Consider the following 72,089-nt stretch of genomic DNA (forward strand, 5'->3'; position numbering starts at 1 on the left):
TTAACAAACATCTGTGTACCAGTTATTATTCTAAGAGTTTATGCATATAAACTCAGTTAATTATGAGGTAGGAACCATTAAAATTTCCCATTTTGCAGGTATTAGAGAAGCACAAAGATGTTAAGTAACTTGCCCCCAAGTCATGCAGTTCATAAGTATCAGAGCCCTGTTATTCAAAAAGAAACAAATACCAACAACCAGCTACAGAATCTTTGACCCAATACATCATTCTGTGTTAAGGGAAGGGATGGGGCAGAGAGCAGATGAGAGACATGATGAAATAGTTAATTTCTTACACTTGAGAGGTCATCAGTTTTGAGCTTTTCATTCTTAACATCATAATGTTTCAGTTCTTGTTTTTTTTTTTCCTAAAAGACAAACTTATCTGTCAAAAGGGTAAATGCTTTGATTTGGTGTGCTTCATTTAGCTCATTAGGATTTAATTGAGACAATTGGTATATAAGATAGCACTTTACCACTGAGCTATGTTCCCAGACCCCTGAAAAAAATTGGTATCTATATAGGACTATGTATGTAAAATACATTACATAAAATACAATACCAATTCCAAAATGCTCAAAAATTTATGAACTACATGGTCAGGTTAGTCATAGCAATAACCCCACTTCTCAGTACCAATTTCTGTTTTAGTCAGCTTTTTTGTTGCTGTGACTAAAAGATCTGACCAGAACAATTTTAGGAGGAAAAGTTTATTTGAGGGCTCATGGTTTCAGAGGTCTCAATCCACAGACAGTAGGCTCCATTCCTCAGGGCTCCAGTTGAGGCTGAACATCATGGCAGAGAGTGTGGTAGACGGAAGTGACTCACATGATGACCAGAAAGCAGAGAGAGAGTCTCCACTTGCCAGATATATATGTATACACCGAAACCATGCCCCCAATGCCCACCTCCTCCAATCACACACTACCACTTCAGTTACTACTCAGTTAATCCCTATCAGGGGATTAATTCACTGATTAAGACTCTTGCAACACATGAAGAGAAGGGAAAGATGGCGGCGAGGGGAGTGCATTGCCCCCGTGTGCTGCTTCACTGTGTGGGAGTATGACAAGTCAGGACGGCTAAAGGCTATCTTGTTAGGAATTTCCAGCAATAGTGGGGTGCTCCGGAACCTGGAGGAAGGATTTCCATCGCACGAGGATCGGCTACGGGGACTCAAACGCGAGAGGTTTGTCGCACGGAGGGTAACACTGCTTATTCAGCAAATGGCCCCGCGGCTAGAGTCTGCAGCGCGCACTGGGAAACAAGGAGATAGCGACGCAGGGATACAGCGCTGCAGTTTCTGCCAGCCGTGCAAGCACCGTACTCAGGGCTGAATTCTGGGTTCGAGACGGGGGAAGGAAGCGGTCCATCTCGGTTCTCCACACCGGTCAGACCACAGAGGAGGCCAGCAGCCACCATGTTGGAAAGCTGACGTCACCATCCCTGTTTTCGACTGACCGCAGCTCATTCAGCCATAGAACAGGTAATTTCAGGCTGCCATTCGCCTGCAGCTTGCAGACAGATTGCTAGGGTTCAGTGCCTGGGTGCTTCTTAGAACCTGATCTTATTGGAGCGAACACCGAGCGCGGGGCGGCCGAGTTCCGGCTCCCGGAAGCGCCCTGGCCCAGGGCTGGGGAGCCTGCGGAGGCTGCTTCTTGGACCCTGCTCCTATCAGAGCATACACCAAGCAGTAAGCGGCCGAATTCCGGCTCCCGGAACTGAGCCCGCGGGGACTGCTTCTTGGAGCCTACTCTTATAGGAGCTTACACCGAGCACGGAGCGGCCGAGTTCCGGCTCCCGGAACTTCCCTGGCCCGGGGCTAGGAGCCCGCGGAAACTGCTTCTCGGTCCGGGTCCTGCTGAGGGCCGGTCAGGACTCACCCGTTGCTTTGGTTGCCCGGCAAGGGGAACGAAATGCTGCCATTCGCATAGGATACCAACATGGCAGAGATCTGATGTCATCAGAAAGCGGCGGAGGAGAGAACTTCATCAATACCAGCGGCGACAGAAACAGTTGGTCTCCTGGTAGGGGGGGTGAGGCACAGACACCCGAGTCTCCTCAATTTGTCGTCGAGCCAGAGGGGAGGAGCCGGGCCGCCACCAGCGCCCGGAGCAGGCCCAGCGGCTCGCCAGCGTGGTGACCGCGTGACCCCAATTGGAGAGGGGGCGGAGCGGAGCCGCCACCCGCACCCGCAAGGTGGGCAGACCCGCGACCCAGTGGTACATGGGCGTGGTAGGAGGGGCAGGGCAGAGCCGCCGTTCGCGCTTGCAAGGTAAACAGACCTGTGACAGCCTGGCGGGTCAGGCCCAGTGGCCTGCCAGTGTGGTACACACGTCACCCCAACTGGAGTAGGGGCAGAGCAGATCCTTCTCCCACGCCCGGATCAGGCCCTGCCGGTGTGGTGGTCACGTGACCCCAATTGGAGTGGGGGCGGAGCGGAACCGCCACCCGTGCCCGCAGGGTGAGCAGACCTGTGACCAACCTGCAGATCAGGCCCAGGGGTCCGCAGGCGTGGTAGGAGGGGCAGGGCAGATCCGCCGCCCGCGCCTCCAAGGTAGGCAGACCTGCAACAGACCGGCGGATCAGGCCCAGGAGCCTGCCGGCGTGGTACACACACCACCCTAATTGGAGTAGGGGCAGAGCAGAGTCGCCGCCCGTGCCAGGAACAGGCCCAGCGTCCTGCAGGCGGGGTAGTCACGACACCCCAATTGGAGTAGGGGCAGAGCAGAGCCTCCACCCGTGCCCGAAAGGTGGGCAGATCTGCGACCGACCAGCGGGACAGGCCCAGTGGCCTGCCGGTACGACAGACACGTCACCCCATTTGGAGTAGGGGCAGAGTAGAGCCGCCGCCCGCGCCTGCAGGGTAGGCAAACCTGCAACCGACCGGCGGATCAGGCCCGGTGGCCTGCCGGCGTGGTACACTCGTCACCCCAATTGGAGTAGGGGCAGAACAGAGCCGCCGCCAGCGCCCAGAACAGGCCCAGTGACCTGCCGGCGTGGTAGCCACGACACCCCAATTGGAATAAGGAGAGAGCAGAGCCGCCGCCCGCGCCTGCAGGAAAGATACGCAAGCAGTATGAAAAGACAAGGAAAGAAAGGACCACAAGCAATGCAGGTCAACGCAACTTTAGAAGAGGTAACAGCTGCAGCAGATGGAATGTCAGATAAAGAATTCAGGATATACATGCTTCAGATGATCTGGAGTATCAAGGAAGACATTAAACAGCAAAATCAGACAATGAAAGATCACTTCGACAATGAATTACGCAAACAAATCCAGGAAGCAAAGGATCAACTATACAGGGAGATAGAGGTTATAAAAAACAAACAAACAGAAATCCTAGAAATGCAGGAAGCAATAAACCAACTTAAAAACTCAATGGAGAATACTACCAGCAGAGTAGAACACTTAGAAGATAGAACATCAGACAATGAAGACAAAGTATTTCAACTGGAAAAGAACATAGACAGCTCAGCAAGACTGTTAAGAAACCATGAGCAGAACATCCAAGAAATATGGGATAACATTAAGAGACCAAACTTAAGAGTCATTGGGATACAGGAAGGTACAGAGCTCCAAACCAAAGGAATGAGCAGTCTATTCAATGAAATAATACGAGAAAACTTCCCAGACTTGAAGAATGAGACAGAATCCCAAATCCTAGAAGCCTACAGGACGCCGAATGTGCAAAATCATAAGAGATCCACACCTAGACACATTATAATGAAGATGCCCAACATACAGAATAAGGAGAGAATTTTAAAAGCTACAAGAGAAAGGAAGCAGATTACATTTAGGGGTAAGCCAATCAGGATAACAGCTGATCTTTCAACACAGACTCTGAAAGCTAGAAGATCCTGGAATAACATATTTCAAACACTGAAAGAAAATGGGTTCCAACCAAGAATTGTGTATCCAGCGAAATTAAGCTTCAGGATGGAAGATGAAATTAAAACCTTCCACGATAAACAAAAGTTTAAAGAATTCGCAGCTAGAAAACCATCTCTTCAAAACATCCTCGCCAAAGCATTACAGGAAGAGGAAATGGAAAATAACAATGAAAACCAACAGTGGGAGGTAGGACAGTAAAGGGGGGGAAAATAATCAAAGAGGAAAACAAACCATGTTTAGTAACAGAAATAAACAAATATGGCTGGAAGAACAACCCATATCTCAATAATAACCCTAAATGTTAATGGCTTAAACTCACCAATTAAGAGACACAGGCTAGTAGAATGGATCACAAAACAAGACCCAACAATATGCTGCCTACAGGAGACGCATTTGATAGGAAAAGACATACATAGGCTGAAGGTGAAAGGTTGGGAAAAATCATATCACTCATATGGACTTCGGAAACAAGCAGGAGTGTCCATACTCATATCAAATAAAATAGATTTCAAGCCAAAGTTAATCAAAAGGGATAAAGAGGGACACTACATACTGCTTAAGGGAACCATACACCAACAAGACATAACAATCATAAATATTTATGCCCCAAACAATGGTGCAGCTATGTTCGTCAAACAAACTCTTCTCAAGTTCAAGAGTCTAATAGACCACCATACCATAATCATGGGAGACTTCAACACACCTCTCTCGCCACTGGACAGATCTTCCAAACAAAAGTTGAATAAGGAAACTATAGAACTCAATAACACTATTAATAACCTAGACCTAATTGACATATATAGAGTATACCACCCAACATCAAGCAGTTACACTTTTTTCTCAGCAGCACATGGATCCTTCTCAAAAATAGATCATATATTATGTCACAGGGCAACTCTTAGACAATATAAAGGAGTAGAGATAATACCATGCATCTTATCTGATCATAATGGAATGAAACTGAAAATCAACGATAAAAGAAGGAAGGAAAAAGCATACATCACTTGGAGAATGAACAATAGGTTACTGAATGATCAATGGGTTATAGAAGACATCAAGGAGGAAATTAAAAAATTCTTAGAGATAAATGAAAACACAGACACAACATATCGGAATCTATGGGACACATTGAAAGCAGTTCTAAGAGGAAAATTCATTGCTTGGAGTTCATTCCTTAAAAAAAGAAAAAACCAACAAATAAATGATCTCATACTTCATCTCAAAATCCTTGAAAAAGAAGAGCAAAACAACAGCAAAAGAAGTAGAAGGCAAGAAATAATTAAAATCAGAGCTGAAATTAATGAAATCGAAACAAAAGAAACAATTGAAAAAATTGACAAAACTAAAAGTTGGTTCTTTGAAAAAATAAACAAAATCGACAGACCCTTAGCGATGCTAGCGAAGAGAAGAAGAGAGAGAACTCAAATTACTAGCATACGGGATGAAAAAGGCAATATCACAACAGACACTTCAGAAATACAGAAGATAATCAAAAACTATTTTGAATCCTTATACTCCAATAAATTAGAAGATAGTGAAGGCATAGATAAATTTCTTAAGTCATATGATCTGCCCAGATTGAGTCAGGAGGATATAGACAACCTAAACAGACCAATATCAATTGAGGAAATAGAAGAAACCATCAAAAGACTACCAACTAAGAAAAGCCCAGGACCGGATGGGTATACAGCAGAGTTTTACAAAACCTTTAAAGAGGAACTAATACCAATACTTTTCAAGCTACTTCAGGAAATAGAAAAAGAGGGAGAACTTCCAAATTCATTCTACGAGGCCAACATCACCCTGATACCTAAACCAGACAAAGACACTTCAAAGAAAGAAAACTACAGACCAATATCTCTAATGAACCTAGATGCAAAAATCCTCAATAAAATTCTGGCGAATCGGATACAAAAACATATCAAAAAAATTGTACACCATGATCAAGTAGGATTCATCCCTGGGATGCAAGGCTGGTTCAATATACGGAAATCAATAAATGTTATTCACCACATCAATAGACTTAAAAATAAGAACCATATGATCATCTCGATAGATGCGGAAAAAGCATTCGACAAAGTACAGCATCCCTTTATGTTCAAAACTCTAGAAAAACTAGGGATAACAGGAACATACCTCAATATTGTAAAAGCAATCTATGCTAAGCCTCAGGCTAGCATCATTCTGAATGGAGAAAAACTGAAGGCATTCCCTCTAAAATCTGGAACAAGACAGGGATGCCCTCTCTCTCCACTTCTGTTCAACATAGTTCTCGAAACACTGGCCAGAGCAATTAGACAGACGAAAGAAATTAAAGGCATCAAAATAGGAAAAGAAGAACTTAAATTATCACTATTTGCAGATGATATGATTCTATACCTAGCAGACCCAAAAGGCTCTACAAAGAAACTATTAGAGCTAATAAATGAATTCAGCAAAGTGGCAGGATATAAAATCAACACGCATAAATCAAAGGCATTCCTGTATATCAGCGACAAATCCTCTGAAATGGAAATGAGGACAACCACTCCATTCACAATATCTTCAAAAAAAATAAAATACTTGGGAATCAACCTAACAAAAGAGGTGAAAGACTTATACAATGAAAACTACAGAACCCTAAAGAGAGAAATAGAAGAAGATCTTAGAAGATGGAAAAATATACCCTGTTCATGGATAGGCAGAACTAACATCATCAAAATGGCGATATTACCAAAAGTTCTCTATAGGTTTAATGCAATGCCAATCAAAATCCCAACGGCATTTCTTGTAGAAATAGAGAAAGCAATCATGAAATTCATATGGAAAAATAAAAGACCCAGAATAGCAAAAACAATGCTAAGCAGGAAGTGTGAATCAGGCGGTATAGCGATACCAGACTTCAAACTATACTACAGAGCAATAGTAACAAAAACAGCATGGTACTGGTACCAAAACAGGCGGGTGGACCAATGGTACAGAATAGAGGACACAGAAACCAATCCACAAAACTACAACTATCTTATATTTGATAAAGGGGCTAAAAGCATGCAATGGAGGAAGGATAGCATCTTCAACAAATGGTGCTGGGAAAACTGGAAATCCATATGCAACAAAATGAAACTGAATCCCTTTCTCTCGCCATGCACAAAAGTTAATTCAAAATGGATCAAGGAGCTTGATATCAAATCAGAGACACGCCGTCTGATAGAAGAAAAAGTTGGCTACGATCTACATACTGTGGGGTCGGGCTCCAAATTCCTCAATAGGACACCCATAGCACAAAAGTTAATAACTAGAATCAACAAATGGGACTTACTCAAACTAAAAAGTTTTTTCTCAGCAAAAGAAACAATAAGAGAGGTAAATAGGGAGCCTACACCCTGGGAACAAATCTTTACTCCTCACACTTCAGATAGAGCCCTAATATCCAGAGTATACAAAGAACTCAAAAAATTAGACAATAAGAGAACAAACAACCCAATCAACAAATGGGCCAAGGACCTGAACAGACACTTCTCAGAGGAGGACATACAGTCAATCAACAAGTACATGAAAAAATGCTCACCATCTCTAGCTGTCAGAGAAATGCAAATCAAAACCACCCTAAGATACCATCTCACTCCAGTAAGATTGGCAGCCATTATGAAGTCAAACAACAACAAGTGCTGGCGAGGATGTGGGGAAAAGGGTACACTTGTACATTGCTGGTGGGACTGCAAATTGGTGCAGCCAATTTGGAAAGCAGTATGGAGATTTCTTGGAAAGCTGGGAATGGAGCCACCATTTGACCCAGCTATTCCCCTTCTTGGTCTATTCCCTAAAGACCTAAAAAGAGCATGCTACAGGGACACTGCTACATCGATGTTCATAGCAGCACAATTCACAATAGCAAGACTGTGGAACCAACCTAGATGCCCTTCAATAGACGAATGGATAAAAAAAATGTGGCATTTATACACAATGGAGTATTACTCTGCATTAAAAAATGACAAAATCATAGAATTTACAGGGAAATGGATGGCATTAGAGCAGATTATGCTAAGTGAAGCTAGCCAATCCCTAAAAAACAAATGCCAAATGTCTTCTTTGATATAAGGAGAGTAACTAAGAACAGAGTAGGGACGAAGAGCAGGAGAAGAAGATTAACATTTAACAGGGATGAGAGGTGGGAGGGAAAGGGAGAGAGAAGGGAAATTGCATGGTAATGGAAGGAGACCCTCAGGGTTATACAGTGGAGGGGGTAGAGAGAGAGGAGGGGAGGGGAGGGGAGAGGTGGGGAGGGGGGAGGGTGGAGGATGGGAAAGGCAGCGGAGCACAACAGACACTAGTATGGCAATTTGTAAATCAATGGATGTGTAACTGATGTGATTCTGCAATCTGTGTATGGGGTGAAGGTGGGAGTTCATAACCCACTTGAATCAAAGTGTGGAATATGATATGTCAAGAAATTTGTAATGTTTTGAACAACCCACAATAAAAAATTAAAAATAAAAAAAAAAATTTTATCACCTCAACACTGCCACACTGGGGACCATACTTCCAACATACAAACCTTTGGGAAACAAATCACACCCAAACAATAGCAGAAGAGGGCTAGAATGCTTAGTGCCCATCATCTAAAGAAAAGGCAGGTATTGAAACTGAAAACCAGAATTTAGAAGGAGGTCCTTCTGTGGAACTAACCTTACCAATCTTGGTTTTGGAAGAATTGGGCTGGCTTGAGAATATTACGCAAGGTAGGAAAAAGTGATTTCTGTTTTGTGTTTATAGTAGGGAAGAACCCTTTTAGTGTCAAGCACTGTACTGTCTATACTGCATTCAGTGAACCAAATTATGTAGTTGTATATTACTTCCTGCAGTCATTTGTTATCTATCGGTCTGAAGCACTTTGTAAAGTTTTAAAATATTTTTCTGGGTCTCATTAGTATTCAAGGGAATTGAGTCAAATGCTCCAGTCACAATATTAAAGGAGAAACAGTGCCCCCTGGAGGCTAGACTGGGAACGCCCAGATTACAAGAGGCCCAAGGAGCTAGCTAGAGTAGGCAAGGGAGATGGCAGGGGTTCCTTATAAATATTTGATAAAACTGAAAAAGTCTTTTTTAAAAAGTTAAAGCCTTTAATAAATTGGTATGGTAAAATTTAAATATATAGAAATGCATATTATCCTGATTTGATTATTATGCATTATATACTGTATTGTACGATAATGTACCCATAAAGATGTACAAATATTATGTCTCAATTTTTTTTAATGTAAATAAGTAAACAAATAAATAACATGATATGGAGATTTTCTTTCTTAACACAATAAGGAACATTTCCCAAAGAAAACATGTCAACTTTACACTTAACCTAGGGTTAGACAGTACAGTTATTAAGAATGCGGGCTTTGCAAACTCAGCAGGTCAAGGGTTGCATATTTTCTTTCATATTTGTAAGCTATTAAGGAAGAAGGAAAAGAAAAGTGTGGGGAAATCTTGTGAAAATAAAAGGGAGGTCAGTAGAGGAAAGGGACCAAAGAGAGGGAAGGAGGAAAAACTGGGGAATGATGTTGGCCAAATTATGTGGTTATATTATGTACATGTATGAATATCTGACAATTGATTCCACCATTGTGCACAACTATAATGCACTAATAAAAAATATGGAAAAAAAGAACGTGGACTTTGGAATATGACTCACTTTCCTTTTATTTACTATGTGCATATCCTTGGGCAAATTGATAAATAGGTTTGAGCCTGCTTCTTTATCTGTAAAATGAGGATATCTCATTGGATTATAATGAAGATTAAATGAGATTATGTATATAATGTCTTTACTACTTGGTAGGCACTCAATGTTTGAAAGCTGCTATTATTATTGATTATTTACTGTTACTACAACTACTACAACATTAATAAGATAAGAGTGTTCCATGTAACCACAAATAATATACAATTATATATGCTAATAATAGAATTTTCAGATACAAAGTTACAGAAGATATAATTTAGGATAAATGGAAGAAAGGAAGAAGTAGTAGCAAGAAAACCCAAGAATATTTGTAAAGGTATGGGAAAAAAATAGGATCCTTACAAACTTTCCCACAAATACATAATTAACACCACTAGTCTATTGGATAAGTGGTCAAAACAGATTTTAAAAAGCAGTTTAACAAGTTGCATGCCAACTTATTAATAAAAATAAATTTCAGGTCTCATGCATCTGGTAAATTTAAAATTGTAATGTAAAAATAAAAACAATTGGTATTGGAAAGACATAGGAAGATGACATTGACCCTAGAACATGATGTATCAACTCTGCCTTTTACCAACTGTGAGGGGCAGAGTAGGTGACCTCCCCTCTGTTCTTTGGTTTCCCTATCTGTACACATGAAACAGTAACAGCATTAAAAAATATATTTTTAGTTGTAGAGGGACACAATACCTTTATTTTTTTTAAGGTGGTGCTGGGGATCCAACCCAGTTCCTCATGCATGCTAGGCAAGTGCTCTACCACTGAGCCACAACCCCAACCCTGATGGCATTTGTATAGACACATCTTGAGGACTAAATGAGAAAAGTTGTTAGTGGAGCCCTGGACACAGTGTCCAGCTCTCCACAAAGGGACTCATCATCCTCGTTGTCTATCTTCACTGTTGTTGTTTTTCCTGATACTCTGGGGTTATTCCAGGCAGCACTGGGAATGGGGCTGTTTCCTCAGGACACGTTGCAGTGTGATATGTGATAAGAGCTAGAAAGTTACATTGAATCTTTTTTTTTCTAGTCATGGGAGGAAATCTGAAGGGAGAAAATGATCTAATTAAAGATGTTTATAGCAATGCTAGATATAATTATCAAAATTTGGAACAATTTTGTCCAGAAATGGAGGAGAGGTTAAATAAATAATACATGGTCATAATTTTACTATGTACTGGGAAGAACCTATTTGAAAATATAGCCAGTATGGTGGTGCGGGCCTGTTATCCCAGTGACTCAGGAGGTGGCTGAGGAAGGAGGATCTCAAGTTCAAGGCCAACCTGGGAAACTTAGGGAGACCCTGTCTTAAAATAAAAAAATAAAAAGGACTGGGGATGTAGTTCAGTGGTAAAATGTCCCTGAATTCAAAATTCAATCACCAGTACCACACAAAAAACTATATATATATACTATATATATATAGTGTATATATATATATATATATATATATATATATAAAATTACATATATAATTTTAAAATTATATACATAATATATATGATATATATTTGTACATATATAAATCTCATTTATAATATCATAAATATAAAATGCCTAGAAATATATTCATAAGGAATGTTCAAAACCTGTTTAAATAATTATCCCCACATGGAGCTATGAATTCTAAAAAATATTCACCAAAATCCCAATGAAATCTTTTACATTTAAAAGTTGATGTCAGCCTGGTGTGGTGGCACACAGCTGTAATCCCAGCAGCTTGGTGGGCTGAGGCAGGAGGATCCCGAGTTCAAAGCCAGCCTCAGCAAAAGCAAGGCGCTAAGCAACTCAGTGAGACCCTGTCTCTAAATAAAATACAAATAGGGCTGGAGATGTGTCTCAGTGGTTGAGTGGCCCTGAGTTCCATCCCTGGTACAAAAAAAAAAAAAAAAATTTTTTGTTTTGATTGCCTAGTTTATCAGGAAGATAAATGTTTGAAAATAGCCTAGAAAGTTTTGGAATACAACTTGTAACAAAATAATATAAGACAAAAGAACTGAAAAACTACATGGTGCAACAGAGTCCAGAAAATAACCCAGGTAGGTTCATACACATAAGATTTCACTCCTATTCAAGTATTCAAGGTGGTATTTCAAATTAGTGAGGGAAAACTAGAGTATTCAATCAACAGCACAAGGATAACTGGCTCTATATAAATTTACTAGTGTTTGAAAGATCTACACACAGTTTGTTTGTTTTGAGATAGAGTCCTGCTGTGTTGTCCAGGCTGACCCAGTCAGTACTCCTGGGCTTAAGTGATCCTCCTGCCTCAGCCTCCCTGGTAGCTGGGACTACAGGTGTCTGCCACTACAGCCAGCTTTGGTTTAGAAATCTAAATGGGAAAAACAAAACGAATAACTAAAACTATAAAACTACTTATAAAAGGCATAGAAAAGTAGTTTTGTAAACTCCAGGTAGGAGAGAACTTTCTTAGCCTGACAGAGTACAGAAAGCCATGAAGGATGTGAGAAGCTGATTCAATTACATGAAGACTTAGCACTTTATACAGATTCCAACTCTACTTTACCTTATCTTCTTCCTTCTCCCCTAAGAATCGCTGAGGTTAACAGTGTGCAGCAGGGCAGGGTAGGAAATGAGAGTTCTACAAGGCATGCTGGGAGTCTTTTACTATGATTTGTTTTGATCCTGGGCATTGCTCCAAGTTCAGATAGCAAAGAGCTTTTAGTACTTGGAGTTTTGATAAATAGATTTTTGAAACATTTCCCTGGGTCCTAATATTTTTTATTTTAAAATTAATTTAAATGAAATAAAAACCCATTTGTATCCTCTCCAAACACCACCATAAGAGACCATAAAGTTAAAATATGAGTGACTAATCTGGGTGCTGTGATGTGTGCCTGTAATCCTAGTCAATTAGGAGAATGAGGCAGGAGGAGCTTGAGTTCAAGGCCAGTCTTAGCAATTTAGCTAGACCCCGTCTCAAAAATTTTAAGAACAAAGAATGTGTGCCACATATGTAACAAAGGATTATTATTTACAATATATAAAGAGTTTCATTAAAATAATAAGAAAAAGATCCAGAAGAAAATAATCAAAAAAGAAAAATGGGGTAAGGATTTGAGTAGGCAATTCACTTTGTTTGTTTGTTTGTTTTTAATGTGGTGCTGGGGAGCAGAGTGAACCCAATGCCTCATGCTGGCTAGGCAAGAGCTCTACCACTGCCACAACCCCAGTCCTGGCAATTTACTTAGAAATATCAATTGTCAATAAACAAAGAAGTGTATGTTCAATCTCAGTACTAATCATAAAAATGCAAATTAAGCAAGACAGCTTTTATTTTATTTTATTTTATTTTTCTTAACTTATCATTAGTAGTAAACCAAAGTGGGTGGGCAGAATAAGCAATAGCCCGGAAAAGGCAGGCAACAGAAGATCCCAAATTTGAGGCCAGACTAGGAAATTTTTTAAAAAAATATTTATTTTTTGGTTAGACACAATACCTTTATTTTGTTTATTTAGTTTTATGTGGTGTTGAGGATCGAACCCAGGGTCTCGTGCATGCTAGGTGAGCGCTCTACTGCTGAGCTACAACCCCAGCCCCAGACTAGGAAATTTAGTGAGACATTGTCTCAAAACAAAAATAAAAAGGACTAGAGATATGGTCCGGTAGAAGGGTACCCCTGGGTTCAATTCCTGGTATGTTAAAAAAAAAAAAAAGCAGTAAGAGACTGTGTTATCTGTACAAGATTTTTTTTTAACAGTTGGCCAATAAACTGAATTTATATATATATATATTTAACTGGACACAATACCTTTATTTTATTCATTTATTTTTATGTGGTGCTGAAGATCAAACGCAGGTTCCCGCACAAGTGAGGTGAGCACTGTTCCGCTGAGCCACAACCCCAGCCCTGTTCAAGATTTTTAAAAATAAAATTAGTCACCATGCTCCAGCAATTAATTTTAAATAAACTTAGTTGTTAAAATATCCTTACAGGGCCTGGGGATGTGGCTCAAGCGGTAGTGCACTCGCCTGGCATGCATGCAGCCCGGGTTCCACCCTCAGCACCACATACAAACAAAGATGTTGTGTCTGCCAAAAACTAAAAAATAAATAAATAAATATTAAAATTCTCTCTCACTCTCTCTCTCACACTCTCTCTTTAAAAAAAAAAAAATCCTTACAGGGGCAGGCTGCTCCTATTGACTCTACTTTAGTAGGTCCCTGCCTACCAGAATGGCAGAAATGTAAAAGATTGATAGCATTCCCTGTTAGTGTATGCCCATGAACTGTTGGTGAAATTATACAGCTTCTGTGGTTGGCAAACTGGATTTCAAATGTACATATTCTTTGATCCAGTAATTCTATTTTTTAAGAATCTAGAGCACTAAAATATCCCCCAAATGTCTCCAAAGATATATGTACCCAAAAATTCACATAAAGTTTATAAAGGGGACATTTTGGAGCACAACTCAAATGTTAATTATTTGAAAAGTTAGCTAATTAAATTATGGTATTTGACATAATTTTTTGGAATGGTTAAAAGATTGGACTAGATAACTGTTCAGGTTTCTTCTCACTCTTCTGATTTTGACAACCTTATACTTTTTGGCTTTTAAATTTTTTTTAAAATACCTCTTTAGTTGTTGATAGACCTTTATTTATTTATATGTGGTGCTAGGAATCGACACCAGTGCTTTACACGTGCCAGGCAAGTGCGCTACCACTGAGCCACAGCCACAGCCCTACTTTTTGGCTTTTGAAGACAATTCAAAAAGAGGGGCTTTAAAAATAATTCAATCAGTGATAGAACTATAAAATCACCATGAAATATCTTAAGAACATCATTAGGAGGAAGACATTAATTTTTAAAACATTTTACTTTGATTCTAGGGATATAGCTCAGAATGCTTGTCTTACCTGGACAAAGCCCTGGATTGAATCCCCAGCACTGAATGTGTGTGTGTGTGTGTGTGTGTGTGTGTGTGTGTGTTAGAGAGAGAGAGAGAGAGAGAGAGAGAGAGAGAGAGAGAGAGAGATTATTGTTTCAAAGTAAAAAGAAAATTTCCTTTTTTTTTTTTTTTTTGCCAGGTTGAGATTGGACCCAGGGCTTTGTGCATATGAGGGAAGTACTTTACTACTGAGTTATACCCCCAGCCCAATAATTATTGAACCCAGGAGCACTTTACTAATGAACTACATGCCCAACCTTTTTAATTTTTCATGTTGAGAGAAAGTCTTGCTAAATTGCTTAGGATCTCACTAAGTTGCTGAGGCTGTCCTCAAACTTGGCATCCTTTTGTCTGAACTTCCTGAGTTGCTAGGATTATAGGTGCCCAGTTTATATGCTTTCATTTATATGAGTTCCTAGAGTAGTCAAAGTCATAGAGACAAAGAGGAAAATGATGGTTGCCAGGGGTGGGGATGGAAGGAGAATGGGGATTGTTCAGTGGCTATACAAATTGTCATGGTTTGGAGAAGAAACTTCCCCCCAAAGCTCATGTGTTGACATTGCTTAGTCCCTAATGTAGCAATGTTCAGAGGTGGAACTTTGGGTCATGAGAGTTCTAATTTCATGAATCCATTGAAGGTTCATGGCTGGGCGGCATTAGTGGGAGATGGTGGAAACTGTAGGAGATGGGGCCTTGTTGCAGGAGATAAGTCACTGGAGGCATGCCCTGGAAGGATATTTCTTGTCTCTGTTCCCCCCCCCCAACCCTTGTTCTCTGTTCTGACCACCATGAGATGAGCAGCTAGCTTTGTTCTGCCTCATCTTTTTGCCATGATGTTCTGGCTTATCTCAGGCCCAAAGCAATGGAGCCAGCCAACCATAGACTGAAACCTCTGAAACTATGAGCCCAAATAAATCTTTCCTCTTTTAATTGTTTATGTCAAGTAATTTGGTCACAGCAACAAAAAACTGACTAATACAGAATTTCAGTTTTGCAAGATGAAGAGTTCTAGAGTTTGAGTGTACTTATTACTGAAGTATATACTTAAAGATGGTCAAGCTGGTAAATTTTGTGTTATGTGTTTTACCACAATTTAAAAAATAATGATGTCAATGAAAAAAGAAAAAAATGTCTTTCTCATTTATTTATTTGGAAGTTAATTTTTGATTGCATGATGGTAAGAAAATGTTAGAGACAGTACAATTAGAATCATATAATGCATTCGCTACTGGCAATAAAGAAAAGCACTGGCAATGGAAGGAATGTTTTGGGAATTTGCATACTTGGACAGATTTACTCATGTTTTTCTGGATTGAGGGGAGGACCTGGCTTATTAGAGTATGGAAACGGGGCATGCTCCCCAGCATCCTAGACACATCTGTTCATAACCCAGTTCCTAGGTACAAGGAGCTGTGTTTTCATTTCATTCTCTCAGTCCCTATACTGAACCAAAGTCTTCATCTCAAAGAATCTTTAAAATTTTATGTGTCTTGTGGGTTTCACATAAAATATTGGGATTCTTAAAAATTTTCAGACAGATTTTCTAAAGCTTGGAATCTTCATTGGTGAGTTAATATGGAGTAACAGTAAGACATGAGTTTAGTTATAATTCAATTTACTTGCTATTATGATTTGAGGCAAATTGCATGACCTCTTCAAGTTTCTATTTGTTCATCTTTAAAGAGCAGTATTGTGAGGATTTGATTATGGGCGGTAAGCAAAACAACTCATACAGTTCCTGACATAGCTGCGATCCAACAAATTGTAACTACTACATTTAAGGTAGCAAATTACTTTCTTGTAGGATTCCTGTGACCTATAAATCCTGAATTTATTCTTTTATTATTAAAGGTGATTCCTGAGTCAAACACAACTAAAACTGTGAACTCCATGAGAGCAGAGACAATGTCTTTTCACCTTTGCATCCTGGGCAACCAATTAAATGAACATTTATCAAGTTCTCATGACATTAAAAAGTTCTATGCTTAGTACAAGAAGTTAGAAAGGTAAATAAGATATGACAACTGCTCTCAAGATACTTAGTTTTAGGTATATTTTGTATACAAATAAGTATAATACAAGGCAGGATATGATAAATCAAAGAGCTAATGGAACACTAATTATAGGAGTGACTGATCAGTGAGGATGGAAAAGGTCATTCAGTGACTACAAAATTCATCCCAGACTCTACATTGAGGTTCTAGCCATATATATGGCTAGTGGCTGTCCAGGCTGGGGGTCCTCTCCATGCTTATTTGTTAAAGGTATTGAGAGTGGAGGTGGCTGAAGCAATAGTAGCTGGTTGATGGAAAATGGAGGATTCAAGAATCCTGGCTCCCAACCCTCTGTCTCTTTCATCTCAAAGTAACTAATACATGTGGCTATAAAATGCCTTCTAGGGCTGAGGTTGTGGCTCAGTGGCAGAGTACTTGCTTTGCATGTATAGGCACTGGGTTTGATTCTCAAAACCACATATAAATAAGTGAATAAAATAAAGGTCTATCAACAACTGAAAAAAATTTTTTTAAATGCCTTCTAGGACTGGAGTTGTAGCTCAGTGGTAGAGCACTTGCCTTGCAAGTGTGAGGCCCTGGGTTTGATCCTAGCACCACATAAAAAGAAATAAAGACATTGAGTCCATATAAAAAAAAATTTAAATGCCTTCTAGTTTACGGCTTGATCCAACGGACATGCCCAAAATTACCCAAGCTATGCTTTAAATTCGCTATTTCAGTTATTATCTTTAAGTCTTTTTTTAAAAAAAAAATTTATTAGTTGTCAATGGACCTTTATTTTATTCATTTATATATGGTGCTGAGAATCAAACCCAGGGCCTCACACATGCTAGGCAAACACTCTACCCCTGAGCTACAACCTCAGCCCCAAGTCTTATATGAAGTAGGAAATATACATTTTACATGAGAAAAAAGTGTGCTTAGTAAGTGGTAGAGCTAGGATGAAGTCTAGAATGTGTGAGCACAAATCAGTGGAAAATAAATAACCATTGTTCTTGGGGCTGGGGTGGTGACTCAGTGGTAAAACACTCACCTAGCACATGTGAGGCACTGGGTTCAATCTTCAGCACCACATAAAAATAAATAAAAAAAAACATAGAGATATTGTGTCCATCTACAATAAAAAAAAAAAAAGATAAGGGCTTGGGTTATGGCTCAGTGGTAGAGTGCTCACCTCACTTGTGCGCGGCCCTGGGTTTTATCCTCAGCACCACATAAAAATAAATAAGTAAAATAAAGGTCTTGTGTCCAACTACAACTAAAAAATAAATATTAAAAAAATAAAAAAGATAAAAAACAGTATTCTTCAAATATCTTTTTTGCTTGCTTTAGAATTATACCCTTGCTTTGAATCCTCAAACTAGTAAACTTCAAAATGATTAACATTAAATGGATATTTAAAATCATTGTACTTTAATTTTACAATGATAGACATTATACTACAATGTGTCAAAGCAACATAACCAAACACCCAGTGATTTAATTCTAGTTGCTACTCCATTGGCAACAGAGGCTAATTAATTATAGCAAAGCAATCAAAGGGTTCTTCTTAGGGAAGACAGAGATTGAGGTGAAGAACACTTGTATTGTTTGGTCACTGCTGCTTCTATGCATCCTTAAAAGTGGAAACAAACTTGGTTTTTTATTGATGCTATCTCTACTTCACCTATTTTTAATTTTCTAATTTCTGAAGTAAAAAGGCTGAGGTTAGCAAGCTGAAGCATTACCTAAATTGTTTTAAAAAATGTTTCAGAAACTGTGTGCTACTTTCATATTTGGTTAACTTAATAACAGTTGACAAATCACAGTGAGTAAGCAGGTCAAGAATCTAAGAATACTGGTTGTTAACATTAAAATATTAAGCACATTCTTATTAAACAGCTTGCATATGTGTGCCAAGTATGGTGAGTTTTACAGTTCACTGGGTTGCATTGTTTACCGGACACTTAAAAGAACATTGCAAAGAGATGGTCTGACTTACTGGAAGTTTCAAGCCAAGCCTCAAACCCCATATCTTGCCCTATTTTTAAATTTTTAATTAAGTTTTTATTATGAAGTGTTGAGACATTTTACATGACAATTCAGTTTCTAGGAGTCAATGACATAATTTTTTAAGAGAGAAATTTTTTTTTAAAAAAAAAGGAGAGAGAAAAGAAAAAGCAGTGTCCTGAATTAAAAGAGAATTAAAAGGTCTAACAAAAATATTGCGTGTACAATATTTTAATCCTGATTCCAAAAAATGAATTATAAAATGATATTTTTGAGACAATCAAGGATATTTGGTTACAGAACTGGTATTAGAAATACCAATAAATTGTTAGTTTTGTGAATATGGCTTTGTGGTATATAAGAAAATATTCATATTTCAGAGATGGATACTTGATATATAAGAGGACAAAATTATATGATATTTAGAATTTGTTTTCAAGCATTTAAGTAAAGGAAGTTTTTTTTTCTCTGTGACAGAGTACATAGATTAGGAAGCATTAAAACACTTCTAAAGTTTCTTTACCCATTGTTAAATTCTTATGCATGTATGCCAGTATTGTTCAGTCAGCATTTATAGAATGCTGTCTATAAACGAATTGCCACACTAGATATAAAAAAAAAGTTAAAAATAAGTAAAAGATGTAGCCAAATGCTCTCCAAAACCCACAATCTGACATGGAGGAGAAAAACCCTAAGTGCCATATGTGCCAGTGGTTATACTGTCCACCTTCTTTTCTTCCTTCTTGCCCCCACCCCCACCCCTTCCTCCTTCCCTCTCTCTTTTTCTTCAGTACTGGGGATTAAACCCACAGGTGCTCTATCACTGAGCTACATCCCCTATTTTTCTTTTTTCCTTGAGACAAGGTCATGTTAAGTGGCCCAAGCTGGGCCTCAAACTTTGTGATCCTCCTGCCTCAGCTTCCCGAGTCACTGGGGATTACAGGCCTGCAGCATCACACCCAGCTGTTCACTTTCATTTTTGCTGCCTCATTTTACTTTCAAACTAAATTCTAGAAAGATTTCATTTATTCCCACTTTATAGAGGAGGAAGTCCAGAGATGTTAGCTGGTCCCAAATTACATAGTTTCTAAGTGACAAAGTAGCCTGACTCCAAAGCCCAGGCTCCCTCTACATCATCATGTTTTATAAGTCACAGAAACATTGAACTGAACACTGGAAAATTTCACTTACTCAACATTCTCAGGAATGAGTCATGCTGGACAGATAAGTAAGTGAAAGGCCATCCTCTGGGAAACATTGTTCAAACCCTTCCAAAGTTAGATCAGACAAGACTCAGAAGACTTTGGGACAAAGACAATCTTTTCCTCCCTGTATTACTTTTCCCTCTTAGGCTTCTTAGATTTGAAGCCCAGCACACCTGGTTTCTAATTAGCATGTTCTTGAAAGTTCCAGCACAAGAAGGCCAAAGATCCCTTTTATCTATCCTACTCTCCCAAAGCACAAATTAGATATAATGAAAATTCAGAAATCATTTTAGTACATATGAAAGGAGAACAAAACAGGAAACATTTACAGAAAATACAATCAGCATCAAAAAGTTAGGAGTTCAAAGCACAGTTTTCTGATACCACATTGGGCATCCATGCAATCCAGTATCTTAAAACAATGCCCCTTGATCCTAGATGGGGGTACAGCTTTGCAGAGTTGTTTCTCTCTCTCTCTCTCTCTCTCTCTCTCTCTCTCTCTCTTGGTTTGTTTGTTGTGGTACTGGGGATTGGACTCAGGATCTTGTGCACAATGGGTAAGTGCTCTATCACTGGGTGACATCCCCAACCCTTTTTATTTTTAGATAGGTCTTACTAAATTGCCCTAGATTGTCCTCGAACTTTCAATCCTCCTGCCTTCAGCCTCCTGAGTAGCTGGGATCACAGACTTACACCTCCAGGTCTGACCCTTTTACTTGTCAGCATTTTGTTACCTCCTGATTAGGTAGCTTTTGGTATTTATGTTGTTCTAGAAATGGGTCTAATGATTCATTCTATTCCTACTATATGTGACTTCCCTAAATTTTAGTTTCATCATCATCTATATAAAAAGCTGGGCATGGCGGTGCACACCTGCAATATCAGCTATTCAGGAGCCTGAGGCAGGAGGATCTCAAGTTTCAGGCCAGTTTTGGCAACATAGAAAGACCCTATCTCAAAAAATTAAAAATACAAATTTTAAAAAGCTGGGGATGTAGTACCCCCAGCACCTTGGAGTTCAGTTGCTGATACCAGAAAAAAGGGTAGGGGAATAAACATTTCTAACTCACAGAGATCAGATAAATCATGCAGGTATATGATACATCGTAAGAACCCAAGCAATTTTTCTTCTTCTCTCTTTTTTTGTACAAGTGATTGAACCCAGGGGTACTTTACCACTGAGCTATATCCCCAACCCTTTTTCATTTTGAGACAATCTTGCTAAATTGCCCAGGCTCACTTTGAATTTGCAGTTCTCCTGCCTCAACCTCCTGAGTTGCTGAATTACAAGTGTGTGCCTCTATGTCTGGCTTTCTTCACACTTGTCTAATAATAGTAGCGATTATAGCTAATGTTTGAGTACTTACCATTTCCCAGCACTGTTCTAAGCACTCTACACACATTACTAGTTTAATTCTCACCACAATCTTATAAGGTAGGTGTAATGACCACCTTCTTTTTATAGATAAAGGCACAGAAGCACAGGAGGGAAAAAGAAGTTGCCCAAGTTCAAACATCTAATGAATAACAGAGCTGGGATTCAATCTAGATAGGTGGGGTCCAGGATCAGCATTTTTAATCACCATCCAGAGAAAGGACCCTCTGTGTTAAAGGTCAACCATCCACCTGTATTCTACTCAGTTTGTCTCTAGTCTGTCTCTAAAATCAATAAAATGTTTGATTGTATGTGTATACACACACACACACACACTATATATATATATATATATATATATATATATATATATATATACACACACACACACACACACATATATAAAGGTAAATTCATTTGGAGGAAAAAAATTACCAAGCACCATCACTTTGTAAAGGAGGAAGGAGTTTTGTCAAATTGCTTTTAAAAAACCTATCAGTAAACAGTGAATATTTCCCATATCATTAGGACAGTGCTCAAGAACAAGGTTACAAGTAGCTATAGGTTGAATAATAAACTACTTTATTAGCTGTTTGAATGTCACCTACCTTCTCTGAGTGTTTTCTTGTCTATAAATGATAATTCCAATCAGATAGGGATAGTTTTTTTGTGTGGTGCTGGGGATTGAACTTGGAACCTTGTACATGCAAGGCAAGCACTCTACCAACTGAGCTATATATAGCCCCTCTACAATACCACTTTAATGGCCAAAAAGTACCTCACCTCATGAGGGATATAATGATTCATTTAACCAGTTCCATCTGTTAAACATTTAGATCATCTTCAATATTAGCAATAATATAAACAATAGCAAAACTTTCCCATACATTTCTATTTCTTCAGGATTAAATCCTAAGTGATGAACTATGTAAACTTTTTTTGTGTGTGTGTGGTGCTGGGGATCAAATCAGGGCCTTGTGCATGCGAGGCAAGCACTCTACCAACTGAGCTATATCCCCCCAACTGAGCTATATCTCAGCCCCTTATGTAAACTTTTAACATACATTATAAAAGTACTTATTTGTGAAGCTGGTCATGGTGGTATATGCCTGTAATGCCAGTGACTTGGGATGCTGTGGTAGGAAATCACAAGTTCAAGGTTAGCTTGGGCAACCTAGAAAGACCCTATCTCAAAATAGAAATAAATATGTTAAAGGGCTGGGGATGGAACTTAAATGGTGAAGCACCCTTGGATTCAATTCCTGATATATCTATATCAATATATAGTTTTACCAAGTTAAACATCCTCTACATTGTATTAAAGGTATATATATTCAACTTGTCAACACTGGACATTTTTTAAAGATCTGTGCTAATTTTATAGGCAATATCCCCACAACCCACTGAAAATATTTTTATTGGTGCATTAAAATTATACATAATAGTGGGATTCAAGATGCCATATTGGTTCATGCGCATAATTTGATCCCTTTCATCCCCTTTCCCTCCCCTTCTACCTCCCACTGATCTGCTTGCTTTACTCTACTGATTTCCCTTTTATTATTATTATTAGTAGTAATAGTAGTAGTACAACTGTATATATGAATGAGGATTCATTCACAACTCATTTTTAAATTTATTCAGACATTTCAATGTCTTGTTATGTTATAGATCGCTTAGACTCATTCTTTAAAAGTATGGGATTGGAATAAAAAGAAAAATAACTTGAACAGGCAAAAATTTAAATATAATATATTTTAGAGGTGGCATTTGACATCATTTATAAAAGGATAAACTTTTCCAGTGGTTTTCAAAGTATTCCCTGGAGTTGTGGTGGGGCAGGTAGAAAGGAGATGCTAACTGAGTGAAATAACTCATTCTTTCTCACTTCAATTACATTGATCTGTCTTATATATTGAATTTATTGGTAAGCTTTGATCTGAAGGGTTTTATACCTGAAAACAAAAGTAAAAGCATATTGAATGCAAAATTTTGCAATAAATAGATTTAAAAAGTTGACTCACATCATATACAAAAATATACTTCAATTGGATTGAAACATTAAGTGAAAATAACCCATATAAATTACAAGAAAATATGGGCAAGCATTAGCTGATCTTGGGAATGAACAGGACCGCTTAAAGCATCTTGACAAAAGAAGTTCTACTTATATTGGTGTTTCCTAACATGTGTGCCTTGGATACAGGTTTGAAGTGGCTCTGTAGTCAAAGATGTATGGAAATGCCACTTATTGATAATAGTGCTAAGAGGTGGCTTAGAGCACTAACACCCCTATTATCTCTATTAGCATCTCCAGATCACCACAAAATACACTTAAACAATGTACAAAATAATCAAATATCCCTGAACAATATATCCTAGTGTTTTATAGCCCAAGCAGACTCTTGACAGACTCCTCTTCTTAGACATTCTGGAGCCACCACTGTTGCCCTCTGGAAAGTCAAACTGTCATTAGCAAAGAAAGGTTCTGAGAAATTCTACAATAGAAAAAGAATAAAACTAATTTAAATTGCATTTGATTATTGAACCTTTAATTTAAAATGATGCCTATTAATATCCTGGAATTCATGGTGTGCTTCCTGCCAAATACCAGGTGATGTGGAAATTAATATTTGAACAGGAAAATGCTGTGTGAGAGGTACTTTGTAAAGGGCATACTAGAGGCTCAATTTGAGGTACTCTCTGATATGATCTATTAACATCTTGTGCTGATGCTTTAATTTAGTATTCTAACAATAAACTTCTGCCCACAAAAATAACAACTTCTACTTGCAGGCTGCCTTGGATTTAAATTCTCATATATCATCATTACAATGTACTCATATTGGGGAATAATATGAAAGGATTTATGTAGATTATTCACAGGGTTAAAAATTTATGTAGGCTTGTACTTTTGCTCTTCTCTCGCCTATTAAAATGTATCTTATGCAACTATAGATGCAAAAAATGTGTCAGGTACTTCTTGTTCTGATTTTTATGTCATGCTTGCAAAAAGGAACTGAATTTAGATTGTGTTTAAGGAATGGAGCTATACAGTTCAAAGAGAGGGGTTAGGCTCTTCCATGAAAACTCAAGATTGTTACTAGAATGAAGATACAAGTGTTTAAAACCTTAAGAATTATTTTTTCACTCTAAAAATATCCTTTAGATTCAAAATGAAGGGAAAAGAAAGATAAGGAAAAGGCAAAGGTAACACAACTTAAGATGTAAGTATTCCTTGTTCCAATCATATTGGTTATTTGGTATTGCTACTTAAAATTAACATCAATTTGAATAACAAAATGTTAGGTTTATGAGCATTAAGATTCAACTTCAGGGCTGGGGATGCAACCCAGTAGAGTGCTTGCCTAGCATGCATGAAGCTGTGGGTTGGATCTCTAGCACCACATAGACACAAAAGATCAACTTCAGATATATTTCTATATTAAATGTATTTCTGTATGTGTAATAATGTCAATGCAAATAATATTTGTTTCCACAAATATATTGTATTAATAACTTCTAGGTCTTTTGTTGCTAATTTGAGATAATCAGATTTTGAATTTTAATAAAAATCCTACAAAATCCTGGAATGTTAATTTTATCTGATTTTTTTTTTTTTTTGCTAGATGGACACAATTCCTTTATTTCATTTATTTATCTTTATGTGGTGTTGAGGATGGAACCCAGTGCCTCAAATGTGGGAGGCAAGCACTCTACCATTGAGCCACAACCCCAGCCCCTATCATTTGACTCTTTAGTCTTAACTCATTTAAAAATAAGGTTAATAACAGTGAGTATTTGAAATACAAATTAAATTGTATCTAATCTGATTATGGCTAGAAACTGAAAAACAACTCCTCCTGTATTTACCAGGTCACATACAGTGATTAAGGTGTTGTGACTATATGTATATATTTGAATATATGTGTGTGTACATTCTGTGCAATTTGATTTTAATAGAAATGTGGCACTGACAAATACAAAGCGGGTTCTTTTGGGTCTGCCATGGCTATGCTACTAGACATATGATGGCTTAACACTCCTACCTCTTTTCTCTATAAAAATGAACATGAAACATTATTTAGACATTTTGCCATGATTCCTTTATCTTTCAATCAATACAAATAAAATCCTGAACTCAATGTGAACGCAGGCACTCAAAACTCCATTTTAAGATGCTCACCCAGAAAAATCATAAATAATCTTACTCTGCTTTAGATTGGCATCAAAATAACAATATAAAGTTTAAAGGAATCTTGCAGAGAATTTGTGGAATCTTCAGAAACATATGTTTGGATCTTGGGCTGAGACACACTGCCATGGATGACAGCCATTCATTCAACAATTCTTACTGAGGCTACTATGTGCCTGGCACAGAAAATCCAACAATCAACAAATTGCTTGCCCTTATGAACAGACTTACTTACAGTCTAGTGGAGAAGGAAGACAATAGACAAGTAATTATATAATCTCAGATAGTGATTAGTGGTGTAAAGAAAATCAGAGAGATAAAAGAATGAAGGGGCTGGGGTTGTGGCTCAGCAGTAGGGCGCTCGCCTAGCATGCGAAGACCTGGGTTTGATCCTCAGCACCATATAAAAACAAATAAACAAAATAAAGGTATTGTGTACAACTAAAAAATAAAATATTAAAAAAAGAATGGAGAAAATGATGGAAGTGCTGTTTCAGAGAGATTGGTGAGGAAAACATCTCACTGGAGCTGAGATTGGCACAGACACCTACATGAATTCTATCTGGAAAGAATTTTCTAGGCAGCAGAGCGTGTATGGAGCCTCGGAGATAGGAACACGCTTGGGAGTGTTTGAAGACTAACAAGAAGGTCAATGTCTCAGCCACATGAGCCAGGGAAACATCAGAGAAGTAGCCAGGGGCCAGATCATACAGGGTCCTACAAGTTGTAGTGAGGGCTTTCTTGGCCCTTAGATAAGAAATTGGATAGCAGGAGGCATGCCTTAACAGACTGGAGGTGGAACTCCTAGCTCTGGAACTTAGCCTTTAAAAAAAAATTCTTAACTGATACATACAGATTTTATCTGTTTAGAGAAGATCACATGATGTTTTGATACTTTGTATATATTATATAATATTCAAATCAGGGTACACATAATCTCTCCTAAAACATTAATCATTTCTTTATCTATATTATCTACATTCACTCTACTATGTAAAGGACTATAACTTAGAAGTACATGTTAATCAATCTTTCCTCTTCTTTGTTTTCACTGATTTTTAATATTTTTTTTTAGTTGTAGATGGACATAATACCTTTGTTTACTTATTTTTATGTAGTGCTGAGGATTGAACCCAGTGCCTCACACATGCTAGGCAAGTGCTCTACCACTGATCTACAATTCTAGCCCTGTTTTCACTTTTTAAAATCAATTTTATTAAGGAATAATTTAGATAAAACAAAATGCATCCATTTTAAGAGAACAATCTGCTGAGCTTTGGAAAATGTATAAATGTCTACCATACCACCATAATCAAGATAAGAAATATTTCCATCCTCTCCCAAAAGTTGCCTTGTTCCCTTTTGTAGTCAGCCCTTATCTTCCAGTTCATACCACAGCCAGGAACTCAATTGAGATTCTGGGACTCAGCATTATTTTTTATGTTGGATACTGAACCCAGGGCCTTGCACTTGCTAAACATATGCTCTATCACTGAGCTAAACCTCTAGCCCCATGGGACTCATCATTTTTAAAAAAATATTTTTAATTTATACATGGACACAATATCTTTATTTATTCATTTTTATATGGTGCTGAGGATCAAACCTAGCACCTCACAGGTGTGAGGTAAGTGTTCTGCCACTGAGCCACAACCCCAGCCCAGGACTTTGTAAACCCAACATCTGGGCTGTTCAATATGGTAGCTGCTAGCCACAACCAGCTAAATTTAACTAAATAAAATTTAGCTGGTTAATAATCCTTAGTTGTATTCACCACATTTAAGGTAGCTAGAGGGTGCTATATTGGACAATTATAAGCATAAAACATTTCCATCACTGTGGAGAGGTTTTTTGATTTTGTTTTCTGGTACTAGGGATTAAACTCAGAACCTCACACATGCTAGGCAAGCTCTATACTACTGAGCTACATCCCCAGGCTTTTCTTCATTTTTTTTATCTTGACATGGGGTCTAGCTGACCTAGAGGTTGCCATCCTCCTACCTTAGCCTTCCCAGTTGCTGGAATTAAGGCGTGAGGTAAGCTAAGTAGGCTGAAACTGAGTAAGTCATACAAGTCACATTAACTAGGTTTATTACCTTTATCACCAAGTAATTAATAAAGTCCTGTGAGGGAAGAGTTTTGTTCATGCTTGGGCCAGGGTGCTAAAGGGAAAGGACCATCCACAGGGATGGCATGATAATGGCAATGATATTGTCCAGATGTTCACTATATAGAAATTCTTTCTCCACTACCAAGTTTAAAAAATCTCCTATTTTTATTAGGGGAAATAGTGATTTCCTTTAAAACTGGTAAGGCATAATTTTATGTAAAATCAAAACTTAAAATCTTAAGCCTTACTAAATCTATAGTTTTTTCATATTTTTATTGGTATAATTTCATTATACATAATACAGTTTTTTTTAAAAGGGGAATTCTGAAGCAAATATGCTGAAAATTAAGATTTGTTAAATCAAATAGTGAATATATAGGTATTTTAATTTTTTTCTGTGTGCTTTTCAATGTTTGAATTTTTACAAGAAAAAGGCCAGCTTTCATTTAAAATGTTGAAAAAAGGTATTTAACGACAACAAGATTGTTCAAGATATAACTATACAATATAAGTTAAAGACAATATGCACAGAAGAATCAGTACGGCATAATTGTTAAGTCCACAGGCTCTGGAAACAGATTGTTTTGGTTTTAATCCTAATTATGCCATTTACTAGCAACAAGACACTTAACCTCTCTCAGTTTCTTCATCTGATCATATAGAATTGCCTCAGATTAAGTAAGTGCATGAAAAGAACCTGGTACACAATAGATGATGAATTGGTGTTAACAGCTATTAAGACCTTCATACAATTTTGGTATTGCGCGCCCGCCGCCCCTCACTTCGCAGACCAGTACTAGGGGTTGAACCCAGGCACTTCACCACTAAGCCACATTCCCAGCCCTTTTTACTTTTTGAGACAGGACCTCAATTAGTTGCTGAGGCTGGCCTCAAATTTGCAATCCTCCTACCTCACCCCTCCCATGACCCCCCTCCCAGTCTTTGGGATTATAGGTGTGGGCCACTGCACTGGACCAATTTTGGTTTCTTAAAAGAGCGTCGGCTGGGTAATACACACAGGTAGTAATATAAACCTAGTGGTACCCAGTGGTAGAATGCCTGCCTCCTACCTGTGATGTACTGGGTTCAATCCTCAGCACCACATAAAAATAAATAAATAAAACAAAGGTATTGTGTCCATCTACAACTAAAAAAATTTTAAAAAGAGCACATACTATATATGCATAGAAGAAAAGCTTGAATTATTTGAATGATTCATCAAAAATATTGGGCTGGGAATGTAGCTCAGTGGTAGTGTGCTTGCCTAGCCTGCGCAAAGTCCTGGGTTTGATTCCCAGCACTCATCTCCCCTTCCCCCCAAAGTTAAATGATTACAAGTAATTTCAACCTCCTTTTTTTAAAAGAAACTTTTTCCTAAACATTCTGTATAAGCAAGTCCTTTTGTACTTAAAATGACAGAAACACAGTAATGAGATCTTCCCCTACAAAGTGTGGGCAACCAAATAAGCACTGATTTTCAAAGTGTGATCCTTGGACCAGCTGCATCAGCATCAGAGAGCTTGCTAGAAATGTAAATTCTCAGCATCTCCGTCTTGGGTGTGGGGTGGAAGTGGAACCCAGCAACCTGTAGTTTTATAAGCCTTCCATTTGATTCTGAAGCTTGTTATAGTCTGGGAACTGCTGTGTGAAGGCATAACCTGTAGCTTTGCTAGGCAAGGGCTCTATCGCTGAACTACACCCCTAAACTTCACCAGTATCTCGGATGAGGAATTATTTTTTTGTTTACGATATAAAAGTGCATAACAGTGTTAGAACTCCAAACTGTTGTCATGCTCTAAGGCTTTAGTAATTCAGTTCTTTGCACCGTGGGTGAGAAAAATGAAACTTTACTGCAGGTATAACTTTTAGCCACAGAAACAAAAACAAAAACCTTCCACGTATAGGGCACATCCAATTTTATAAGCATTCAATTAAAAATTAGCTCCAAGATAAACCTATATCATTACAAGCAAACTAACTTCAGAATAAAAAACAAACAACTCTTCCAGCCTGAATTAATTATTTGCAAAAAAACTTTTATTGAAAAATGTCCCCTTCAAAGTGGTAATATCACCGATCTTATGTATTATAAGGGTACACTATGAAACAAACATTATTTTGCATGGGGCAGGGAAAATTGGCGAGAAAATAATTAGTACTTGAAGGATTTCTCTTTCAAACACAGAATTTATTTTGAAGAAAATTGTAAACAATTACTAGGGGCAAATCAGTACTAACACCTTTCAGTAACCTTATAGACTCTGGTGCAGAAGGCTTTAAGAAACAAACGAAATTATATTTACAGTTAAAAGATCTTGTATGTGTATTTAAAACGCTACACACATCCAAAGTATTATTTTTACTATAAACTGTAAAGACGTACAGGGTATGAGAAGCCAAATGGCGCCTAGGCGAATTCTACTGGAGAAGAGGAAAAAGGCAGAAAAGGGAGTTCAAGTGCTTCGGTGGCTTAGAACAGCTGTGGGAACGAGAACAGAGAGGAGGGGCAGGAAAAAAAAAAGACCCAGAAAGGCACTCTGCGACTCAATCCACTATCCCCACCTCCACTCACACCCTTTATGATATCCAGACCGGACTAAACCATTTCATTCAACCTCCAGGCGCTCTATATCCCTGGGCATTTATTTACTGTATTTTTTTCACTGAAGGCCTTTCCATCCTCCTCCCCTTCTAGTAGTCCTAAACTTCACAACTCTCGTTTTAACACTCAATCCCTTAAACTGTTTTTACCAAGCTTCCCTGCATCCTCCCCTCTGCCCAAAGAGGAAGTGAGGCTGGACGCACCGCGGGGAACCCTAGGAAATGTGGTCTTTCTGACTTTCGCCTAGGCCAGTAGAGTAGGGAAGACCACAAAGGAGATCCAGTTAAAACTACAACTCCCGGCAGGCCAAGCGAGACACCCTCTTCCTTTTTCCACCCCCTTCCTATTGCCTTCCTCTTCCTTCTCTCCGTGGGCTCTGAACCGCGTGGCATCATCGTATTTGTAGTTCCTTCTGAAAGAAAGATCCTTAACACTCGATGGCCAAGAGCGGCCGGAAGACTCTAATTCCCAGAGGGTATAGCGGAAGCTGCGCCTGCGCACTCTCAGTGAGGGCGTGTATGTCTGTCTGAGGCGGAGAGAGCGAGAGTGAGTGAGTGTTGAGTGCGGGGTGGGGTGGTGGCCGTTACGTTCGGGGCAACGGCTACGGCAGTGAGAAGTAAGAAGAGAAACAGCGACCGGCGCTTCCGCCTTCGCTTAGGAGGAGGAGGAGCTGGTAGGGAAAGGAAACTGATTCGCCCTGGGCCTGGACTAGATCGAGTCGGGCCGGTGGGGTCTAGGCTATGAGCCTTTGAGGGTCGCTTGGGACGCGGAGCGAGACACGAGAGCCGAGAGCTATGTCTCAGCCGCCGCCGCCGCCTCCGCTGCCGCCGCCACCTCCTCCCCCTGAGGCTCCGCAGACTCCGTCGTCTTTGGCGGCGGCGGCGGCAGCTGCTCCGGGGGGGCTCTCGAAGCGGAGAGACCGGAGAATCCTTTCCGGGAGCTGCCCGGATCCGAAGTGCCAGGCGCGTCTGTTCTTCCCGGCCTCCGGTACTGTCAGCATCGAGTGTACCGAGTGCGGACAGCGGCACGAGCAGCAACAGCTGCTGGGGGTGGAGGAGGTGACCGATCCGGACGTAGTGCTGCACAACCTGCTGCGGAACGCGCTGCTCGGGGTGACGGGAGCACCCAAGAAGAACACGGAACTGGTAAAGGTGATGGGCCTTTCCAACTACCACTGTAAATTGTTGTCGCCCATATTAGCTCGCTATGGAATGGACAAACAGACAGGCCGGGCCAAGCTTCTCCGGGATATGAACCAGGGTGAACTGTTCGATTGCGCTTTACTGGGTGACCGCGCTTTCCTTATAGAACCAGAGCACGTTAACACGGTGGGCTATGGCAAGGACCGCTCGGGAAGCCTTCTATATTTGCATGACACTCTTGAGGATATCAAACGAGCCAATAAAAGTCAGGAATGCCTCATTCCAGTGCATGTGGATGGGGATGGACACTGCCTGGTGCATGCTGTGTCTCGAGCTCTAGTAGGCCGGGAACTCTTCTGGCATGCCCTGAGAGAGAATCTAAAACAGCACTTTCAGCAACACCTGGCCCGATATCAAGCCCTGTTTCATGACTTTATCGATGCCGCTGAGTGGGAGGACATTATCAATGAGTGTGATCCTCTGTTTGTGCCACCTGAGGGTGTTCCCTTAGGTTTGAGGAACATCCACATATTTGGCCTTGCTAATGTGTTGCATCGTCCCATAATTCTGTTAGATTCCCTTAGTGGCATGAGAAGCTCTGGTGATTATTCAGCCACCTTTTTGCCTGGGCTCATACCTGCAGAGAAGTGCACTGGAAGAGATGGTCATTTGAACAAACCAATCTGTATTGCATGGAGTAGCTCTGGTAGAAACCATTATATTCCCTTGGTAGGCATAAAAGGGGCTGCTTTACCCAAACTGCCTATGAATTTGCTTCCTAAAGCATGGGGTGTGCCTCAGGACCTTATTAAAAAGTACATCAAACTCGAGGAAGATGGTGGTTGTGTTATTGGAGGTGACAGAAGTTTGCAAGATAAATACTTACTTAGGCTTGTTGCTGCTATGGAAGAAGTCTTTATGGATAAACATGGTATCCATCCTAGTTTAGTTGCTGATGTCCATCAGTATTTCTATAGAAGGACAGGAGTGATAGGAGTTCAGCCTGAAGAGGTTACAGCAGCTGCTAAAAAAGCAGTAATGGATAATCGCCTTCACAAATGTTTGCTCTGTGGTGCCCTTTCTGAACTTCATGTTCCTCCAGAGTGGTTGGCTCCAGGAGGGAAACTGTATAACTTGGCAAAAAGTACTCATGGACAGCTGAGGCCTGACAAAAATTATAGCTTTCCCTTGAACAATTTGGTTTGCTCATATGATTCAGTGAAAGATGTTCTGGTACCAGACTATGGGTTGAGTAACCTAACGGCTTGTAATTGGTGCCATGGCACATCTGTGCGAAGAGTCAGAGGAGATGGATCTATTGTGTATTTGGATGGAGACAGAACTAATTCTAGGTCCACTGGTGGCAAATGTGGTTGTGGATTCAAACACTTTTGGGATGGTAAAGAGTACGACAATCTGCCAGAAGCTTTCCCTATCACTTTGGAATGGGGAGGAAGAGTGGTCAGAGAAACAGTGTACTGGTTCCAGTATGAAAGTGATCCATCTCTGAATAGTAATGTTTATGACGTTGCAATGAAACTTGTTACCAAGCATTTTCCAGGTGAATTTGGGAGTGAAATCCTAGTTCAGAAAGTTGTCCACACCATATTGCATCAGACTGCCAAAAAGAATCCTGATGATTATACTCCTGTAAATATAGATGGTGCTCATGCCCAAAGAGTCGGAGATGTGCAAGGACAAGAATCAGAATCTCAGCTTCCAACTAAAATTATTCTTACTGGACAGAAAACAAAAACTTTGCACAAGGAAGAATTAAATATGAGTAAAACTGAAAGAACTATTCAACAGAATATTACGGAACAGGCTTCTGCAATGCAGAAACGGAAAACAGAGAAGTTAAAACAAGAACAAAAGGGGCAGCCCAGAACTGTTTCTCCCAGTGCCATTCGTGATGGGCCATCCTCTGCACCTGCCACCCCTACCAAGGCTCCCTATTCACCTACAACTTCCAAGGAGAAGAAGATTCGAATAACAACTAACGATGGAAGACAGTCCATGGTTACACTTAAGTCTTCAACAACCTTTTATGAACTTCAGGAAAGTATAGCCAGAGAATTCAACATTCCTCCTTATTTACAGTGTATTCGCTATGGCTTTCCTCCTAAAGAGTTAATGCCACCACAGGCAGGAATGGAAAAGGAGCCAGTTCCTTTACAGCACGGTGACAGAATCACAATAGAGATTCTAAAAAGCAAAGCAGAAGGTGGTCAGTCTGCTGCAGCACACTCTGCCCACACTGTGAAACAAGAAGAGATTGCTGTTACTAGTAAACTGTCATCTAAGGAACTTCAAGAGCAAGCTGACAAGGAGATGTACTCCTTATGTCTTTTAGCAACATTAATGGGTAAGATTAATTTAACTCAAATGGTATTTCTTAATTGTGAATGTAATGTTTCTTTGGAGAAAAAAAAATCTGTGGTTACTGTAAATATTTGATTATATATTTTCAGAGAAAATTGTTTAGTGATTTTGATCGTAGATGTTTAACGTGATTATTGAGTGACTATAAGGAAAACAACTACAAAGTGAAAGTAGTTCCTCAACTGTCACCAGATTATTTAAATATATCTTGTTTTTACAGTAGCTTTTCTTTTTAAAAAATGGATTTTTAATGTATCTATTTAAAGCCTTTTCATTTTTTCCCTCTAAGCTCTCTTTGGCCTTTCCATGTTGTTCATTTTTCATTTATTTTTAAATTTCATTTTCCTGCCTGTCATGTGACTAGGACTTCCTGCTTGATGAATTGCAGTTTCTGGTGTTTATTCTTGCTGCACTCCTTTCTAAGAGTCTCCTCTGTTTCCTGTTCTCTTTCCTAATTCACTACAGTTTTCTTATGTGTTCATTTGATATGTGTTTAGGTAATTTTAGTGCTGAGTGAATCTTTACCATCTATTATAATGAACTATTATAGCTCATGAGAAACATAAGAAATAGATAGATGTTAATGGGGCTAAGAAGTATTTCTTTTTAAAAATGCAACATAAAGGAAAATATCATCCAAATATGTAATTTAAAGCTTTAGATGATTTGGGATACTGTTCAGTGGTGCACCTTTCACATTATCTGTATTTGCTTAGTCTTTGTTTTTAAGTCACTGTTAATATGCTTTACTGAGTCTTTTAAAGTATGAAGTAAAATCTAAATATTTTAGATGTTAGAACGGTCTTATTTTTGCTGAAATTAGAGCTTTCAACTAGAAGGGGGATCTGGGGTTTGATTGTGTTTTTTAAGAGTGCTAAATAGCAGTGAATTGGCCTTGACCTGCTAAAATGAAGATTATTTTTTCCTGGATTATTAAATTTGGGGACTCATTAGTTAGTGGGAGATCTACAAACTCTGCACAAATTTATAACTTGATATTGTTGATTTTAGTTAGGTAGACATAGTAATTGAATTGGAGTATATATAAGGACTTGTCCTAAGCTGTTTACATATTTCTGTCTCTTTTAAGAGTTTTTAGTTTCTTAGAAGCTGCATGGGAATAGAGGAAAGATGATGTGATCTTTGGAGACAGACCTAGAATTTGAATGTTGGCTCCACTACTTATTAACTTAGTGATTTCAGGCAAACTACTTAATTCCTCAGTACTTAAGTTGCCTCTTTATACAAAATACCCTTTGAAGTTTGTATGTAAGGGCAATAGTGAAGTATTCCTAGAACTCTATAAAATTTTAAATAATATCCATTAAAAAATGGATAAAACTATATACATGCAGAAGGCATTTTAAAAGACTGGCATTCTCCCTGGTCAAAAACAGGGAAGAGATGGTCTTCCTCAATACAAGATGAACTCCTGAGAATGTGGCTCATATCTTATCTAACCTTGTATATTCAGTTCCTACTATATTGCCCAGCAGTTTTGATTGAATTCAATAGGTGACATTAACTCATCTAAAGAAAGGCTGTATCTGCAGAAATGGAATGGATGGTCAGCACTGAACATTGAAAAAGAGTCTGAAAAGCAGAATTTGGCAATGTTTATACACTGCTGTACAAAGGAAAAAGATACATCATCTGGGGTTCATGATAATTCTGGTAACTAGCAAGGTAATCTTTGCTGAAGGACAGGAATATTATATCAGTCCTGCCATGGCCTCTGAGAGATCTCAATCTCTTTGCCTGATTCCATATTCATGAAGGATTTATTTTTTTTATTCACTTAGTATCCTGATAATAAATTGTGATGTACAGGTGAGAGTGCAGATAAAGATTATCTTTAGAAGGCTATGTTCTCCATTGTGGATTAATAAATTGGCATGGGTGGGATTATGATCAGTAGTCTTGAATACTGGAGCAGCAGGATAATATATTTCTATTTTTGTTTGTTTTTAATATTTATTTTTTTAGGTGTAGATGGACACAACACAATGCCTTTATTTTTATGTGGTGCTGAGGATCGAACCCGGGGTCCTGCTTGTGCTAGGCAAGCGCTCTACCGCTGAGCCACAGTCCCAGCCCCAGGATAATATATTTCACAATGAAAATTACAAAAATGTAATTCTGCTTTTAGTTACCTTTTTTTTTCAGTTGTAGATGGGCCTTTATTTTATTTATTTATATATGGTGCTGAAGATCTAATCCACTGCCTCACACATGCTAGGCAAATGCTCCATCACTGAGCCACAACCCCAACTCCTATTTACCTTTTTTGAATTTGGTGTGAGCTTCCTGGACCTGAAAATCTAAGAACTAGACCATGAACTGATATGAGTTTACCAAGATAATGTCTTTCTGTTCTGATCCCTTCCCTCTTCACCTGTAGTATTTTAAGTTGCTGTCCACAAATCCACAGTTTCTTTATATCTTCTACTTCCATTGTCAACACAAAATAATTTGAATGTAAACATGTTTTAATTTTATAGCAGTAGCACTTGAGAGATTTTCTGCTTTAAAGTACTAAGACAGTGCCTCTCCCTCTCTTAATATTATTTTTATCCCTCTAATTTTCTTATAACTATGAATTATATAAAAATATTATTTTAAAAAATATATATTTTTTTATTTATATGTGGTGCTAGGGATTGAACCCAGTGCCTCACACATGCTAGCACTCACCCCAGCACTCCTAGAAGATATTCTTAATAAAAAGATACGTTTATAAAAATGTCAATTTGGGGATAATTATATACACACAACTGTATAGAAAGAGTACAGGGGAACTTTTGGTGTTTTTGAAAATTTAGAAAAGATTAGAAAATTGCAAATTTTGAAATGTAGAAATTACTTTGTGAATTAATAAATGTGAAATAAGCTGCCTCTGTGTTAGTGTAGAAAGTAGTTTATCAAGCTTTGTACTGTTCAAATTGTGGGCTCCCTGTCATTTAGGGTTAGGGTTTAAATAAATATTCCCCTCTTAAGATTTTTTTGTTTTATTGTGGTACTAGAGATTGAACTCAGGATCCAGGTGTGCTGTGCCACCAAGCTATACCCCAGTCCCTTTTTTTTTTGGACAGAGTCTCAGTAAGCTGCCCAGGCTGGCCTTGAACTTTCTATCCTTCCTGCCTCAGCCCCCCAGGTCACTGGGATTACAGGCATTTTGCCACCACCCCTGACTCCTTCTTAGGGTTTGAGAGAGACCTTTGCTGATCATTCAAAGTAGGTTACCTCTATTTCTATGCCCTTTTAATTTCTCTTATAGCACCTATCACAAGTTTTAATGATCTTTTTTGTTGGTTTAATTATTTATTTGCTTCCCTCACAAGATCATAAAGTCCACAAAATATCATAAAGTCTTTTATTCACTAATGAATATTATTACTTAGGACAAGACCTAGGACTATAGTAGGTACCAAGTAAATGCTTGCTGAATGGATGAATGTACATTGTTTCAGCAAAATAGATGTATGCTATGAGCTCAAGACCACACTGGAGGTACAATTATGAATGAGACACAGGCCTTACCCTCTATAAACTTACCTGCAGTATCTCCACTGATGGAGTTCCTATACTTTTATAGTTTTCATCAACACATTGCCAGCCTTCTTTTCTACAGACATAAAAATTATAAAACCACAATATATGACGTACATAGTATTTTAGAAAACCTCATTGTCATATGTATACATAGAAATTATATGTCTTTATTAAATAGGCTGACTGTGTAATAGCCAGGAACATATTTATTCCTTCTTTTGCTTTTAAATAGAATGTTCATTGAATAGAATTTGTCTGTTATATATGTCAACAAAACAATGAGTAAGTGCATCAATCTTTTACTCTATATAAACCATTCATGGAACTAGTCGTTTTGAATTACATGGTGGTATAAAATAAAATAAACTGATTCTACCTATAATATATCACATGTTTTAATCTGGTTTTTTTTTTAGACCACTGAACTTACTTTTTATAGACCATCATCTTCAAATAGTACTTGCATGATCCCAATTCTAGCTTTGCAAAATATGTTACTAAAATTTCTTGTAGATCAGTTTGTGTGTGTGTGTGTGTGTGTGTTTTCATGGTAAATATGATGGTTGGTACATGATGCACCAAAAATATGAGGCTAGTTTCTTTTTTCTTAGTATTATATTTCATTGTTTCTAGTTTTGTTTTGTTTTCCCAAGAGGTAAAGACAGGTTTAAGGTGAAAAACAGAATATGTCATTTGGAGTTATTTAAATGGAATTAGTTTACTAATAATTTTGATATTGGTTCAATCCCCAGACTCAAAAATAAAAAATACACGATATTTTGTAATTTTATTATTTTGTAATACTTTTTTTCCTTCTTTTTTTGGTAGCTCTGAGGACCAAATCCAGGGCCTTGTGCATGCTAACAAGCAAATGCTTCACCACTAACTGTAACCCAAGCCCCATAACACCTCTTGATGTCTATAAGTGCCTTGAGATTTTCCAGAATCACATTTGAGATTCAGATGTTTAATTTTTTATGACCTTGAACGTGAATATTATTATTGCATTTTTCTGTTTTATTTTCAAATGTGTGAAGGACAGTTTTAAATCTAGGTAGTATTTGTGCATATTATTCTTTATATGCCATCTGATAGCCTTTCTATTGATATATATGTAATGTTGGGGCAGCCTTCAAAAATTGAATAAAACTAATACTATAGATGTATCTTAAGATAAATAATGCACATTATAAATGGAGATTTTATATAATCATGCTTTGAAGATTTAAGTATTTATTCCTTTCTGTGCTCAGCTATCTCTTTTTTCCTTCATGTTTTTCAACTACAAGATAATAGTTTTAAAATTTCAATAGGGGGAGGGTAAAATATGGTAGTTCTTAACATTTCTTAACATTTTCACTTCCCAGAGAAAATCATTATTAATGTGTTGGAATGTATCCTTTCAGACTGTGTGTGTGTACACATCTATACACAATTGTGCATGTATGTGTGTTAGAAATATATCCTTTAATACTGATTCTAATCCTAAAAGCTGTATGACTGGTTACTCTTAAGGTAATAAGTATGAGATGAGAAAATGGTATGCTTTTCTTAGAAAGTTTTAACTATTGGTAGAGTAAATAAATTTTTAAATGGGAGAATCTATAGGAAGAGGGGAGAGGTGGCAACAATTTTTTTAGCAAATGAATACCTTTAGGATTCTCTCTAGTAGAAACAGTCCTGTAAATTTAGAACTACTTAATTCAAATTATTTTAAAAAATTGGAATTATTTATTTCAAATGTGTTGTTTATTTTATGATGGTAGATACTTGATTTCAGAGTTTTAAGTATTTCTTTTGGAGCTTTATATTTCATACAAACATTAGATTTTGAAATTTACTACCTTCATAAATTGCAAAGTAGAAACCTTAAATTGCCTTTTTGTTTATTTAATATACTTTTATTTTTAATTGGCACATAGTAATTGTGCATATTTATGGTGCTCAAGGTGACATTTCAATACATGTATATGATGTATAATGATCAAATCACAATTATTGGCCTATCACCTAGGTCACGTTTTATTTTATGTGTTGGGAATCCTCTCTACTAGCTCTTTTGGATTGAACAATTAATTGTTGTCAACCATAGCTATCCACTGTGCTGCACAAAGTTAGAATTTATTTCTCCTATTCAACTTCCCTCTCTACCCATTAACCATCCCCTTCCCATTTCTTCCTTCCCCATAATCTTCCCCCAAATTGCCTTTAAATATTTAAAATTTGAAAATTATATGATGACCTTTTAAACTCATTTAAACTCATTTTTAACCCCATTTGGTTATTACAAAAAGTTAGAAAACATATTTTGAATTTTTTTTTAACAATTTTTTTTTAAAAAAAATATTTCTTATCAAATGGGAAAAAATTGGATAAATGAAAGGAAAAAACATCATAATACCATTACCATATTTAACCACTATTTAGGTAGAACTCAAAGATGTAGAAGGAAAGACTGGTGGGAGACAAAGTGTGAACAGAAATCATTTATGATGGTATGGTGGTGGTATAGACTTTTTCTATATTTATTTATATATGTATTTATTTTATATATATATATATATATATATATATATATGACAGTGGAATGCATTACAATTCTTATTACACATATACAGCACAATTTTTCATATCTCTGGTTATATACAAAGTATATTCACACCAACTTGTGTCTTCATACGTGTACTTTGGATAATAATGATCATCACGTTCCACCACCATTTCTAACCCCATGCCCCCTCTCTTCCCCTCCTACCCATCTGTCCTATCTAGAGTTCGTCTGTTCCTCCCATGCTCCCTCTCCCTATCCCACTATGAATCAGCCTCCTTTTTCTATATTTATATACACATAGAATACATTGGAAAGAAGAATTTTACTGTTGTTCTTTGAAGAAACAGTTAAATTATAAAGTAAAACTAATTGAAGACTATAGTAGAAAAATATGCATTAACATATTTGATAGAGGTGTTACCATACCATTCCTATTCTGTAAGAGTTGCTTTCTAGTGAAATGGTAGAAAAAAATCATTGTCACTTTGTTTCTGCTATTATTTTGGTTTATTAGATTCTTGAAAACAGATGGTACTATTAATTGTTTTGTAGTATACTTTAAAAAATAGTTATCAGTATGCTGCTTCAGTTAAGTTTTTTCTGGATTGCTTTCAGGCATTGTTTAAAATTTAAAAACCTCATTTGTAATATTCTTTCTATACATTCATTCAACCATTACTAAGAATGCTATTGTTTGTTTAGCACTGTGTCAAGTCTTGGGAATGGAAAATCTGATAGGCCACTGACCTTGCCCTGAATCTGAAAATCTTTTTAGTTTAGAAAGAGAAAGAGGCAAAGTAAACTAAATTAGCCTGCAGTATGATAGGGTCTAAGGTATTGATGTACATGTGAACCTCAAAGAAGGATACCTATGTAACTATCTCTCAGAAAAACCTAGAGGGAATGACACCTAAATTGAGTTTTAAAGAATGTGTAACAATTATTGGCCTTTAGGGAATTAGAGCCATGTGGTTTTGTTGCTTTATAAAAATCAAGACTAGGTATGATGTGAAGTGGAACAGCAGGTAAGGGTCAACTCTTCCACAGCGCTTTTTATGCCATGAGAAAGGAACCTGGACTTTACCATGTGGGTTTGGGAAACCAGTAAAGGTTTAACTCTGAAGGCTGTTTGGTAGATGGATTTGGGGAGCACAAGACTCAAGGGAAAATCACATATGAGGTAGTGGCAGTAATCTAAGTAGAAAACAAGGCCTGATCAGAACAGTAGTAGTAGGAGGGATGGAGACAAGTGTGAGACTCTGGTGGACTTGTGCTAAGTATCTGATCTTTGATCCCTTTTGTGGTTTCTTTTTTTTTTTAATATTTATTTTTTTTTAGTTGTAGTTGGATACAATTTATTTATTTATTTATTTATTTATTTATGGTGCTGAGGACTAAACCCAGGGCCTTGTACGTGCTAGGCAAGTGCTCTACCACTGAGCCACAACTGCAGCCCCCTTTTCTCATTTCTATTACCAGTAAACATGACTTCATTGAAGGTATTTGTATACCAAAGGAAATAATTCACCTTTTTTTTTTAACAAGTTGTTGATGTCTAGATTTCTATAAGACCGGTCCATGTGCTGCCAAATTTGACCTCTAGTGGAGGTATTTGTATAACCAAAGGAAGTGATTCGCTTTTTTTCCCCACCTTGAACCAGTTGTTGATACCATAATTTCTATTAAAAAAAAGACTGGACGTGCTGTCAAATTTAACAATATTTGGTCGCTAGTGGAGGTTTAGTATCAATGAAAAAGGCATAAGCTTTGGGAATGATAAACAATTCAAATCCTAACTCTGCCACTTACTAGCTGTGTTTTCTTGGGAGAGCTTTTAAAATAATCTGAATTTGTTTCCATGTCAGTAAAGTACAGCTTAGTTGTGATGAGTAAATAAACTATATAAAAAGTGTCTTCTCAGAGACAGGTAGAGAATAGAAGCTTAGGAGGATAAGGGACTTATCCTCCCATAAATTTGAAGGTGGTAAAAATTGGTTCTTAGCAGAGGGAAGGTAAAAGCAAAAAACTTACCCTAATAATTAAAATTAAGCTATGCATACAGTATAAATAAATATACACATTATATCCATGGCATTCGAAGTAAAGTAGTAAAAATGATATTTTTCTTGTTAGTATACAGTGGTCAGTTCTGAATGGGTTATCATTTTGGTACCTGTTCAGTTTCTTACCAAAAAAAAAATAAGCACAACCATTTTTTAAAATGTTTTCCTAATAAATGATATACTAAAGTATTTTAGAGAATACTGAGTATCTTGAGAATAACATTAACAATAATTAAATGAATGGTTATTGCCACAAAAATAATGTATCCAAATGAAATTTAATGATAAGTTCAGCAATCAGAGTTTTTATGAGTATTTATTAATATTTCTGTATATGGGCAGTTATTAATATTCAAAGAATTTAATGAAACATCTGTGTCTTACCCTTAAATATGACTCTTCTAGTAATAGTATTGCATCATTAGTATTAAATAAAGTGTGTATGTGTAATTAAATGTTTTGGTTAACTGAAATTTTAAAAAATTTTAAGTGCCGAGACTTTCTAAATTTGTGTATATTATGCTGAGGATAACTTTAGCCAATTACCATACAAATTCGTATTCCTGTTTATGAATGTGGGAAGAGATTAGAACTCAAGAGAGATTATAAGTATATAGTGATTAATTAGGATTATTAGTTATTCTCATCTAAAGCTTAAGTCAGATCTTGTAGCAAAGATAATTTAACAATTTATTTCTTAAAATTAACTAAAAATTTTCTGATAATAAAAGTGCTTACATGTACATTAACAGGTTAGAAAATCATGAAAGTATAAAGAAGCAAATAAAGACAACCATATTCCACAAATGAAGTTAACTTTAATGCCCTTTTCATTCTTTGACTCTTCAAAGGTGATTATCATACTCAACTTTTTTTGGTGGCCAGGGATTGAATCCAGAGCCTTGTGCATGCTAAGCCTGTGCTCTATGTTCTACCACTGAGGTACATCCCCAGCTAGTCATTCTCAACTTTTTGTTTGAAACTTATTATTAAAATAGATAATAAAAGATAAAATAGATAATCAAAGGATGCTTTTGGAAAAAAAATATTTTTGTGAAATAATAGTTGGTTTGTGGATATTTTATGGTCTTTTAAAGATTATTCTGAATATCTTCAACAAATAATTTTTCTCTTAAATTTTTATTTTTATAGTCAACTTTAGAACAACAGAATACAATGTTAATTATTTGTGTGCAGTCTGTTTTTCTCCCTAGCCCCTTCTTTTTATTTTTACTTTTTTTAACATAAATATAAAATATTCAATTTTATATTTTATTTTAAAAAATAGATATCTTTTTATAACCTTTTCTGTTCTAGTCCAGAATTTGCAAACTAGTTTCCGTTGAGCTGGATTGACTTTTCAGATACATTTGTTTAATATACAAAGTCAACTCATGTAGTTTTAAAGACATTTTAAAATTAGCTCCTACATATTAAAAATTTGGATTTCCTGGATGTGATGATGCAGGTCTGTACTCCCAGATACTTGGGAGGCTGAGGCAGAAGAATTGTAAATTTGAAGTCAGGCTGGGCAATTTATGAAGTTCTTGTCTCAAAATGAAAAAAGGGCTAGGGATGTCGTTCAGTGATGAAGTGCTTGCCTAACATGCGTGGGTACAGGATTCAATCACCAGTTCTACAGGGGTAAAATTTTTTGGATTTCTGGCCTCTATTGAAAAGCTCCATGGTATTGAAACAGTGGGTCTGTACTCTTCTATGATAGTACTTGGCAGTGGCTGCCACCTTTAAATGGTTCATTCATTTTCTAGGGTGCCACTATATCATTTCTCTATGTGCACCTGGATGCTTCACTCAGGAGTTCTGTCTTGAAATCTCTGTTCTAGTGTGATCTGCATTAAAGCAACCCTGGGTGGACAATAACCTCTTTTTTGTTGTTGTTGTTGTTGTTTAAACTGTTATCTGTTTTTGTCTTACAGGTGAAGATGTATGGTCTTATGCAAAGGGACTTCCTCACATGTTTCAGCAGGGTGGCGTATTCTACAATATTATGAAGAAAACCATGGGTATAGTTAATTCCTCATTTTATTCTTAAATAATATTTCCACATGAGCTTTTATTAGATTAAGAAAGTTCAAATAGTATTCTATTGAAAATATTTCTAGCCAGGCATAGTGACACCTGCCTGTGGTCCGAGGTGCTTATTAGTAGGCTGAGGTAGGAGGATCACTTGAACTTAGAAGTTTGAGGCCAGTCTGGGCAACATAGGGACACCCTGTTTAAAAAGGAAAAAGTGTGTGTGTGTGTGTATTTCCAAAATTAAATTTTAAGTATATACAGTTCTTTAGCAGTCTGCCTAGTTAAATTGGATAACTTTCCTGACATAGGTAGCTGGTTTTCTGTTCTGTTACAAAATTACGAAAAATTCCTATCACTACCTTGCTTCCATTTTCTAATTTAAATTATATATATGATTCTCAACAACTAAAAGACAAGTTGTGAAATTAGAATCATATTTTGTTTTAATGCTGGTGACTATCCCAGATCCAGATAATATAGTATCTTTGTTGTTTTTGTGTTTTAGCCATAATTATATTTCATTGCTTTCTAGGTTTTAGGAAATAGCCCGTTTTACATTTAACTTCTTTGACATTGTGTGTTTATTATTTATAAAGATATATGTATTCTTATGTATCTGTCAAACTGTGCCTTCAGAGTTTTAAAGTCTGAAGAAAGAAGTTGCCAGGGCATGTTTTTCAACCTCACACATTTTTTTTAAAGATTGGACGTGAATGCTTTTGTCCCTGGATTTATCACTGGCTTATCTCACTATTTCACCTACCGGTCTGGCCTTGTTAGATAGGAAGGGTAAAATCTCTGTTTTATTTTCAATTCTTCCTGTACACATTTCTTTCTTTCTTTCTTTGAAAAAAATCCCTCCAAGTTGGCTGTTATAGAAATGTGCAAACATACACACAAGTAGAAAAAACATTAGTGAAATCCTATTTATGCACCGTTTACCCCATTCTTAACTGAACTGTTTTTAAGTAAATCTTAGACATACTTAAGTATGTATCTCTAAAGATAAATGCTTTTTTTTCTTCTAAAAAATAATCATAATACTATTGTCACATCTAAAATGTAAACAACCATATATTTTATTTATTCATTATTATTTTTTTTTTAATGTGGTGCTGGGGTTTATACTTGTGGCCTTGTACATGCTAGGCAGGAGCTCTACCACTGAGCTACAACTCCAGCCATCTTAACAATAATTTTTTAGTATCATCAAATAGTCATTTATTGTTTAAATTTCATTGATATTTGATTTTTTTATTGTCTGTCTCAAAAAATGGTGTGTGTTTTTGTTCATTTGAATCAAAAACCAAAGAATGCCTTTCTTTCTTTCTTTCTTTCTTTTTTTAAAGATATTATAATTGAGACATAATATATAGAGTAAAATTCATCTTAGGTTGAATACCACTTATCTGAAATTATTTGGCCCAGAAGTGTTTTAGATTTGGGATTTTTTTTTAATTTTTGGAATATTTGCACATTTATAGTGAGATATCTTGGGTGTGGGACCCAAGTCTAAATACAAAGTTCACTTGTGTTTCATATATACCTATACACATAGCCTGAAGGAAATTTTGTGAAATATCTTAAATAATTTTGTGCATGAGACAGGGTTTCACAATGTGGAATTTTCCATTGGTGGCATTGTGTTGGGGTTCAAAAAAGTTTTGGATCTTGGAACATTCTGGATTTTGGATTATTGGATTTGGGTTGCTCAATCTGTACATGAATTTTGAGAAAAATGTATGGTCATGTGACCACCACATTCAACATACAGAATACTTCCATTACTCCAAAAAGTTGTCTTCTGCTCCTTTTAGTCAGCTCTCCTCCCTTATCTTCATTCCCTGGCAACTACTGATTTGTTTTTTGAGTCTGTGTTTGTTTTTTTCACATTACCATATAAGTGGAATCACTTAGTGTTACCTTTTTGTGTTTGGCTTCTTTAATTTAGCGCAAGAATTGACAAACCATGGCCAGAGAGCCATATCAGATCTGCTGCCCACTGTGTATAGTGTTGTTGGAATACAGCCATAATCATGTTTACATATTGTCTATAGTTGCAATTTGCACTGTAGTAACAGTTGAATAGTTGGGGTTTTTTTTTTTAAATATTTTTTTTAGTTGTAGATGGACACAGTACCTTTCTTTTATTTATTTATCTTTGTATGTGATGCTGAGGATTGGACCTAGGGCAAGCACTCTATCACTGAGCTACAACCCCAGCCCAAAGTTGAATAGTTGTGACAGAGACATTATAATCCACAAAACCTAAAATATTTATCATGTTACCCTTAATAAAAATTTTTGCCTATTTCTGTTTTGTTTTTTAGTTATAAAGGAAAGAGGTTTATTTTGGCTCATGGTTCTGGCCTAAGGTTGAGGGTCCTTATATCTGTGGTCTACAGTCTGATTATGGTCTTCTTGCTGGCAAAGTCCTGAGACCATGTAGGCCATCACATGGCAATGAGACGATGAGGCATGAGACAATGAGCATGTGTGTGCCCTATTTCTCTTTTAACATCCATTTGAGATTTATCTGTCTTTTTTAAAATTTTTAATACAATTATTTTGTTTATTTATTTTTATGTGGTGCTGAGGATCGAATCCAGCGCCTCGCATGTGCTAGGCGAGCGCACTACCACTGAGCTACAACCCCAGCCCCCCTAAATATTTTTTTTAACATTTATTTTTTTTAGTTGTTGTTGGATACAATATTTTTAATTAATTAATTTATTTGTATGTGGTGCTGAGGATCGAATCCAGGGCCTTGCCCGTGCTAGGTGAGCACTCTACCGCTGAGCCGAAACCCTAGCCCCTGATTCAAATATCTTTTAGATAGTAAACATAAAATATTTATCTTAAAAATAAAATCAAATTGATTGTTTTACTTTGTTGCAAAGTATGAGTCAGGCTTCATTTTTTTATGTATGAATGTTCAGTTGTTCCAGCACCATTTGTTGAAAAGGCTATATTTTATCCACTGAGTTACTTTGGCATCTTTGTCAGAAATAACAGTTGACTCTGAATTGTGCACTTAAAAAGCATGAATTAATATCATATGCAAAATATACCCTCAATAATTTAGTTCTAAAAAATTGACCACATATGTGTGGGTCTAGTTCTAGAATCTTTTTTCTCTTTTGTTGATTTATGTCTCTCCTTTCATCAATGCCATATTCTAATTATTGTATCCTTATAATAATTCTTTAAATCAGTCACTGTGAATCCTTCTCTTTAGTCTTTTTCAAAATAGTTTTGGATTTTGTGGGTCCTTTGTTTATCCGTATAAGTTGTAGAATAAGCTTGTCAATTTCTACAAAAAAGTCTGCTGAGATTTTTATTGTGATTACTTTGATTATGTAGATCAAATCAGGGATACTTGATACCTTGACAACACTGAGACTTCCAGTTGGTGAAACTGTTATGTTTCTCTGCTTAAGTCTTAATTTCATCAAAATTTTGTAATTTTTTAGCATACAGATCTCAAGTACTTTGTTAGATTTATACCTAAATATTGATGGTTTTTCAGATGCTGTCATAAAAGATGCTTTTTTAAAAAAATCAATTTTTTCTGGTGTTCATTGCTAGTTCATGGAAATAAAATTGTTTTTATTTCTTGACCTGCACCTTGTGACCTTGCTAATAAATTCACATTAGTTCTTGTAGTTTTTTATTTTAGCAAATTCTTTGGAATTGTCTATAGGTCATCATGTCTTTTGCCAATAAAAGACAGTTTTCTTTCTCCTTTTCAATCTGTATACCTTTTATTTTTCTTGCCTTATTGAAATGACTAGGACCTTCAGTTCAGTATGGAATAGGTGTGATGAAAGCAGACTTGTTGCCTTGTTTCTTATCCTGAAAGGAACCATTCAGCCTGTGGATTTTTAAGAGATACCCTTTGTAAGATGGAATACATTCCCTTCTTTTCCCAAGTTTGTCAACAATAAATGTTGAGTTTAGTTAGATGTTCTTTTTCCACATCTATTGAGATGATCATATAGTTTTTCTCTTTCAGTGTCTTGAGAGGGCAAATTACATTGATTGACCTTTGAATGTTTAACCAACTTTGCATGCTAATTTGCTAATACTTCATTGAGTATTTTTATGATTATGTTTATGAGGGATAATAGTGTATAGTTTTCTTGTAATAACTTTAACCAGGGTACTACTGACTTCTTAAAGTAGTTTTGGAAAGCATTCCTTCCTCTTGTTTTCTACTAGATTTTGTAACGGCTTTGATATTACTTCTTTTTTTAATGGTTTAATAGAATTCATCAGTTACATTAACTTTGGAGCTTTCTTTATTGGCAGTTTTTTAAAAAATATTTTTTTTGGTTGTAGATGGACACAATATCTTTATTTTATTTATTTATTTTTATGTGGTGCTGAGGATCAAATCCAGTGCCTCTCATATGTGAGGCAAGTGCTCTACCACTGAGCCGCAACCCCAGCCCCTATTGGGCAGTTTTAAGGATGAATTTAATCTCTTTAACAGACTACTCTTCAAGTTATCTCTTCTTGGGTAAGCTCACACCATATACAAAATTAACTCAAAAAATGGATCAAAGACCTAAGTGTGAGAGCTATAACTAGAAAACTCTTCAAAGAAAACATAGGTGTAAAATTTCTTTACCTCCCAGATTAGGCAAAACTTTCTTAGATATGATGACACTGAAAGTATAAGTGACAAAAGCAAAAAGTAGATAGCTAAAAAGCAAATTTGTATTTGCAGAGGATATCATCAAGGAAACATAAAGACAATCCAGAGAATGGAAGAAAAATTTTCCAAACCATGTATCTGATAATGGACTTGTGTCTAGAATATAAAGAACTCTATAGCTCAACAAAAAAAGAAAGACATAACCATATTATTCAGGACCTAAAAAAATGAACAAAGGATGTAAATAGACATCTCTCCAAAGAAAATATGTAAACGGCCAACAGCACACGAAAAGGCGTTAATTTATCAGGAAAACAAAACCCAAAACCACTAGCATGACTGTAATAAAAAAAAGTCATATAATGAGAACTACTGACAGGGATGCAGAGAAAATGAAATCTTCATACACTGCTGGTGGGGTTGTAAGATGGCACAGCCACTTGGGAAAACAGTATAACAGTTCCTTAAAAGATTCAACAGAGTTTCTATATGACAAAGCAATTACGTTCTTCAGTGTTTATCCACAAGAAATGAAAGCATATGTCCACGTAAAACCTGGTAGCATTATTCATAATATCCCAAAGTGAAAACAATGCAAATGTCTGTGAGTTTTGATGACAAAACATTGTATATGCATACAACAGAATATTATCTATCAATAAAAAGGAATGAAGTGGGGGCTGGAGTTGTGGCTCAGTGGTAGAGTGCTCACCTAGTACATTCGAGGTCCTGGGTTTGATCCTTAGCATCAAAAAAAAAACCATAAATAAAATAAAGGTATTGTGTCCAACCACAACTAAAAAAAGAAAAAAGGACTGAAGTATTGGTACGTATTATATAGTTTGTGAAGACATTATGCTATATGAATGAAGCCAGTCACAAAAGACCATAAAATGAAATGTACAGAATTGAAACTATTACCTGTATATTGTTATTGAAATTTCACTGCACTTAGTAGCAGAGCACTAAGAATAGGCATACTTAGAAGGACTATAAACCAGTGTTCACTTAGGGCTGAGGATGATGAAGAGGTGGGAGGAAATCAAGAGTCACTGCTAAGGCTTCTTTTTGGGGTGATGAAAAAGTTCTAAAAATGTAGTGATGGTCATACAACTCAATATACTAGAAACCATTTAGTTTTAAACTTACAATGGGTGAATTGTAGATGAATTTACCTTAGTAGAGTTGTTGATTTTTAAAAAGTTTGTGTATACTGTTAACCTTATTAAGAGTTAATTTAGAACTCTGGAGTCAGAATATCTGAAGCCAAATTCTGTCACCTTCTTTGTGATTTCTCAATCTCAGTTTCTTTATTTGTAAAGGGGATATGATAATAATGTCAGGGTTGTAAGGATCAAGTGAGATCATATTTATAAAGTGGTTAACAAAGGGCCTAGTACCTAGTAAACACTAAGAAAATGTTTGCTGTTATGATTATGATTAATCCAGTTGTTATTACAGAATTAAACTGTGTGTGTGTGTGTGTGTGTGTGTGTGTGTGTGTGTAGTGTTGGGAATTAACCCAGGGCCTCATACATGCTAAGCATATGGTTTAACACGGAACTACATCCCCAGCCCATAAAGTTCCTCTTGACTGTAACAGAGTCATCTTGACTGTAACAGAGTCATTTTTTATTCATTTGTTTTGTTTTTTGAGACAGTCTTCATATGTTGCCCAGGCTGGTATTAAATTTGTGAGCTCAAGTGATCTTCCCTCCTCAATCTCGTGAGTATTTGGGACTGCAGGCCATTGCCACTATGCCTGGCTAACATAGACATTTGAAATGGATCATCATCATAAAATTATTTTATCTCCCTAAATACTTTCTCCTAGTATTAGTGGTAAAATTTTCTCTATTTCAAATGATAGATTCAGGTGGGAAATTTATTATTATCTTTTGGTCAAAGAATCAAAGCAGGGCTGGGGATATAGCTCAATTGGTAGAGTGCTTGCCTTGCATATATGAGGCCCTGGGTTCCACCCCCAGCACCACACACACACACACACACACACACACACACAAAAGAAAGCATATCAAGCCTTCCTCACCCCCAAGCGTACCATACTTCTATCCTCCAAAATAGGCAAAGAACATACCTCTCTTCATTCAAATCCACCCTAACAGATAGATGATGATTTGTACACTTGAGTAAAAATATTGCCCAACTTAACAACACTGAACTATTATTATTCCCATTCTTTATATTTGGAAAGGTATTTTTAAATTAATTGGCTTAAAATGTGGTAGTTTCCTTGCAGGTCTTGATACAGGGGTAAATGCAGAGATGAAATGGCAAATTTAGTTTTAACCCTGGTGTATGTATTCTTTATGTAATATTCAACTTTGCTTATGTTTAAACTTTATAAACAATGAAATTATATTATATACCTTCTTCTGTGACTTGCTTCTTTTGTAGAGCACTTTTTCAGATTCATCCATGTTGATGAGTTCAACTATAGTTTATTCATTTTCACTGTTGCATAATATTCTATTGTATTATTTTAAGACAATTCATCCATTGTTCTGCTGATGGACTTTTGGATGGTTTCCAGTTTTTTGATATAAGGTACCAGTGTAACCATAAATACTAGTATAAGTTGTCTTTGGCACATTTGAGTAATGGAATTGATTGATATGTAGTACAGAAATTTTAATGCAATTGATTCTTAGAATTCAAAGGACTATGTAAGTTATTTAAAACCTAAACAATTTATTTGAAAATTAATTCTTTTCTCTGATTATTTGAAATAGTCTCAAAGAGGTACTTTGGAACCACTCTTAACTTTCTGCAGGGAGAGAGGAGCCATTTGTAATATCTTATAAAGTTGAAGTTGCCTAAATTCCCACAAAGCATTTCAGAATTCATTCATTGTTTCCTTCTTAATTTCTACAGCACTTACTAATAACACTTTGCTCATTTCTGTTTTACTGCATACAACAGGCATCATAACTTTCTTGTTTATATAAACTTTAATAGCTGCATATTACTGCATATTGAATAGATATGTCATAATTTACTTAATCATTCTCTTGTTGAAATGTTAGATTGTTTCCCTGTATTTCGTTGTAAATTATATTGATGAATGGTATGGTACCATAACTCCTTCAAGGGTAAGCATCATGGCAGCAGCCTGGAAACTATTATAAAACCTTTTTTGATGTAATAGAAGAATTAAATGTTTTGACTCCCTGACTTACATAAGGCACTGTAGGTATGTGCTTTCTATACTTTCTTATTTAATCCTCAAATAATTAGGAGAGAGGAGATGGAATACCCATCACTGAACTTAACTGGTTGTATTCTAATAATCTATTTATATTGTCTGTCTTCAAAGAATTACAGTATTTTATTTTTAAATCCTCAGTCTGGTTTAGTTCCTGGAACATAGTGAGGCTCAATAGGTATTATCCATTGAAGTGGATGTTAAAAAGCTTCCTGAAATTACAAAGTTCTCTTTGCTACCTTGTGTCTGGATCCATAGTTTAATAGATATTTGGGGTAGGGCATCGGAAGATAGTAAACTGAATCCAGAATGTGCCCAGAAAAGTACTATTTGGAACACATCTTTGAGGATTATTATTTCTACTTTTTTTTTTTTGCCATTCTGGGATGAAACCCACAGTCCCACCATCCTAGGAATGTACTCTGCAACTGAGCTACACTGCCCTTGATTTTAATTTTTGCAAGTTGTTTGTTTTTTGTCAGTTGTTTCTGTTGAAAGTGTGTCGAGAGAAAATTCTACTTGGATTTTTATTAATTAATATTTTGCCTACCATTGAAATAAATGTTTATTTGAAATTATAATTTGAAATGTAATTTAAAATATTTTTATTATTTTTTTACATTGTATTTTCCTTGTAAGCTTAGCTGTTTGCTCAAGCCTTTTCACTAACTTTATTAATAAAATAATGATTTTTTTTTTTTAACATCCCTTGGGAGAACTACTTGAAGATCTCTGGTAAGGGCTGGGGTTGTGACTCAGTAGCAGAGTACTTGCCTCACAAATGTGAGGCACTGGGTTCAATCCTCAGCACCACATAAAAATAAATAAACAAAATAAAGATATTGTGTCCATGTATAATTAAAAAATATTTTTAAAAAAGATCTATGGTGATATACTTTTTTGTAATATAATAAATTATTTCTAATACATCTTGTTTTGAAACCATTACCTGTACATTGTTATTGAAATTTCACTACTTTAACCATAATTGTCTTAATGCTTTTGCTAATAATTTTAATATGTTAAATATCTTTTCCCTTTCTTTAGGTATGGCTGATGGCAAGCATTGTACTTTTCCACATCTACCTGGCAAAACTTTTGTCTATAATGCTTCTGAAGATAGACTGGAGTTGTGTGTGGATGCTGCAGGACATTTCCCCATCGGTCCTGATGTTGAAGATTTAGTTAAAGAGGCTGTAAGTCAGGTTCGAGCAGAGGCAACTACAAGAAGTAGAGAATCAAGTCCCTCACATGGGCTTTTAAAACTAGGTAGTGGTGGAGTAGTGAAAAAGAAATCTGAGCAACTTCATAATGTAACTGCCTTTCAGGGAAAGGGGCATTCTCTAGGAACTGCATCCACTAATCCACATCTTGACCCAAGAGCTAGGGAAACTTCAGTTGTAAGAAAGCATAATATAGGGACAGACTTTAGTAATAGTTCCACTAAAACAGAGCCTCCTGTGTTCACAGCTGCTCCTAGTAACAGTGAGCTTATTCGAATAGCTCCAGGAGTAGTAACAATGAGAGACAGCAGGCAGCTTGATCCTGATTTGGTTGAGGCCCAGCGAAAAAAATTGCAGGAAATGGTTTCTTCTATTCAGGCTTCAATGGACAAACACTTGCGGGATCAAAGTACAGAACAGTCACCATCTGATCTTCCTCAAAGAAAAGTAGAAGTTGTGAGTTCTGCAAGGTCTGGGAGTCTTCAAACTAGCTTGCCTGAATCTTTTTCTTTAACTGGTGGCACTGAAAATTTGAATACAGAAACAACTGATAGCTGTGTGGCAGATGCACTGGGAGCAGCATTTGTCACAAGGTCAAAAGCACAAAAGGGAAGTTCCGTGGAGGAGCCTGAAGAGATGGATAGTCAAGATGCTGAGATGACTAACACAACTGAGCCAATGGATCACTCTTGATTTAATTAGAGGCTAATAAAGGCAGAATGTTTATTGTGAATATGTAATATTTGTTGGCTGGGCCACATAACTTGATTAGTCATTAAAAATCTTGTACGTATATAATTCACAGATTATATCTTGTTATTCAGTGCATGATAGCAAATGTGTGATTGGCAATAGCTTTTAATATACTGCTGCCCAGGCTGGCTCTGAATTCCTGTAAACTAGTTATTAGATCTGCTGAGTTTCTTCCATATATGTGGTTCATTGGAAGTTTTTTGTAATTTTAATTCCATGAAAGTCTTAATGTTTCAAACATGAAAATCTCTTGCTAAATATGTTTGATTTCTAAAAAGACCAAAACTGAGGAGGAAATCAGATTTTGCCAATGTTGATGCTATCAAGATAAGCATCCTACTACTATATTAAAGTGTCAAAAGATTTGTGTAAATTTGAAGGTTATCTGAACTAAATTGTATCTTAAAATTCATAAAATGATTTATTAGACAGTGGTATTCTGACATTTCCATGAACGTCAACACATTCATAGAGATAACTATTCTTAGAAAAATATCTTGAGAATGGAGTGTAACACAACATTTTGCTGATTTGAACAAAGTTGGAGGAAAATATCTGTCATAGAATGATAAAGTCAATGTGATTCAATTAGTTGCTGTCTGAGCCAGCACAGCCAACTGTGTGCTCTGTTGATAATATGTTACCATTATTTTTTGAATCCTGGCTGGTCAAGTGTCACCTAATTTTTTTTTTTTAGCTCTTGCAGAAAAGTTGATTGCAAATTGTGTTAGAAAATTTAAAAATAATGGTAGCAGTAGTTAATTTCTAATTTTCAGAGTATGTCAGACTCACAGAGAATTTATAAATAAGAATTTATCTTTATGAATGAGTTACATTGTTCTACAATTTTGATCAATGGTATGTAAGCCTGTATATACTAAGTGTCCCCTTTGAACCAAAATGTTTCTTTTTTTTTTTTTTCTTAGAGTCCATAAGATTTTCTTTATTTGTTGGCTTCAGTTTGGTTTGGATGCAAATTTTACCTCAACATACCCTGATGATCAACTGAGCATTTGCTTAAATAGTGTGTTCATTAAATCTTTAGTGCCAGTTTCCTAAAGAAGCAGCTTTCATGCTTATTCCTTAAAACAGAGTGTTATCCTGAGATTGGTATTGCACTATATTATCCTGTTCTGCAAATCTGTATTCTGAAATGTACATTTCAATTCATCTTCCTCTGTTCACTGAAATTAAGTTGAATTTGAATGGATGAAAGACAAAATGTATGTTAATACAATCTCTTAGAGCATTCAAAGCCTGGCTGTCTCTGTTTGAACATGTAACAGATGCAGAACTATTTGTAATTCTAAGAAAATGTACATCAGAAAGTATATTATCAGGTGTATAAAATTTTCAGTCTGCTGATTCATAAGGGATATAGACAGTACATTCTTGTTTTTCCAGATAAGAGAGGTTTTAGTCTTCTTTCTATGAAAGTATCTCTAACTGAATCCACATATTAAAGTTACTATCCATTTTGAATTAGGAAAGAAAGGAGAGTCTAGACATGTAAATTTACAAGTGTATCTGAGCAAGATATATATATTTGGGTTAGTTTTTAATCACAATATCACTGTTTTTCTTTGTAATATTTTATCTCCATTCTTTCATTTCATTTTCATTTTTACTTTCTCTATACATCAAAATAGCAGGAAAATTTAGAACTTTTGTATACTAGTTCTTCATAAAGTAAGAGAGCCACAAAATAATATTTAACACTTAGCATAGCCAGCTTTTGTATTAACTAAAAATTACAAATGTCAAATCACTAACCACTATAATTATATTTGGCTTTTCAGCCATTGAAACATACACCCCCCCCCCTTTTTTTTTCTTTTGGATTTAAGTATAGGAAAACTGAGCAAAAATGTGCTGCTTCCAAGTAAATTATATAACCACCTTTCCATAACAAATATTTTCTGCATTGGTGGCTTGGTATATTTAATTAATAACTGCCAAATAGAATCTCAAAGCATTAAAGTAAAAATATCAAACAATTTTATCTCCTATTATATATTTAGTATAAAATAACACCATGTGAACATTAGAAGATGTACTTAATCTCTGACAATATTCTATTTTCTCTAGCAACAGCAATGCTTTTAGGAAGCTAGTTAGGTATGATTAGTAGCAATTTTGGTTCTCCCTTGATAAGGAATAAAAGGCTTGGTTCTGAGAACTGATCAGAGTTCTTGAAATTACTTTAAATCAGCTGAATATTTGAGCGGGGTAAATGAATGGTTTTTAATAAGTGGACCAAGTATCGTCCTCACAATTTCGAGAACAGGGTTTAAGTTTTTAAATCACTCTTAAATTTGCTCATATGACTGAAGAGTGATAACTTTTTTTTTTTTTCTTTCTTTTGTGGTGCTGGGGATTGAACCCAGGGCCTTGGGTATGCATGACAAGCATTCTACCAGCTGAGCTATATCCCCAGCCCATGATTACATTTCAGTACTACGAGTTGTGATATTGCTGAATCTTTTGAGTCCAAGCTAGAGATTTCAAATCAACTAAAATATTTTTTAGTTCTAGATGTCACATTATAATCAATTCAGTCCAATAATTTAGTTATATTTGCAGTGTTTCAATGAACATTGAAATAATATTGGAATTTTTTTTTCTTCAGTGATCCATTGTATAGTTAATCATACCAAGTTTGAGGTGACAAACCAAAGTCCAGGTAGGGATGAAGGTGATCTAAGTTTAGAATATTGGTAATGAGAAAATGATTAAAATTCAAGAAACAAGACACTGCCAAATATGAGATAGAATGTAATTACCTCCAAGGAACTAAAGAACAAACATATGGCCCATTCTCTACCCAGGGTTTTTTAAAAAAAATTTTTTTTTTTTTTTTTTTGGTAGTACTGGGGATTGGACCAGGGCTTTTCCCATGCTAAGTAAGTGCTCTGTCACTGAGCTACATCCCCAGCTACTCCCCTCCTTCTTTTTGTTTGTTTGTTTTGTTTTTTTGAGACAGACTTTTGCTAAGTTGCCCAGGCTGATTTTGAACTTGGAATCAACCTGCCTCAGCCTTCCAGGTAGCTGGGAATACATGCATGTACCACCGCACGCGGCTGTTGCAGGTATTTTTATATTTTATTTTTTTCTATAGTGAAGATTGAAACTAGAGCCTCACATATGCTAGGTAAGCATTTTACCACTAAGCTACACCCAATCCCTGTTTCAGGTATTTTATTAGAAAATTTTAGGTTAGATGCCAGAGAAATTTAGCAAATGCTATTGACTGAAATTTGCTTTATATTTTCCTATGAGTTTTAGTTTGATTTTTACAATCAAGCCTACTTCTTGCAATTAAGATCTCAATCTGAAATGCAGCTGTTTCAGCCACAGGTCCTAATTTGCCTTTATTTAAGTATCAAATTCATTGGAGAGAGCAGTGTCTTTTGCATATGGCCTCTTACCTCAGGGAAGATTACTTGCTAGCAACTCACATACTACTACTAATAGATTTTTGAGAATTACACTGATTATCACATGTTAGCTACTAGATGCAAAATTTATAACAGTATTGTTTTATGTAGTTACCTACTAATACTCCTAGTGAACATATCTCTAAATATTTAGACCACGCTAATAACTACCCTTTAGGTATAAACCTGTAACTTGTATCATCAATTCTCTTTCATTGGTCAATGTAGAAATAATATCATAAAAGTTTATTTCAGATTATTAATACAGTTTTGTTCTCATTTTTGGACAGTAATTTTAATTAACCCGTACTTAAAATATTGCAGGGCAGATTTTGAGAGTTTCATGGTTCTCAAAGCAAGATATCCATCGTAAGATTTTCATAAAAGAAAAAAGCCTTTGCAAACTGCTTTAAATTCCACTCAATATGAATTTAAAATGACCTTTTATAATAGTAGTAGATACTAAGTAAGTTGGGTACACATGTTCTATTTTTTAAGGTTATCATAATTTAACAAAATTGCACAACCTTGAGACTATTCACAATTAATAATTTTTCAAACCAGAATTACTCATGAAAACATACCATAGTAAAATATATATTGAAGGATTAAAATAACAGGGAAGAATCATCACCAGTGTTAATTGCAAGTTCTACCATTCTTGATCATTCTTTGGGATGCTAAGTGTTTCAATTCAATTTAATTAATGATACTTAAATCGTGGGAATTTCAACATTTGTTCCAAAATAGCAGAAATTGTTTTAGAAAAATTGTGAATTATTGAAGAAAATGCCATTGTATATCTGACATTTAAATTTTTTAATTATGAAGTCTACATGCTTTTGTAGTATAATATTAATACAATGATTATTATCTTGTAAAAGAAAAGGAAAACTAGTAAAGAAAAAAGTTATAGTTGATATTACCTGCTTGTGAGTATCAATTACTTAGTATTTTAAATTTTAAAATATTGCATACTTTTTTTTGGATTTCAGAAATCCCTTCCTGAGCCTTTATGCCTGTGATAGAGCAATAAAAGACTGAAAAGGCTATCAGTATTTTCAGGTTCATTTTACTTTAAAGAATTAGTGTTAAGAACTGGAGAGTCTTTCTTTTTAGAGGGAAATGCTATTTAGAATATTTAAAAATAAGCAGTACTCATGTAAATATTTAGGAAAAAATAGCAAGTGCTTTAACTGCTCAGTAAAATAGTATAGATGTTATATTATGCTTAAGGCATTAGCTGTTACCCATTACTTTCTGATTTTGTGATTGCTGTATACATTACATTTGAATAATGAATATTTGGTAATAGTGTATTATAACAGTATATAGTGTTCTACAGCACACCTCATTGTACAGAATTTGAAGTTTTCTTTTATATCAATAATAAAACTATAAGTTAATACATACTGATTTTCCCCTAACTTCTCCACATTAGCATTTTAAAGTAATATTTTATTCCTAAGTTACCTGGAATTACACCTTAAAATTATAATGCATGAGCAAATAGTTGAGTTTTACAAAGAAATTCTTAAGTGTATTGAGTTTTTTTTTAAAAAATTTCTTCAAGTGAGTTATTATAATACCCCAATGCAGATTTCAAAGCTAAATGAAATTGACCCAATTAGAAAAGAGTAGGCAGAACTTTTCTAGACAATGGGGTCATATAATGCTTACTGAATACTTAAAAGATATGTTCTCATAAAGAGAACTTGGTGGTGTGTGTGTGTGTGTGTGTGTGTGTGTGTGTGTGTGTGTTTTAAAAGGTACTGGTTATTGTTAATGAGGAAATGATGGGAAATACAGAAAACAGTACTAAACTACATTTGTATAGTTCAGCAATCAACACATTTACTTTTTAGTATATATGTTTAATATTTATTAGAGTAGACATTTAACTCAGAATATAGCCTCAGATGCCAGATTTCCCAGGTCCAAATCTTTGCACACCATCTACTGTGTGACCTCTCTGCTTCAGTTTCCTCTCTCAGAGAAAGATAATGACATCTACTCCTAGGGTTCTTATGAGGATTAAATGAGTTAACACATATCTGATGATTAAAACAGTGCCTGACACATAGTAAACACATATTTGCTGTTATTGTCATATGTTAAAGTAATGTGGTGGAGTTCAGTTTACATTCAAGTGGGATAAATCCTCACATGTAGGGCTCATAGTTCTGTTACATCTAAAATTTGTTTAATTTGTGGTATATCACTAATGGACTAAAAACTGGATATTTGTATGTTTTGCTATTTATATGAGGGCTTTTTGACCATGTGCAAAACTGAGAATCTGGAGAAGTGACAATCTGTGCTCTGTGACTTGAGTCAAGCTGTGGAGTTTTCAACACCTCCATTTCTGCTGTAACCTGTGGTTGCACAATTGTTACCATTGTGTTCTGCTGACAATGTCATCATGGTCTCTCTTGTTGAGGGTCATGCTGATGGAACAGGTAACGTGGGTGTGAGCCCCAAGTAAACTAATCATAATAACCTTTGCTTTATGCTGTGGCTACATTTGTCCCAGTCTTGGACTTGAGGTCTTGTGCATGCATACCACTGGTGACTGAACATCAAGGTAGAGCTCTCAAAAACTCTTCAATGAATAAAAGATGAACATCCTACTATGACAGTTCATTATGAACTTTATTTTTATTGAATGGCTCTTTTAGACCCCAGTAACTGCAATTCTGACTGAATAATTGTTTCAAATAATTAAAAATGTCTATAGAAAAATTGAAGTCTTTAATTGGTTTTTTTTTTAATTTTTTAATATTTATTTTTTAGTTCTTGGCGGACACAACATCTTTGTTTGTATGTGGTGCTGAGGATCGAACCCGGGCCGCACGCATGCCAGGCGAGCGCGCTACCACTTGAGCCACATCCCCAGCCCCTTTAATTGGTTTTTTGAAACCATATATGGTACACTCAGGTGAAAAACTTGCAGACTCTTCAAATTTGCCTCTCACTAAACCTGTTCTTGGTCTAGTTGTCATGCCACATAATTCACAAATGAAAACATAAATTATGTGAGAATCTGGGGGCATTATTCTTGTTTGTTGGTTCTATATGTAGAAAGAAATTACGTATAAAAAGTCATTTTTATATTTGATTTATGAAATCAGCATATTATGTAGTTATACTTGGATCATACATTCATTCAAAACAAGTACTGATCAAAAGCTAATCTTTTCTAGGACTGGGGAAACAGTTCTGAATGAGACAAATTTCATGCTCTAAGAGCATATATCGCAATGATGGAGTCAAACAAAAACCACACTCATAGTAGCTTCTAGTGACCCTTTTACCTACATCCAGGCAATAGGCTAATATTTTAACATACAATAATTCCTAAAATGATCCTTTGTGGCTGGTTACCATCACTCCATCTTTCAGGGAAAAAGCTGATACAGTTTAGTTTACACAGGTCCTGTTGTTAGTAGATAAAAGCTGGTTTTTAAATCCAGATGTTTATGTCTCCACAGTCTCTGCTCTTAACCTCAATGCATATTTCATAATTTAGCACAGAAGTAAAATGTGGTGCTCATGTCTTCATAAAATCTGTTGTTAAATATAGCTTGTTTTGAGGTACACCAACCTGGTTTGAACTCATTTCAATGTATAGTATCTGACTGTAATTTCATTCCCTAACAATTCCCTCTTTGAACACTAACCTCCCTGCCAAATTCCTTCCTTGTTTCCTGCCTACAAATTTGGAGGAGCTTTCAGAAAAGGTTTAAGAATTTCTAAGTTGACCAATCTGGATAAATTTGAGAATCAGTGGATAGATAAAAAGCCCAATTGCCTCACTACAAGGATGAAGAATAATTATTAACTAAGCATATCTGTTGCTTTGGTAGGAGAATTCCCCAAAGGCGATATTTCTTAATGTATAATTTATGGACCATGTGCATCTCTCTTAGAAAATTGTGGAATCTTTGCTAAGCCTCAGGAATAATAAGGTGGTGAGAAAGACACTTCCTGCCACCATTATACAACTATTAAGTGCACAGAGAAGGGGAATAATGGGTGGTATGGGATTACTTTGTGGGAGAAACTAACCTGACTTGCTCATCATTAAGGAATGTTGCCTGAGAGATAATCCGTTAGCTGATACTTAAACAATAGGACACTTAAAAATCAAATTGGCATCTGGTGCTGTGGCACATGCCTGTAATCCTATGGCTCAGGAGATTGAGGCAGGAGGATCACAAGTTCAAAGTCACTTTGCTAAGTCACTGAGTGACTTAGCAAGGCTCTAAGTAACTTAGCGAGACCCTGCCTCAAAAAAAAAAAAAGAAAAAAAATCAAGTTGGTAAAATTCATCATCTCCAGAAAGATTTTACTTATAAGTCCAGTTCATCAAGCAAAATTAAATGGGATGATTATGTTTGCCACAGTGTAGACCCCAATTCTACCCCAAAACTACCGGTGGTGGCCTAGTTGAATGAAGAATGAGAATTTGAGAAAACTTGAAAATAGGGCTGCTAGGAAAAGAGAAAAACTGGTTGTAAGAATCTGCATAGTGTGTGAAAACTTCAGAAACAATGAATAGGTAAATTAGATGCATAAATGCATAAGAAAACATAAGCAAAAAAGTAATGCAAGAATACAATTTTGAAACTAATTAAAAGAAACTAAATGGATTGAAAAGAGATCAGTGGGTTGGAGGGAGGGAGTGGTGAGGAGAAATACTGGGGATTGAATTGGAGTGGGTTGGAGGGAAGGGGTGGTGAGGGGAAGTACTGGGGACTGAATTGGAGTTGGTTGAGTTCATAACTTTGTGACAACGTCAGGGGGTATCCTGGTGTTGCATACAACAAAAGAAAAAAAAAGAATCAAAATTGGGGTGAAAGCCCTCAGTTTTGATTTCTTTCAACATTATCAGGATTATAGAAAGCCTCATTTCATTTCTCTAGATGTTTATGGCCCTTTACCAGTATCTGTCACCTTCTCTTTTCCTTTAAGCAGTTGTACTGCCAGAGTGGCTGGTAACCAAATGTGTATCTTAAGTTATACTTAACGATATTCCTTTTCAATTTAAGATTATCATTATGTAATCTTTCTTATGGAAAGTGATTTGACTCTTTAGTAAATATTACAATGTTATTAATTTATTATTGGTTCAGCAAAGTGATTTAAAAAATTAGATCAATATCTGAAAAATAAGTAATCCATAAAAACTTCTCATTGAAATAGACCCTGACTTTTTCCCTTATTAAGTTGTTCTCAAAGTAATATACACACATGGTTAAAACAATATAAAGCCACCCAGCATCCCCGCCTCAATTGTTAAATCAACCATTTCTCTTTGGTGAGAAAAATAAGGTGTTTATAGATCTAATCTCCTGGTTTATCAATATTAAATAGTATTTTATTTCCTCCTCATGGAAGATGAGGTCTTTGCCCTATTTAGGTTATCTTTATAACTTTAAATAATATACTTAATTCTGTTTATTGAGCCATCAACTTTAGATACTATCTCTTGTCTCTCCAGCATATAAAATGAGAAAATTAGCAAGTCTACTCTCAAATATACTATCCCATTGTACTTCCTAAATTTTATCAACTTTATTACTTACAACTTTTACATTATCGAGGTTTATGGTATTCAAAAGGTGTTTTTGAAACCATAATTGCTTTTTTAAAAAGACATCTGTAGTTTGATTAACTTAATAGCCAATTAGGGTTAAATCAAATGTTGTAAGAGCTTTTTTCCTGGTATGTCAGCTAGAAGTTGGAGCTTTCCCAGGGAAGATACTTTAATTTAATTAAAGTATTAATTAAAGAGATACTTGCTTTTTGCCTGGGAATAACTGGCATCAGCAGTTACTCCACAAGAAGAATGTAGAAATCTATTATGAAGGAGATTAATTAGCCCAGTGGTCACATGAACACATCAGTTATCATGTTTTATGTCCCACTATTCTCTCTTGCTATATCTTCACTTCCTAATTTGGAGTCTTAAGATCCCACTGTGAAATTCAGTTCCCATTTTTGCTGCAATCTTATATATGTGTATAGTTTCCAAGGCATGGTTATTGCCATCAATATGGTTGTTTGTGTGTGTGTGCATGCACATGCTGGAAATTGAACCCAGGGCCTCTTGCATGCTAAGTGCATACTGTACCAATGAGCTATGCCCTAATCCCAGGGATCAGTATGTTTTATACACTAGTATGTTCTTGTCTCCTGTATTCCAGATATACATTAGTAACTGAGGTCCAAAGATATTCTTCTTGCTACTCTTCTCCTTAGCTGATTTGGGTTTGTTCCCTTTTATGTTTTATCATATTAACATGAATTTGGTTTGGAGAAGACATAATAAATGTATATTCCATTGACCATTTTGAACCAAAAATCAAGGTCATATGTTTGTAGTGAAATTGCAAGGATAATTTTCAAAATATTGTTTGTTTTGGTCTCCTTTAGATGACTCCAGGATTTGGCAAACAATTTACATTTTGACTTCAAAGGAAGGATGTTATTGTTTTGCCAAAGAAGCAATGCTAAAAATATGTTAAAAACTACTCTTTGTTTTTCATTGATTCTTTTAATGTGTAAAAACAAAAGACAAAAAAAAAGACATTCAAGTAATTTGACTACAGGGTTATCATTTAAAATATGTTTGTGAGGTTACTATCTGGAGAGAGTTTTCCTTGGGCTTCTCATACATCTACACAAGTCTTGCTGGGTGTATCAAGTTTGCAAAATCTTGGCTCCTCTTTTGCCCAGGGTATTTCTAATAGTTGTTCTTCAGCTAGTTACCTTGAGAGATGTGGTAGCATCTCACCCACAAACAAACAAACAGGTTTGCTTAGTGCTTACTATTGAAATGGTGGATTTCCCAAACTCAGTTATTTCTCAACTGCAGCACAAATACACTATGTGCATAACATTCATCTGGGCCCATCACATTGCCCCCTGGGACCTGAAGGCAAGAGAACTGACACATATATGCTGATGCTCATAGTTTTGCTGTGCTGTAAATAATAACAACCCTTTGTCTCTTACCTAAGGAAATCTGGTGTCTTTTGCTTGGCATCCAAGAACCAATAACAGACTAATTTAGCTTGTAAGTAGTGTATAATGAAATCCTCAATGTTTTGGAACCTCTATCACTCTCCTTATTAGATTTAAATTTCCATTAACTTAATTTTTGGCTTTCACAAGTTTCTGGATTCCTGAGCTCAACTTTGATTGGATAAAATATATGTCTTGGGGAGCTGGGGTTGTGGCTAAACGGTAGAGTACTTGCCTAGTTCGAGGCCCTGGGTTTGATCCTCAGCACCACATAAAAATAAATAAAAGGTATTGTGTCCATCTACAACTAAAAATATTTTTTAAAAGCTGTGTGTCTTGGGCTGGGATGTAGCTCAGTTGGGAGTGCTTGCCTAGTATATGGAAGGACCTGTGTCTAATACTTAGTAACACAGAGGGTGGGAAGAGAGAATCTTTTATGGTTGAGAGTAACCGTCAGCACCTTCTCATAGATGTAGTTATATTGGATATGGAGCTTGTTTGTTGTTTCTCTGTTGATTTACAGATTAATATCACAGTAAACAAATTAATGTAAAGTTGGTCCATTTGTATATATCCATATATATTACTGAAGTAGGCAGGTAAAAGTATAATATAAAATTCACTTGCAGAACATAGTCCCCTGGTGCTATAAATAATAATTGGAAATTCTTATACCTAGGGGAGAAAAATGTTTATTAGTATTAATCTTTTTCAATTACTTCAATTTAACTAACAGTTACTGAGCACCTATTCATTCTATATAATGGGACTACAGAGATAAATAAGAAATGATAGTCCAGTAGATGTGAGAGAGATACATACATTATATCTAAATGTGATGAGTATCAGCAGAAATATATCCCAGGGACAGAAGTAGAAGAAAATGATTAACTGTTTAGGTAGAGGGTGATAGGTAGTTTTTCAGAGAGGGTAACATGTGAACTTTGATGGGTGAATAGAAGTCTCACAGGCAAAGAACATAATTGACAAAGGATAATTATGTGCAAACACACACAGAGGCATGAAAAGCAAGACATGTACAGATAATTCAAGAATATTGTCTGAATTGCTCTAAGTTCCCAGGTTTCCTGAATTTTAATCAAATGTTTATTCTGTTGCATTATATAGTTATAAACTCTCAAATAAATATTTAAAGTTACTTCGCCTTTTAACCTTTCTGCTTGTTCTTAAAAGCAGTCCCAAGTGTAACACTTTCATTTATTACTAGATTGCTTTTTGCTTCTAAATTGTTCCTTTTTACAACTTTTATAGGTAGAACTAGTTAAAAGAACATTAACTTATGAAATAGTAGCAAGATCAGATTCGAACCTAGATCTCTAAACTGAGAGACAGAATCAACATTTGAAGAGCAGGCTTTACAAAGGAGTTTGAGGGTTAGAAATCATGGAAACCAAGGAATACAAGATTAAAATAAAAGGATGAAATGAAGTCAAATGCTATAGAAAGTTCAGGTAAAATGAGGACTGATTGCTTTCTATAAGTATCCATTTGATTTCACAGGGTTTTCATGGAGTGGTGGTAAAGGTTGGACTGAAGGGCTGGGGATGTGGCTCAAGCGGTAGCATGCTCGCCTGGCATGTATGCAGCCCGGGTTTGATCCTCAGCACCACATACAAACAAAGATGTTGTGTCCGCCGAAAACTAAAAAATAAATATTTAAAAAAAAATCTCTCTCTCCCTTTAAAAAAAAAGGTTGGACTGAAGATTGGTTGGCTAGTGGAGTCAAGATATTCTTTGAAGATGTTTGACTGAAAGGGAAAAAGGGAAGATAGCAGACAGAGTTATGGGAGAAATGAATGGATGGATGAAATCACTTAGAGAAATTATGTCATCACTATTGGAGACCATATACTCTCTTTATAATGATATTTTCTATTCTTAGATATAGGGACTTTACTAATATGAAATTCCAAGATAACTTACAATTTTTTAAAAAATTGCTTTACTGCTTACTGTGGTTTGGATATAGTTGAGTGTGTCCCCAAGAGTTCATGTGTTTGGTCCTCGGTGTTATGGTGGGAGATGGCAGACCTTGGCAGGTCTTAGTAGGGGATTTTTAGGTCGTTGGGAGCATGCCCTTGGAAGAGCCTGTGGGACTCCAGCCTCTTTTGACTTTCTGGTTTTGAGATATATTCTTTTCCCACACATGTTCTTGCCATTTTGATGCCCTCTACACTTTGGTCCATGCTAGCGGTGGTTCTGGACTTTGACTTGAACTGTGAGCTTAATAAATCTCAGGTATTTCATTATAGTAACAAAAAATGGACAAATACACTGCTCTACCCATAATATACAGAAGAAATTTATAATAAAACCTGTCTCAGGCACAACTCATCCAGCTGATGTAGAATCATTATGGACATAATTGGTACAAATATGGGCAGACACTGGTGCTGTAATTAATGTCTCAAAACCTTGAGCTGTGTTGTTTTTAGTGATGTGACTTTTTTTTTTTTTTAATGAGGAAATGACTCTTGGTCCAAAACAAAATAAAATACAATCTTTCCTGGCATTTCTTGACCTACTCATGTATATTTTAAAATAGTATAAAAAATTCATGTACTTATGTTAATGTGTGAAAAGGAATTTGGGTGTAGGCTTAAATAATTATAACCAGGTGTTTCATTTATGTGACTGGTTGAAAGTTGAATGAAATGTAGGATACTTTTTCCTTGTGCAGGACTGTCTCAAACATTGCAAGAATTAGGTATTAATAGCCCCATTATACTAATTGTCAGTACCAACCTTCAACAACCACAGATTCCCCCCAAATTTCCAAATTCACAGTTCCCTTTGGGGATGCCTGTATATGCAACGCCAGTGAAGAAAGGGAGACTGAAAAAAAGACAAGATATATTATTGTCCCTGATAAAGTGGAAGATGATGACATTCAGAATAGAATTAGAAAGCTTAGATATAGAGCAGCACACATATTCATATCTATGTGATGTCATATTTCCCATCAATGAATGATAACCCTGGTTTGAGGATTTTTAGGGCTGGTAAATTATTTCTGTTTTTAATTCTTTAAGTACTCTTCTAACTTGGAGTTCCTAGTCTTCATTTTGAATTTTTGGCTAGTAGGATTATTTATTTAAGTAAAGACTAAAATTTGAACACTATGAAAAATCACTTTTAAAGAGAAACATTACCTTTTTAATTACAAGTCAAAAATGTTGAAAATTCCAGAGAACATGTATCAGTTTCTTATTGCTGCAGCAAGAAATTACCACAAATGTAGTGACTAAAAACAATACAAACTTATTATATTAAGATTCTAGAGATCAGAAGTTAGAAAAGGATCTCAATGGGCTAAAATCGAGGTGTTCGCAGGACTGTGCTCCTTTCTGGAGGATCTAGAGGAAAATCTGTTTCCTTGCTGTTTCTGGCCTCTGAAGGTAGCCTTGGCTCATGGCCCTTTCCTCTGTTTTCAAAGTCAGTGATGTAGCATCTTCTAATCTCTCTCTAACTCTCCTGCTTCCCTCTTCTGCTCTTAAATCCCCTTGTGATTACAGTGGACCCACCTGACTCTTTCCATGTCAATATTCTTTCTGGCACATAAGGTAACACATTCACAGGTTCTGGAGATTAGGACATGGACATCTTTGGGAAACCATTATTCCATCTGTTCCAAAAAGGTAGTGTATGTAGTATGGGTTGAAATATGGATGCATTAAAACATTCTATTTTGCTCTTATAACTCCTTTTAAATTTTGAAGCAAAACTAAGAATTCTAATTTTCATCAAATTTTAAGTAGCACCATAAATGCAGAGTAGAGATTAGCAAAAGTATTGATGGTAAGGGAGAGAGGCTGGAGCAAACATTTTTGTATACAAGATATAGTTCTAAGCCTGAGTTTTGTTTTCAGATTGAATACTTAATATTTGATTTCATGATTTTTGCCATACCACATTTTTAAGCATTATCAGTGTTGGGGCAAGCTTTATATACTGTGTCAGTTCTCTTTCCATTACTATAAAACATACCTAAGATAATCAACCTATAAAGAGAAAATGTTTATGTTGGTTCACAGTTTTAAGAGTTCCAATTCATGATTAGTTGGCACTGTTGTTTTGGGCCTATGGTGAGGCAGCATATCATGATGAAAGTGCTTGGCAGAGCAAACCCACTTACATTAGAAGTAGGTAGAAAGGAGGGGAAAAAGGAAGGGGCTGGAGTTTCACAATCCCCTTCAGGTATATGACCCCCAAAACATAATGACCTCATTGTAGGCCCTACCTCTCAATGGCTTTACCACTTCTCAGTAGTGCTGCCCTGGGGACCAAGCCTTTAACACATAGGCCTTTAGAAAGCATTCAAGATCCAAACTAGAGCCTATCCCATACTTTGCTATTTCCTGCTAGGATTTTCAGATATTTTTGGAATTTAGCATCTATTCATTTTTTAAAATTAAAAAATTAACATGAATTCATGCTTTTTAAAAAAGTAAAAAAATACATAAAAATATATAAGGCGAAAAGTTAAAAGCTGGGGCTGAGGATATAGGTCAGCATTTGCCTAGCATGTGTAAGGCCCTGGGTTCAATCCCCAGCACATACATACACACACACACACACACACACACACACAAAATAAATAAAAAATTAAAAAAGCTAAAGCTTACCCTACCTCATCTTATTCCTTTCTTCATAGTAAAGCATAGTTAATAGTTTGTTCATTCCATAAACAATTTCCTAGAATAGCATCACTTTGACTTTTTACTTACATAAACAACATCATAGTAATTATACAGTTCCAATATTCTTTGTACTACATCTTCCTGTCTCTATACTACATGTATAGTAATTTCTAGTTGAGTGCCCATAGATATTAAGGTAATAGAGTGAGAGCTGGGTTCTAATTCCAGTTTTGATTCTGGATACGCCTTTAGACAATAGTTTTTTGGTACTCATTTTACCCAATTTAAAAAGTAAATGGAAATAATGATACTTATTTCACTGAGTTGTTATGATTATAGAATTTGTGAATATTACTTAAGACAAATGCATATATATATATCATATATGATATATATATATGCATTTGTCTTAAGTAATATTCAATATATATATATCATCTAGAGGGGCCCAGCAGTATAATAGCCATTTAATGGCATCTTCTCAATTTTATACTCATTTTTACTGCTTATATAATTATTATTTCATGCTGATGAATCATTTACACTACTATCAAAATGTGAATCATTCCAGATGGGAGATCTAATTGAATACACTACTATAAACATTCAAACATATCTCTTTTTTTTTGGCTTCTATTGAATTATTTTCTTAAGATAAAATATCTGTCAAAGCCTGTGCAATTATCTGGGGCTTTTGCCCAGTACTGTTTTCCAAAAGGATTATACCAGTTTTCAATATCTTTATCAAGGAATTATTCAAACCTTCTTGGCAGAATTTAGAAAAAATTTGCTACCTCAGTAGTCATAACATGGATATGTTAATATCTATTTTAATTCATACTTTATTACATCCTTCCAAGCATATTTATTCAAATGTTTGCTGTTATTTGCTCTTTTTCATTTATTCTACAGATTCTTAGTTTATTTAGCATATGGCTGTGTCCCTATTGTAGAGACTGGGATATAGCAGTAAATAAAACTGACAAAAATCCCCTTATGGGAATGATTGTGTATACAGATCTATTAAAACTATAGTTTTGTGCTGGGGTTGCAGCTCAGTGGTAAAGCGCATGCCTCATATGTGTGAGGCACTAGAGTTTAATTCTCAGCACTGCATATAAATAAATAAGTAAAATAAAGATCCATCAACAACTAAAAAATATTTTAAAAAATCTATAGTCTCTTAGGTACTATATCAACTAGGGCTTTTCAAACTAGCTTAAGCAAACTTTGAGAGTATTTGACCTTTCATTTGTAGAGGATGGGTAGAAGTAGGCACAGCCATGTCAACATTATCTTCCTGGGGAAGCAATTTACTCGAAGATTTAAATAAGAAAGTGATTTAAATAAGAAGATTTAAATAAGAAAGTGATTTAAATAAGAAAGTGATTTAAATAAGTAAGATCTTTTTAAAAAATTTCTTTGGCTGTGCTTGAGATAGAACCCAGGCCCTCATGCACATTAAGCAGGAGCTCTACCACTGATAAATATATAAAAATGTCAATATATTTATCATAGAGTAGAAAAAAATTTTTTATATGAGTTCTTTAAAGGTAAAACAGTTTTCAAAGAAATTTCCAACACTTGCCTTTAGCACCTGTTTCCCTTTGATAATCAGTTCTCTCTATGCCTTGAAGGTAAGATCAGTGGGAAGTCTTGAAAGTCATTAATAGACTAGTCAAAACCAATTCTTAGTTGAGTAAAAGTAAGAAAGAATGTCCCTTAATGCATTTTCAGGTTTTGGTGATTACAAATAAAGTCACCATAAACGTTTTCAAAGTGTCTGAACCATTTGCATTCCTATTAGCAATGCATGAAAGTTATATTTGTTTCAGCAAATTTCATATTCACCAATACTTATATAGTCAGTTTCTTATTCTAAAATATATGTATCTCATTGTGGTTTTAATTTGCATTTTTCTCATGATTTAATGAGGTGAAGTATATTTTCATGTGCTTGTCACTTATATATCCTCTTTGGTGAAGTATTTGTTTAAGTCTTTTGCCTACTTTTTCAGTTGCTTCTCTTTTCTCATGCTTGAGGTTTTTTTTTTTTTTTTTTTTTTTTTGGTACCTGGGATGAACTCAGGGGCCCTCTGAGTTGCTTAGCACTTCACTTTTGCTGAGGCTGGCTTTGAACTCCTCATCCTCCTGCCTCAGCCTCCCAAGCCACTGGGAATACAGGTGAGCACCACCCTGCTTGGCTCATGCTTGAGTTTTGAGAGTTCTTTATATACTCTGAATAAAACCTTTAAGTATGTGTCATGTTACAGAAAACCCCAATTCATAAATGAGACATTTGAGAATGTTTAGTTAGGTGACTATGAACTAATTCCACTGTCTTGAGTTTTATAACTGATTTAAATGATTTTTCAACGTTTATGTGAGAAATTGTTTTCTCTATCTGTAAAATGAGGGGAATTTTTACTGTCAAATCAAAAATACTTGCCTGAAAGCTCGATAAAGGTATTCTGTATTAAAAAAAAAAAAAAATGACTAGCCCAAAACACAGCAGAGGCTCTGCTTTCGGTTAGAATGTAAGCAGAGAAATGTACCACCCAGGAATAAACATGAAAATACTGAATCCAAATGACATTTGGAATCTAATGAAATTTAGAAACTGATTTCTAAATTAGTTTAAGTGACTCAGCAACCCTGTATGGAAAGAATTGAAAGAAAATCTGCTTTATCTTCCCATAATATATACCTTGAAAAAAAAGGAACTATAGAAAAGATCTGTGTTTGACAGTGAAGCATGCAAGCTCCTTTTAATTAATATTTGCACCTGCATTTCTGATTTGCAAAAGATGTGTAAATTTCAAAATAGAAAAATGTCAAGTTTGTTACAATATGAACATGTGGTTCAGTGCTCTATGCAGTAGAGCATGTTGCCTTGCAAATTTGGATTCTTAACTGGTTCTGATCGTTACTATAGTTAATCTACTTGAACTGAGCAATTCTTAGTTTAAACTGGACCTAAAATCTCTAGTAGCTGCAACTGCTTGAAGCTCCTCTGGTACAGTACGCCCTTCCTCCCGACTCTCATGCAAAAGGTCACCTTCTAAGATTGACTAATGTACTCATTTGTGTGGGCGAAATTTCCAGTCCACTCCTATCTTCCTGAATAGTTCTCCAGGCTCAGAACTCCTCCACCGCACAAATCAGTTATTTCCTGCAGAGCTAGGTACAGGATTAACCACCTCGGGGACCAGCAGCAGGCATGGATCATTTCCTTTTCCCGCTACAAAGCACGTCTCCAGCTAAAAATGTTTTTCATTTGTCACATTTCTGTTAATTCTTGAGGAAAATAAGTTATAGTTCGTTTCCTGCCACAGAATCTTCCCCTGTTTCATAG

The 72,089-nt window shown here is 36.1% G+C and overlaps 1 protein-coding gene across 1 annotated transcript; it reads left to right on the plus strand.

Moving 5' to 3' along the window:
- The first annotated feature begins 30,536 nt into the window (after nucleotides 1-30,536).
- Nucleotides 30,537-58,598, plus strand: Vcpip1 (valosin containing protein interacting protein 1). The gene is made up of 3 exons (XM_015485824.2): nucleotides 30,537-33,525; nucleotides 43,646-43,732; nucleotides 52,679-58,598. The coding sequence occupies exons 1-3, from the start codon at nucleotides 30,813-30,815 to the stop codon at nucleotides 53,545-53,547; spliced, it is 3,669 nt and encodes a 1,222-aa protein (XP_015341310.1). The 5' UTR covers nucleotides 30,537-30,812; the 3' UTR covers nucleotides 53,548-58,598.
- Nucleotides 58,599-72,089: the final 13,491 nt, after the last annotated feature.

This window comes from Marmota marmota, unplaced genomic scaffold (genome assembly GCF_001458135.2).
Source record: "Marmota marmota marmota unplaced genomic scaffold, marMar, whole genome shotgun sequence".
NCBI classification, from domain to species: domain Eukaryota; kingdom Metazoa; phylum Chordata; class Mammalia; order Rodentia; family Sciuridae; genus Marmota; species Marmota marmota.

Bases quoted from the DNA above. Each gene is read 5' to 3' on its own strand.
- Vcpip1 (XM_015485824.2), top strand. From the start codon at position 30,813: ATGTCTCAGCCGCCGCCGCCGCCTCCGCTGCCGCCGCCACCTCCTCCC. The intron at 33,526-43,645 runs GTAAGATTAATT...TTTGTCTTACAG, and splicing joins TCTTTTAGCAACATTAATGG to GTGAAGATGTATGGTCTTAT. The intron at 43,733-52,678 runs GTATAGTTAATT...CCCTTTCTTTAG, and splicing joins TATTATGAAGAAAACCATGG to GTATGGCTGATGGCAAGCAT.